A 60948-nucleotide genomic window follows, 5' to 3' on the forward strand; every position below is an offset into this window, starting at 1 on the left:
AGGGGCCTTTTCACAGATTTTGGCATTTTTTTAACTTATTCATTAAATGCTTTATATTGATAAATGTAAACATTGGATCATAAAAGCTCCAGTAATAAATCATGAAAAAAATTAAAAAAAGGAAAAGAACATTGCCCGGAGCAGGTTTCGAACCAGTGACCCCTGGAGTCCTGCCAGAGTCCTGAAGTAAAAACGCTTTAGCCTACTGAGCTATTCCGCCGAGTTCACATTGTGGACGTATTATATACCTTATATAAGCAATCTTCGTAGTTTCACAAAATTTAACGACAAAAACAGAACTCTCCAAATTATTCAATCGTTTCGCGTTGCAACGCTTTATAATTTTTAGGTTTTAAAATCGTCAAAAGATGCATATAATGGCTATATTAGAGCATGGTTAATGTTCAGTATTACTGTTTCCTCACAAATATCATACCTAAAACGAAAACTTACGAATCTGAAACAACTTTTTTCAATTTTGTCAATTTACAAAAGCGTGAAAAGATCCCTTTAACTGTTATATATTACATTGTTACGCTGTAAAAGGTGTGATTCTATGACGGCAGTAATTCGTTTGCACCAACAAAGATGTATCAAATATACATGTAAAATGTCAAATACTGCACTCATTGTTCAGTCAAATGAACGCAAGCAGATAAATAATCGTAATATGTTGGTTGCATTATTTGTGTATTTTGTTGACCTCAATTTAGTTGTAAAGTTTGTTAAATATAGATTTTTTTAATTGGAACTCCTAAAAAGAATCTTTGCGAAAATACGTTTTATCTTTAATTAAGAAATATCAAATCGCTGAGTCTTCTCTGGCCCAGATGAAGTATTGTATTTCAATGACAACAATTTCAATTGATCAGTAACGATTGTCCATGTATGGTGGCGATAGCATGTACAATCTAATTTAAATCATAGCCTTACCAGACTTGACTGATGAAAGCAGATAGACTGAGAAGTGGGGTATGATTGTATTACAAATATTTGGTTTGAATCCTCATTAAATGCCGCCGTGAGATTTTGCTGAATCTTAAAAGATAATGATAGCAGCGTGGGTTGATCTTAAGGACGCTTTTAAAAGTTAAAAACGTTTCACAGGACCAAGCAATTGCTGCGATTTCAATGAAAATAACGTAATTTAGGGACGATTGGCTTATGCACACGTAAGAAATTAGAAACTAGGAAAAAATCTAAAACTTTACTTTGACATTGTATAAACAATACCTTCTGTTATTTTGTCTGACTATTTGCAGTTTCGATCGTAAAACAATATATATCGTGGTTACTTGCCTGAAACATCGTAATATCTTCAATCCCAAAATGTGTATTTTGCACATTATACTAGCACATGCAAAAACTTTTGATACCGTTTAAAAAGTCATGAAATCGAAACCGACCGCATCGGTTATTTATCGATCATTTATGTTACCATCTTTGCAAGCAAACTGTCTTCTGTGATAATTATTGACGTCTTTATTAACGGCACCTAGCTATCACCATTGTTTATTCACGAACTCTTAATATATCTCCCTTTTCTCATTATCAAAAAAGTTCCTTATTGTGAGCACATACGATCGTCTTTTCTCAGTTTACCCAATCTGCAATATTGGTGCGAGTTGCCAATAGGCATTTATCTACGCATTTTAGCAAGAATTCGACACAACTATATGCTATGTATTGTCATCGGGCAACATATATGTGAACGTTTCATCAATAAGTTTTCATATATGTTATTAACCCCGAATCGTTGTTGTAACCAGTTTGAATGTCTGTTTAAGCAAACAAACGTTCGGTAGATGAAACGTGTACCTAATAATAATAATCATAATATGTTTTTTATTGTTTAATTAAAAAACGATAATCTTGGCATAATCTGGGGCACTTTCTTTTAAGAACAATGTCACAGGGTCTTAAAACAGTTCTTATCTCTTTAAATCCACATCAATCATTTATTATCGATGAAGTTATATAACTTTGTTTAGTCTTACAATACCTAGTCTAGGTCAATCTGGGAAACGTGCTCCGAACGAGTATGTTACCAAGTCATATCTTACAAAAGCTATTTGCAATTCTATAGGTTACGTGTAAGGATCTTGGGAATATCCCGACCGAGTTCCAATCTTTGTCACGCGCACCAGGCGTTTATTATTTGATCTTCATTAAGTATTGCAAGTCATCACGTTCAGAGTGAGTGCAGTCTGCTACGCTAAATACGTATGATATCTACACACCACAATATGTGTCCAATGGGCACCAAATAGTATCTCCAGAAACAAGCCTGAAATTAAGTCTTAATTGCAGTAAATTCATAAGTGAAGGTCATAAGATAAAACTGCTATTACTTCTGGTAGAAATGTTATGTGCATACTAATAAAAACGTTCCATACATGTTTATAGTGCATGTGATCATTTAAACATTACACATTTCTATATGGAATTATGTTTAGTGGAAAAGTTGCAATTGTTTATAGTTCATCGTGAAAATTGTGATGAAATATTGTCAAAAGTAAACAAAGTTATTGTCCACAAAATTGCATAATATGTAACTTGTTGTTAGTTTGTATGAATTTTAAAGCGCAATGTGACACTTTAGATGATGGAAGACTCACGTATATGTTAAATTCTATGCTATACACACAATGAATAGCATTGAAGAAGTCTTTAAGAACGAAATGATTCTACAACTACGCTGGATTTAACTGCTTCCATCATATTCACTGTTTCCTTTAAAACAACGCAACATGACAGTCTTAAGACGAAATCATTCAACAATTCCGTGATGTCTAATGTATATGCTTAAATCATAGACTGGTCCTGAAGCATTAAATACACGCTTCACCACTTCCAAATTGTGGTTCATACGAAAACCAATGAATACATATATACTAAGTTTGCAAAAAGTAACTTAATGTTTCTTTTTAATGTATAGATTAGTCTTAAGGCAACCAAATCATATTACGTCCATTGCACACACTGCAATATTGGTAGCTTTTCTCATGTTCATGAAGCTAAAATACCTATTGGTTATGTTAGTGTTGGAAAACATTTACAGTGTTGTTGTATAACAAACAGCCTCTCGCATTCTAAAGTCGATATTAATGCCAGTGTCCCTATCTTTCTAATTAACAACGTCGTTCTAAAACCCAGGCGACTTAACAGATCTACTCTATTACGGAAATACAGCTTCATTGTGAAATATAATGATTACAAATGTATTTAGTTACCATCGTTAAAAGTCAGCCTTAGTTATAGTTCACAAAAGCGCGAATCGTTCATAACTGTCGAGTAACTCATCAGAACATTTACAAGCTTTGCACGAATCTGAACTTTTGAGAGAATATGCGTCGTGAAAAGATCACGTTTACCTTCTTTATGATCAAGATAACAATTAAAAGTCCAATATGATAATTACATCATTTTATTGAAATTAGATAACTTTTCCCAGCTACTATTTTTTGATAAATTGTTGGAGTTTAACAATTTTTACATGCAACAAATGAAAATTATATTTCATTTCTGTAACTTGTATATGCTGATTTAACTTTCAATATTCAATAAATTTTACGTTTCATATAAGAAACTGTTTCTGGAATTAAATGCTCATTCTTATGAGTCTGATCATTTTCACAGTAATATTTAAGAAATCGCACATAATTATTTAGCGATCCTTGCAATCCTTGATGATAACCATCAAAGTAAATACACGATTCTCGCATGTAATGTAAGGACGCTGTGATATCACATTCCAGTAATGCAGGAAATCAAATATGCATGTACGAGTGACTTCGTCGAAAAGGTACTTAGCTCGTTCAGCAAGTAAGATGTGTCTTTGTTTTTTGTGCATAACTTCTTGGAAAAATTATTGATAATAATAATATACATTCACATTTCTTAGATCAACTGTTCATCATGCGAGTTTTTTTACTCTAACAACGCATTTAGGCATGTAGCTTAATTTATTGTAAGTGTTGTTGTTTTTTTTCTTTTGCAAAATCTAAAGCATGTTTTTCTATTCAAAACATATACTGCATTTAGCGATTATGTCATAAAACGCTAGTTAAATGTTCAATTGGTAGGTTTAATGGGGTGCTAAGGCAAATGAATGCTACTATTGATTTGAATAATAACCAACATGTGATTACCGATGATACGATAATAGATAATTGACAATATGTGATAAATAAAGGACTGCAACAAAACTATTATCAGTATTTGCAAAATAATACACTTCATTGTTAGGTATTCGGTCAAAACCATTCTAAGCGTCTTACGAAACTACTTAGCTCCAGTATTCCAGAAAATGCATGTCCAAACACTTACGTGGAAAAGGTACTTAGCTCGTTCAGCATGTAAGATGTGTCTTTGTTTGTTTTTGCATAACCATGTAGAATTATTATTTATAATAATATACATTCACATTTCTTAGATCAAATTTGTAACATGCGAGTTTATTTTCTCTTACAACGCACTGAGACCTGTAGCTTGATTTATTGTAAGTGTTGTTGTTTTTTCTTTTGCAAAATCTAAAGCATATGTTATTCTATTCAAAACATATACAGAAATTTGCGATAATGTCATAACACGCTAGTTAAATGTTCAATTGCTAGGTTGTTTGTTGTGCTTAGGCAAATGAATGCTACAATAGATTTGAATAATAACAAACAACCAACATGTGATTACCGATAATAGCTATTGACAATATTTGATAAATAAAAGACTCCGACAGAACTAATAGAACTTATAAATATTTGCAAAATAATTCACTTCATTGTTAGGTGTTCGGTTAAAACCTTTCGAAACCGCTTGCGAAACTAATTGAACGATAGCTAAAGACATTGCTTACGCTTGGACTGCAACATATGAGTCGTGTTCTGAGAAAACTTGGCATAATGCATGTGCGTAAAGTGTCGTCCCAGATCAGCCTGTGCAGTCCGCACAGGCTAACCAGGAACGACACTTTCCGCTTTTATGGTATTTTTTCAAGGAAGTCCCTTTTTACTGAAAATCAAGTTTAGGCAGACAGCACAGGCTAATCTGGGATGACACTTTACGCACATACATTAAGCCCAGTTTTCTCAGAACAAGGCTCATATTATCAATTAATGAAATCAACATTGAAGCGCGTGAAGCAAACTCATAAATTATAAATGGTTTTAACGTTAGACGCCGACCGTCACGTTACGCATGTGGTGCATTAACACCAGCCATTACAGATGCTGATGTTATATTTTATGCAGCAAAATTGACTACAATTGTCGAAGCTTTAGATAAATATTGTGTCTATTTGGCAGTCATGTTTAATTCAATAAAATGTAAAGACTTCATTGAATGAAGAGTACGCCGAGCAGATATGTGTTATGAGATGTTAATTTACACCGGTATTAAAGAAGTATATGTCTTCCAGATATGATCCGAAGTGTTACCTTCCTCAAAACACAATCTTTTTAAAGTATACTTTAAAATACTAAAGAACTTTTCATTAGAGCTTCCGATCGATTCAAGATGACAGTTTGATTGTCCACAGTGAGAACTTAATTGAGATAAAAATCGGGGACTTATATATGTCGAGATATACATATATTAGACTTATGTATCAAGAGAAACGAATATAAAATCAGTTTAGCACAAGTAAAATATTAATAGAGACGTATATGCAAGTAATCGATTGAATCAGGTTCGCTAGAATAAGTGTTAGTGTCTGTAACCGAAAAAGACTTTGAACATTGTATTTACCGAGAAAGTATAGATTTGCTTTTCGTTACAAATTATAAAATCGACATGATCATTCAATTTAACATTGTCATCTTAAAACCTCAAAAAGTTTCTTATCGCTATTTGAAATTTTTATAGCTAACTTAACTTAAGGCGTTCATCTTTAAAAGGCATTCGTTCATTTTTGAAATTATGTTTACATTTTGTATCGAAATACGATTTAATTTAATACTTACTGGGATACACATTACATATACACATTAAAGTGATATTATGGGCATCTTACTGTATATGCTATGTTTATAGGTGTCTATCGGAAACCTTGTTTATTGTTGATGTTTTTACTTCATATACGCTTATATTTGTTAATGCAGCATCCACATACTAAAACAATATCCCGGAAATAGAAAAATAATGCATTTGCATATCAACCGTACTTTCGTTTTGACAACTGACTACAGAAATGATTCGATGTACGATGTGAGTCTAAATGTAGTTTTCATGCAGATTCGTTCATACGAAACAAAGACACAATTTTGTTTTACGGATCATTTTTGCTTGGATGACTGGGTGAGTCATGTAAAATATCGAATATAATATATATTTTTTATAAACAACTGGAAGCAAGATGAGTTGTAGATAATTGGTCAGTTACCACATTTTAACTAACTATTTTGACCTGTTAATTCTTTTCAGCTAAATTCAACAGTGAAAAATGCCCATAATATCACTTTTACTAAATGTGTTTTGGTGTATACTTACAAATGTATTTTGGTCAACTATGCCTCAATTTATTATAATATTCTCAATTAATACTTATTGAGTATACCTTTTATCACATTCTTACTGTTCGAGCAGGTGAAATTATTTTTTATAAATATATATTTTACTGACCCAATTCAACCATAAACATCGCATTATACCCCGTCAGTATCTTGACGTTTAAGTGGCACAAGCGGTCAAAGGCTCTCCTAACATCATAGATTTAGCGCTAGCGTAAGATATGGCCGAACGGTTCAAGCATATGTAAACGGCCGAACGAATGTGAATATTAGCTCCGAGCAAAGCTTAAACTTATTTTGTAATAACACAAATTGGAATTAATGCACTGATTTAATACTTGTTTAGTTGTAATTGTTTTCAGAGTTTTAAATAAGTTTTTTTCTAATGTGGTCCAAATCTGTCTGGATGGGAATTCAGACCTTGCTAGGATAATAAATATATGTCATCTTCAAAAAGATGCAAATCGAGTATGTTCATTTAAAGAACATATTTACAAAAAAATCTATATATAATCAAATGATGTATCCATACAAAGAATATACATTTGTGCGTACTATTCATAGACTGTCTGTTACATTTTATTCTTATTTCGCTGAATACGTAATGAATATAATGTGAGTTTTGAATAAAGATCAAGTGCGAGAATAAGAACCATGTAAGCGCAAGGCTGGTCTATTTATCCTATTATTTCCTCCTTTTTTCTATAATTTTATATCAAATATCGCGTTTATTGACGATTATGTTTTTCCGAAGATGACAAAAACAGATTTTCCCATTTTTGGAAAAAAACAAATCTGATCTAAAATAGCGATAGTATATTGCTCTCAAGTTAATACGATCGTTGTTATACAATTAATTTTCATCTGGTAATAGGGTAAAAAAACATTAAGAACTTTCAGAAAAGCATCGAAGGAGCTCACCTAAAGATATAATATTCCACTCTCTGAAAGTTATATAACGATATATACATCACATAATACACAAGCAATAAATGCGTGTTTTATAAGGAATAAACAGTAACAGATATAATCTGATGAAAGCTGTAAGGTATTATCAATATAATATTAAAACGCTTACAGTATATATGTGTTATACAAAATAATGAATGCGTTTTATCGTGCACATTTTGACTATTCATATAATGAGACCGAACACTCACGCATGCCTTTATAGCGAAGAGGGAAGTGTCTGACCAGACAGATTGATTGCATATAACCCAATATAACACAACGCTGTTCATACCTATCTTTTGAAATCAACGTATAAACTAATCATGTTTTAATGGATCGAACAATTATGTTGAATAGATTTTTAAGAATTGAATATGTTAAATGACTAAAATTTACATACTAAACAACGTTTTATGTGTGATAGGTCTTTTTTCATGTATTGCCCTGAATTGTATTTGCCATTGTATTCGTGAATAAAACATCATAATTATACAATGAACATTTAATTCTTATTGACTCTAGTTTCAGTAATCTAGTGAGTCTCTTTCTCATCTACAGCTTCTTTGTACGCTCTCGAATTGCTTCGACAAAACATTCCATGCACAGATGTATATACTCCGTTGCTGCAAGATCCATTCTTATACGTGGCGCCATAGATTAACAAACGGATAAGAAAGTGTTCAGTTGTTTGTCAAGACTTAAGAGCTCTTCATTAGAAAGACCGATCGATTGCCAATGATTGTTAATGTTTCCCAGAAGTCTGGAGTAGTGAGTTGGGATCAACAGCAGCTTCAAATGGTGCGAAATTATCCCCGTATTAACTTTCCTTCAATTAATAAATGTCAAGATAATTGAGATTTATTTATCAAGGGATACGAATCAAACGCAGAGCAACACGGTACAACAGTGCTACATAACTACAATATAAGAATAGAATTGAGCTCCTTATAATTATCAAGTAGTATTTTGTCATTTGCAAATTGGTTTTCAAATCGATGTTCCATTAGTCATTAGACTTTTCTTCCCATTTAACATTTTGTTTTTCAAATATTTACGTAAATTAAATTGTAAGAAGTACACATGCTTGGTGTCGTTAGCATTGAAGCAATACTAATTTTAGACATATTAAATTAATACACATTTATATCTACAAAGCTTTGTTGTTGTCAATCATGTAGGATACTTAAAAATTTCTCTTATCCGTTTACTATCAATTGTGTTGCTCAAACTTGAGATTTAGTGACGTAAACATAAAAATATCGTTGCATGAGTGAACAAATAGGTTATACATGTTCTTGAAGATTATACATGTTCAGTGGTTTGGAAATCAAGAATCGTGCACATATTTGTAGGTCTTTATTTATGTATGCTCTGTTTGTTTAAAGGTTAAAATTAGGTTGTTGTTGTTGTTTTGTGTGTGTGTTTCAGTGAGTTTTATGAGAGCAGACGGATGACTTGAGATAGAATGGGGCATTGGTTCCGAACTTTAACGAGTATACGCCTTATACTCTATCTTACTTAGTTCTGTGTATGATAACACTTATGTGCTATTCATAGTTTATGACACGTTATTATTAATTGTTGAGAACCAGTGTTAGTGTGTTTGTTTCAATAAATAAAATACCCTGCACATCATGACATAAACACAAACGTATTTATTTTTATTCTACATGGTTAGATGATAAATAATGTATGTTTGTCATAGAATGTAATGGAAAATAAAACACAAATGATACAATCTCTTCTCTTAAACGACAATTCAAAAAGTGTCATATTTTTACTGTAACAACGTATAGTACCCTCTAATTCTTTTTTTCAAATCATGCCCATTAGGTCTTTATTGACCCCGCCAGGGATTATGAGGATGAAGCGATGTATATGATTTGACCACGTCTACAGTAAGGCTAAAACCGAAAATCACACAACTTAAGCATTTGGTATGTGACATAATATTGTGGTCATTAATACCAATTGTTTAAACTGGGTTCGCAACTGGTTATGCCCCATTTGAAGAGATGAACGATCTACGGTCATATTGGCCTTTTTTTCTAACCATGTTCACATACAACTAATCAATTCATTATTATGCTCAACTGCTCAGTATTAATGGCTAGTGCTTACAAATTAAATGACACAAGTTTCGAGAACCGGAAAACTTAGTGCGATGAGACAATATACTAATGAGCAATTCATGTACCACAGCAGTACATACATTTATGTTTTCAGGCAAGCTTGAGTTAGAAAGACACTTCCAATTTGACATAAAAATAAAAGTAATACATCTAAACCGTGTACACTCTAGACTAATTTGTTAATAAAGCAAACGTCTGTGTTTGAAAACTAAAATTATTCATGTTATACGGTGATCAAAATAAGAAATGCTTTAATACATATTTGTATTTGTCCAATTGATATTCTACTGTTATTCGATTACTTTTAATCATTTAACGTGTGTATCACAGTCATCAGAGCATATATGGTTAATACGAAATTAACTTGAATGTTTCCGAGCCAGACTGCAATGTTAGCTGTTGAAACTCGTAGTTGCTGCTTTCCTAAATTCTTTTATAAACCATGCATGCTCTGGAAACTTTATTGAACGTATGTACACTTGTGCAAAAATCTATTTTTTGACACTGCTAATGATCCGTATGGTTTAGTATAGGAATTATGGTATGTATTTTAATTATGACATGTCGGAAAATACTACACCAATGCCGTTAAGGCATCATGTTCAGTATCATGATCAGAAACATCGAAATATAATGCCATACCAACAAAGCAGTACTTAATAAAGAATTTTATTACTCTCGGGAAACCATTATCATATGTGTCCATATGTTTGGCTGTTATTGTAAATTATAGGTTTCTTATATTGATGTATATGTATCTACATGACACGAACATAATGTTATTTTATATGGGCTTTACTACCAGAACATTATGCTGGTCTTTACTACCAGAACATTTTACAACAGTCATATTTCTTACGGTTGACTACCCGCAATTATAAGCACTATGATGATAATGTTAATTGCATACACTCAGTAATGGATGTGGCTTAAAGAAAAGGCAATTATAAGTGCGTATTATATATGCCAATACATAACTAGGTTTTATCATCAACACTGCATTGTCTAGGTCGGATCTGTCGGTATATAAACGATCACAACAAACCAATGCAATGATCGGCAAATTAAGCGGTCTTAATATAAAGCGTTCGAGAAAAGACTAAATTCTTAAGTTACTATTTCGCATACACGATTTATTATGTGTGAACTCTATATTTGATACGTTGTCATTAACAGCAGGCAGCCGAAAAGACGACGTAGCCGACATGTTGATATAAATCCATACTGAAAGACGTCTTGGGTAATAACTGCTATGCAAATTGAATCATCTTTACCAGATTTATGAATTTAAAATAGCTATTTTACACGCACGGAATTATTTTCAAGTGTGTCTTTCCAACGATATTGGTCGTCATCTATATTGGCAAGTCAATTCTAGGAAAGGTACTTAATCACCTAACCATTAAAGCATGCGCTCTTAAAAATAGAAAATCAGACAATCATTTCCAGGTTCTTTGATTATTTTGTGTTACTAATGAAAGTTCTAAACATCCATATTAACATCTCGAAGTCAAACTTCAGTGATTTGGTGGAGAAATTTTCATATCCATAATTCCACATCAAATGTAAAACAGCATAATAGTATAAAATTTGTCATAACATAACTAGTAAGTAAATAAAATTTAAACGAATTTTAATGCATTCATTCAAACATATGCTTCTTTTTTTTCACGCACCGAAAATTCGCCTCTGACAAATAAAATGCATACAAAGAAAATAGAATTTGATAAAGGTTGTATAACAAATGTGAGTAGATGTTCATCGATTTAAAATAAGACATGTAAGTTACATTTAAGTTACACGAATAGCACGTAGGGCTACAGCAGCTTTGAACAATTCGCTAGGTATTTAGTTTTAAAAGATTCATGAGCATATACTCATATTTGTACGGTATTGTTGTATAATTAAATGCACACTTCAACAATCTTTCCTTACTTTACGATTGCTTTAAAAATCAAAATAGTTGCAGACTTTATAGTAAATGCGAACACAATAAGTGAAAAAAATTAGTGTTCCGCAGAAATTAGTCAAACGCCGCAGTTCAGATTTGCTGCGGTACAATCATTTAAGAGAAAACTGTTGTTTTTTTCATGTACATGTAATATGACGATTAAATATTTGTTTGTCTTCGATAAATGAACGTTATGATTAAAGGAACGCTCTTAACATTCACCATGAATATTGATTGACATAAAATAAATAATTTAAATAGTATATACTCGCTTGTTCTGATGTTTTGGCATACATGTAGTATTTGACGCGTTCATCTATATCGGCCAAATTATGCAGAATTAGCTATTCGTTGTGCATTACCAACTGATGTCTTAACGGACCGACTTTAAATTTATATTTAATAGCACAACTTCGATTGTTATTACCTAAATGAATACAAGCTTACTGATAATTTAATCTGTATTCTCACAAGGCCTTGCGGTACTTTGTAAAAACGATATTGCCCTATTGCTTAATAACATTAAATTCGTGATAAAACAAACTAGGAAATTAAGGAATAAAGCACATTGTAATGCGTAAGTTAAAGTGGTCTCAGCGAGCGTTTACAAAATGCAATCACTTTCTTGAGTGGGGGTTTCAGATGGGAACGCGTAGAATAGTTCTCTCAAAACTCAGAACAAAAAAAAACATGCACTTTGGAATGAATGTAAAACACCGTTCATAACGTTTTTTCGAATGTGCTTCACTTGTTTGTGATCTAAGCTCGTTTGGTATTTTTTCATAAACAATCTATTTTTAATATGCTAATAACAGTTTTTGATATAACTCGCTTAATCCAAATGTCAGCTTGAAACTCATCATTTTGTTTCAAAGATGTTTTTGAATGTCATAATTATTTAAAGCCAAGACATGTTAAAATAAAGATGCTCTTGTTGATCTAGCAACACGAAAAATAATGGTTTCGTGAGCATTTTACTTTAGAAAGAGGATCACTTACAACAAAAATATCATCAATGTTTCACGTCTATGTTTTCTTCTGAAATGTTCCACTTTTTAACGATAAAAATAAAATGCATACCTTCATAATGTTTCTATGCAAATCTGATGAATACGCGGTATGAGCCATTACTTAAGAAGTGATACATTATAAATTTCTACTGTAGAAATGAAAGTTACTTTAAATATAGAATGATGAAATCTAAATAGGAACTGGAAACATTTTCTACGACCGAAAGTAAACTAAACACGAGAGAAAATACATATTAAAATTGTTCATAGCGGTTATTTCAATATCATCATTGCACTTTTTTTAAACAGAAGGGCACTTACAAATGCTTTTGTGTTAGACATTTATGTCCACAACGCCTTGTTTTGCATTGGCATATATTTGACTTTCGACAAATCTACATGTGATGATAGCTATCAATAACGTTGTGGACTGGTAATATAAGTTCATCTCGTGGCAGTCGGTAAGCAAGTCGCTTTCACTCTAAGACCAGGAACATACATAGGTGGTCTCCATAAAATGCAGAAGTTAACCGCAAACGGCTTACGGAATGCTACGATTTTGTAAATGTAAATATGCCAAAACTTTTAATATTTTTGACAATACATACACATGAAAACTGACCATATCGGTACATCATAGATCTTTTATGTTACCACATTTGAACGAAAGTATCGTTTTGGGTAATTGTCAACGTCCCTATTTTCAGTCGCAAGATATGTGTAGTATTTATATACGCGTACTAGAGGTATTTCCCTTTAAAAAAATTCAAAGAATTGCGTAATTGTAAACGCATACGATTGTCTGTGTTTATTCCCATGCAGTATTTTTGTCCGATTATATATGCCAATTGCTTTTATATCTGCCTGCATGTAATAATTCGATAAAACTGTATATGATGGTCCGTCTAAGAAAAAACATATACATATATATGTATTTATACGCAAAAATATGTCATGGATGTAGCAGATGCTTACAATCTGGTCTATACATGGATTATGTTTCTTGTTCAAATAGTGTATATATGTTGACCAAACGAGTTACAGTTAATTGTTTATATTGAAGCTTACCAAACATATTCATTGCAAACAAAACATATCGTATAGAAACTAAGGTATTTAAAAGACACATATCGATCTCATTGTAAATATGTAAACCACATTCAGCTGGTAAAAGAAAAACAATATTACATCTATCAACACCTTCTTTCTTAACAGTATGATGTTAAGTACCAGATCAAACGAACCATTAATACTTTTTTGCAAACTTAAATGTGTTTAATACTTAGGTGGTATGCTCTTAATAGCATGCATACGAGAGGGCAAAGATAGTCGGTGACTACTCGAACCCCGTAATTGACTATATACAATAGGCATCGCTGTAACAATGAGTGTAGTCACTCACAGAAATAGCTCAATTCAACATGAATACTGTTTCAAATCATATTATACTTATTTACCATCATAATAATTGACGATGTTTAAACAACATTTATACAATTAGATAAAGTTTATCGTGACAATATATGAGCCTCCTAGCTTTAATCCGGATAGCCCGTGTGAAAATTCTAGGTAACTAGATCGAATCTTATTTAAAAACGATTATGACTCCATAGCAATGATGTAATCATAATCTTGTCTTTACAAAATCTATTATTAAAGTATTAAATTCTAAGGAGGAATTCAATAAAATACATATTTCATATAAGCAGCTGACGTCCCATGCTCATTACGCTGGTAATTTTCACGGTATTATTAAGAAATGACTTAAATCCCGATCGCCGATGAATGACGAGCAAATTTAAAATAAAGCATGATTCTCGCAAGATATTAAAACAAATGCGTGTCTTATAATCCACACACTACCAATAAGAGTTACAATTACTACGCTACAAAAGGTCTCAAAAAGAAAGGTTTGTTATAAGGAATACTTATGTATCATTTTCCGCACGTTTCTTTGTTGTAGTTTTTCATTCCCGCACATTTCATTTATACCTTAGATGTTAATGCAAAAAACTCATGGGAGCAGTTTGTACCGGTGGGAGAGACTCAAAAGCAGAGGACAAATCGAAATTAGAAGCAATTATCATGATAGCTGTAGCTATGTGTGTGCGTAAGTCAGAGTTAATGTACAGGTCCTCTCAGGGCTTTTGTTACTGATGTATGTCTTGATATTATGTACGGCCGAAGTAAAAACATAACCTATTGTGGAACAATAATACACTCAATTTTTAATTATTTGTAGCTAATAGTTTGAAACCGTTGGCAAAGTCTGTTGAAGAATAAAGCTGCTCACGTTTATAAGACGTATACTGAAACAGTTAATCAATGATTACATTTACAATAAAACGCGTAATGAAAAGTAATGTATCATAAAGAAATATGGAGAAACATGTGTTCATTCGGTGTAGAACACATTGCATTTGACGCCGCTTTGATAATGACGTACACTGGGGCGATAGATCGAAATTGAGTTCCCTGAGCTGTGGTGCATTAATTTAGGATGAGTTAATGGGTATTTCTCTCAATCACTTTGGATTAAATGCCAAGACACGGTTGCCTAACCCGGCAGAGATGTGTGTTCCAATAGGCTGAAATGTTAATTTGCACCGCTATTAAGCCAGTATTTTTATTCAAGTAATGATTCGAATCGTTCTATTCATTGAAAACAGAGTTCAAATAACATTTTTGAAAGTATTTACTCAAAACACTACAGAACAATTCATTAGATCGACCGATCGATTGTAGATGACAGTTTGACTTTCCGCAGCTCAGAGGATATTATATATGACAAACAAGGAAGCGCCAAATGGAGCAATAATGTCTTTGCGTTAAATTTTCTTCAACTTTTGTTCTTAATAAGTGCCAAAGAAGCGAAATATACTGTAAAAACATTTCTATTCGTTTGCATGATGTTTTGTGGATTCATGCAATCTGGCATTTTCGTTTGAGCCTGAATTCTAGTTTTATTCCGTATACTGTCTGATATTAGAGTACAGACTTACTTGTTCGGATCTTTGATTTTGTGGTTTAGGTGACCAACGAATATCCACGAAAATAAGTAAATAAGTATGCGACGAAATATATTGTTCTCGCAGGTATTGTTTATGCACATGCCATAAAACTTTTTTTTTGCTTTTTTCAAATTTACATTACCATGACCGGTTTGGTTTTAAATGATACATATTTAAGATATAATAGAAGCGGAACCATTTGTAGTTTGCAGAATACAACGTCAGAGCCTTCATCACATTCTGCATCTGCATCACCATAAAGAATAACAATAACACCCAACTTTTATCACCTATGATCATTTATAAAAGACAAACATGAATCAATAAATGTAACGTATTTTTTAGTTAAAGCGATCAATAATTGTATGTTAATTAGACTGTTTTCGTTTCACTTCGTTGTTCATTTGTATCAGAACTACTGTAATATCTTGAAAAAAAAACACTAAGTGCTATTTTGATATAACATTTGTCAAATTAAATCAGAAACACGGTCTGTTGATCAAACATAAGTTCGGACTAAATTTGAGATATTTTGCCATTATATAAGGTTCGTGTCCATGTCTGAAGGTCTCAAGCGGGTACACGGAAACGAATTAGATGCGCTTATGTCGGCGATCCGAGACAAATATTGCAAACCATGGCTGGTCCGGTCGCTTAATCATGAAATGAACGATGCAGGGTGTATTGGTATATATATTAAGAATTTGAGTCGCATTGTCTTGTTAATCATTTTATGCATTGTTTCTACATGTAAGTGACGAACAAATTCACATGAAATGCATTAACGTCAATGTATGGTATTCTGAAAACAGTCAAACGAATCTAAAATGTGTATGACGAATTTCGGAAATGAACGAGTCTTGAAAATCTATAACGAATTTAAATTGGAAACGGCATATAAAGCAACCATTAATAGGTGCTATTCATGTCTTTACATTCAACTAGGAGAAGTTTTATTATCATTAAAACATGTTTAGTAGTGTGGTGCTTAGTGTCGATCTAGCCAGTAAATAATACCATAAAATAACATAGAATCATGGTTCAGTATTAAAGTCAATAGTTGAAAATACGCAAAACAGTGCAACATAATTTTATTGTGCGACCCATCTCGGCAGCGGGGGTACTTATTTATCAACAGCGCGCGGAATCATAATAAACTGTTGGATGAACTGATTAACATAAAATCAACTAAGTTCTGACAAAATAGATTTCATACATCGCACAGGTAATTAGACTGAGATAAGTAAGCGTTATAAGGATCATTTTTGCCTTAAACGCATTTGCAACAAACGTATTGAACTATAATCATCATCAGCATCTTCATCAATCCTTTGACCGGTTTGGCCGTTGAGGGAAAATGTGAAACGACGGTGCAGTAATCCTCCTCCAGTCAGATCCGTTGTTTGCTGATGAGAGTTCTTCACCCATGGGAAGGTATTTGGAGAACATTCTTTCACGGAGTCACGCATGGTGACGTGTCAATATCAAGCCAGTGTTGTAGTCAGGTTTCGGACGTACGCGTTGGTCTTTATGTTAAAGTGCCCGTATCCTGCGTTCTGTGTCCGCGTTAAGGGTCCAGGTCTCACAGCCGTAGAGTAGAATGGAAATGACGAGGGACTTAACTTGGTGGCGAAGCTGATGAGACTGCTTGTCAATAACCTGCTCAATTTGGCTATCGCTGCGATCGCCTTTGCAATCATTATTCGAACCAGCGGTACTGGCACTATCCTTGGACAGGGTTTCGCCAAAGTACTTTAAGCTCGTTACTTATTCTAGCTTCTCGTGCTGTCTGCACTTATGTTGGTCGTGCTGTTCGCCATGATCTTTGACTTCTTCGTGTTGACCACTTGCCCTTGCTCTTTCATAGAGTCTAATGGTGAGATCTCAAAGTTACCTGCTGGTGCCAACTGTGGGGTCAATGTTATAAGCGAATCACAAGTTGCAGGTGGGTCTTCAACCGATGAAGATAGAGATGTGGTGGTAATGAATAGTCTCTTGAATTATCTTAACAGGACGGGAGAGAGCAGATAACCTTGACGGACGCTCACTGATGTTCTGAAGACGTATGTTGAGAAGTTTTGCTGAGCTCCAACCTCCGCCAACTATGAATCCAGTCTCTTCTTCGGCCAGCAGTTTTTCCGTCGTACTTTTCAATTGATTAAGGATGATGCGTATCATGACTTTGCTGGCATGACTGATCAGGCTTATGATGAGGTAATTTTCGTACAATTTGAGGTTGCCCAATGTCGGTATTGGTATGACCTGTCACTGGCTGCACTCCTTGGGCTACTTCTTTGCTCCTAGATCTTTAAGAATAGTGCCGTCATTGTTCCACTCGTTTCCAACTCTTCGTGTTTAATCAGCTCAGAAAGGACGTTGTCCACTCCCGCATATTGTCAAGCTTTAAGACTACACGGCGCCTACTTAATATTCTTAGGTATGAATGGACTTTCGTTGCCCACTTCTGGTCTGGGATCGTTCTGAAGGAGAATGGAGTTAGGTTGAAGCGGGAAGGTATTGAGGTTTTTGCCGTTTTCAGTTCACCTGGTTATGTCTGCGGCGCTTTTGGTAAGGGAATTCTCGAAGCGTCTGATAAAACACTGGACTTTGTCTTCGTTAGTGACTTGAGGGTGCTGTAAGCCTTCTTACTGCTTCTTGCGTTCATCTTCTTGTCGATTATGATACATTGTTCTTCAATCCTTTGCTCATTGGCCTCTTTCATCTTCTTTCTTAACCCTGTTATTTTCTTGTAATATTTATTAGAGGACAGGCTGGTGTATCTTTCGTGCCTTGGCTCTCTTCTTTTGTCACATAAGTCCATGATTTCGGTCGTCACCCATGGCTTGTTCTCCCTTCTCTCTCTCCCAAGCTGTAGGTCATTGTTTTGATGGCATTGGCTAACATGTTTAGAGATGCAAACTTGCCACCTATGTGTGCTTTTCATGTTGTATACTTGTTACACCATAATAATTTAAATGTATAAATGTACATATCTTCATCAATTGTTGTCTCAGTTTAAATCTATCATGTCCAAAAAATGCTTGTTGCATCATCAGTACATTCACAACTGTAACTGAAATTTATTAAGATGTCGTAATGCAACGAAAATAAATTAATATTAACAGATTAGAGATGTTTCTGTATAATATGCGTATGTTTTTTTTATATAAATTGTGCAATTGTCGCTAGAAAAATTGAAACATTTACAAATTATATACACTTACTTAACTGACTATGTTTTAACTAACGTATGCAAATTAAGATATAACATTATTTGAAATAATCATTTAAAAAAAAATCAAATAACACAATCATTTATTTTTGTTGCAGAACGCGCAATCACGTAAAAAGACGTTTTTATTATAAAAACGAACAATTATCTTGTGTAATTTGCCCTGTGTTTGATTGAGCTTTATTGCTGTCGCACGTGCTATGCAAATGTACAAATGTGCATGACAGTTAATATTTTTTGTAAATTGTCTGAATGCGAAGAACAAATAATTAGTATCACACGGTTAATTATCATTAGGGAACGCCTAACTACAATTCCGAATTTCAAAAATAATATGTGTTCATGTGCTACAAGTTATGCAAACAATAGGAAAGTCATAATTATGTGTTAATATTATACGATAAATAATTGATTCTAATTGACTAATTGTGGTTTTGTGTATACGCATACTAGCATCTGTATTCTTGTCGAAATATGTAACTATTAATACTAATGTTATCAAGGTTATATCACATAGTTACTGTTCAATAATGTAAAGCAATTTCTAATTTATGTTACATTTGTACCAACCATTAATATTGCATTCCGTCCAGTATTTATGATCACGTTTTAGTGGAAAAAGCTTTCGTAACATCATAAATTGAGCTCTAGCTGAAAACAACCTTTAAAGCAATCATAAATGTCCAATCATACATAAATAAAACCTCCGAAAAAATCGTAAAATTATCTCTATAAATAACACAACTTATAATGAATAATACAGATGTTCTTGTTTAATTTTCATTGTTTTCAGTTTTGTTCAATACATTTGGTGTAATCTCCGACTGCTAACCTTGCATGAAAAGTAAATAGTAAATAATAATATGTCAATGAACATTTTGCAATGCGATTATGTTCGACATGTTGTAAACATGAACTATCGTTTCACAATTTAGAAATCTGTTATGTTTACCTTCTTGTTTTTATGACACAAATATAAAATTGAATCATTGAAAAAAATCAGAAATAAAACGTGTTTCCATTTTTCTTCCATATTTCATATTTACTCAACTCTCCCTTCATTATCTGCAACGCTTGATTTGTCATGTGCAAGCTAGACCTATATATAGATACATGTATATATATATATCCCTTGAAACACAAAAATACTCATAATTTCACTGTATCGTCTAGATCCAACGTATTTCCGCTGTGTCTCTAACATAGTGTTAGGGTAGTTTATGAATCCTTATCGGATCCTGCCCAAATACAACTATGGTTTCATGTTTGTAATAAATGTTCATGTAACTGTCCCTTCTAAGTATGTAAACTGTTCCAACATTGGAAGATGTGTAGCGGTGAAAGTATAAACAATCGACTGTGAACGAGTATCTATTAATAGATCCCAGAAAACGGAAATAACGTTGTTGTGAAATATAATTATCTCCCTTGAAACACAAAAATACTCATAATTTCACTGTATCTTCTAGATCCAGCGTATTTCCGCTGTTTCTCTAACATAGTGTTAGGGTAGTTTATGAATCCTTATCGGATCCTACCCAAATACAGCTATGGTTTCATGTTTGTAATAAATGTTTATGTAACCGCCCCTTCTGTGTATGTAAACTGTTCCAACATTGGAAGATGTGTAGCGGTGAAAGTATATATATAACTGTGAATGAATCATCTTTTATGGGGGATGGGGATTTCACAGTATGTCTGCTTTATTCTGCACCGTAGCTAGGCGCACACGCCGAAGTCTCCAATAGGAATATGTCTGTCTGTTTGTATGTCTGTGTATCTGGTTGTTCACGCATATCTTTCTCCATATATATATATATATATATATTGATTTATTAATATATGTATTCATTTATTTATTTATTTATGTATATATTTTTATTGTTTTATATTTATGTATTCATATATTAGATTTTTTTATTTTATTTATTTATATATTTATATATATCAATGGTCACTAGTTTGCTGACAACGGTACAAGGAAGAATGCGTTATATGATATAAATATATACTAAATAAGTGTTCTATGTTTTTTAAAAGAGCACATGTTGTACAATGAAATGAACCATATTATGCGAAAACAGCGTAAACGCCAAAAACCAATTATCGCACGGCGATGGTCATACATATATATTTTTATCAACATATAGCGTGTTCTCTTAACGGACGAATATAGAATTTTTGTTCAATTGCTGAATGTTCATGCTAAACAACGTTGTACGTGTTATGTCGTGTTGCAGGTATTGTCTTAAATTGTATCAACAACCGGGCACATGCCTTTTTTATCAAAATAATTAAAAATAATATTTAAATGTTCTTTGTTTGTTAGGGCTTCATAAATATATTGAGTCTCTTTCGCATCAACGGCCTCATCGTAAACACACGAATTTCATTTTTTTAAAAACATCCAAAAGCAGCTGTATTTACTATTTTGCTTCCAGACGCATTTTTATCAAGATTAAAACTATATTCAGAACGATTAGGGTGTATTCCCATTGTAAGACTCAGAAGCTGCTCATTACAAAGACCGATCGATTGAGGATGATGGTTAGGGTTTCCCAGAAGTCTGGAGATAGTGTACTGGGATAAACAGCAGCTTCAAATGGTGCGAATATATCCTCGTATCAAATTACCTTCAATAAATAATTGTCAAGATAGTAGAGAATTATTTATCATGGGAGACAGATCTTACGCAACACAGAACGTTACAACAGCACTACAAGAATGCAATGTCTAAATATAGATACGCAATTTATAAGGATCACGAAGTAGTTGGTCATTTGCAAATCGGTTTTAAAATCGATGTTCAATTAGGCATATCAGATAGTCCACCACCATGATCATATTATGGTGGTTTTAATAAGACATCTCGTTCGATGTAATAGCGCTGATGTACTTTTGTTTAATTAAAAGTTAAATTTAGTTTTGAGCATTTCGTTATTTGGTTTCGTGAACATGGATAAAAGAACTTTATAGAATGTTGGCCGTACAAAGACGCATAAACAGCTTATTTGTTAATCAAAACATTTGCTCAAGTATCATAATAAATTTTTAACATAAGTGTGTTCTAAGTAACTTTTAGACTAATGTTTATAACGATATCCAAATGAAACGAATATTGAGTTTGACTGATTTTTCATTATAAAGTTAACGTGCGGCCTGTGTGCATCAGTGATCAATAATTTTCCAGTTATCAAAATGACTCGGTTTGTGCAGCAATATAATCTGGAGGTACTTTCTTATTATTAACGATTGAAGTCACTCTCAGAAATGAATATCTCAACACAAGAACCTATTAATTATTTCAATTACATTTTATCAGGATCAATTCGCGAGGCTAATGGAAAGTCTAACCAGTGAATTTGAGCCACATACAATGTGCCCTTTTTTACTTTTTGTATTCCAATATTAGTAGAACAACATACCAATGAGCCTTTTCCTAATAACATTGTAAATTTAATTATACGTTTCGGTAACTTAAATACAATGTATACTGTTGTATTGTTATATTCTGCAAAATTTAGTAAGCCTTGTTAATTTATTAATGTTACCAGTTTATATTTGACTGATATACGCAAACCTTAAATGGCTACACATGTAAATATACCATGCTTCGTTTATAGTAAGAAATGGAGGATATCTATACTTAAAAATGTAAAATCCATTAACATTGAAATGTATGCCCAAACTAGAAATTTAAAAACATAAACATAATAATTGTAGAATCCAATCATTCATGTAATGCTTTGTGATGGATAAATACATCTAAAGTGATTATATCGTCGGATTATGTGTATGTTTTTTTCACACAAAAATAACTGTGTACAATTGTGATACATGTGTTAAAGATATTAATGTTAACATAATACTGTTTGCAGTGTACTGGTTATTCAGGGTCAGTTCATTGACACATTTTGGTATAAGTTCGCATGGCATTTTTAAACAGAGTCTAACGTTTTATAAAAAAAAGTGTTTCATGACACAAATATAAAGCAAAATTATATCGAGCCACAATTCTCATCTTAGGATATTACGATCATTTACTAAGAATTGCAAGGATGTTCGGGCTATATCAATGCATGTTTAATAACATTTCAATTGGAAACACGGGCCTTTTTGTTTGGAATATACAAATTTATACAATACGCTCAAATGCAGAAGAGATTACGTTTTCTGAGAGTAGTTGTTTGCGATACAACACCAAATGATATCGAGTTATAATACTCGTTTTTTTTTATATTAAGATCGTATATTTCATCAGCATTTTTGAGGATCATACAAGTGAATATAATAAGCAGATATGCTATGAGTACTTTTTTCACCGCTGCTTAACCCGCCGGCCATTTCGGCGTGGTTTTTTTTATTATGGAATACGTGATTTATAGGCATTTCCTTTCACTCAAGTATGCATGTGTGTATATCGCACGTCAGTTGATATTGAATTAAGGAACCTACATGTTTGCAATCAACTTGTAAAATGGTTGTTCAAATCATGCCTTTGGAGTTACACCTTAACAGACACAGGGTGAAAAAGACTTTTTTAGTAAATTGTTTGATTACCTTCTTATCTGAAACCACAAGGTATTCATGAGGTTTACTATTTTGTGTGTAACACCGTGCAGTCGTGTCTCTGAGATCAAAACCATTGTACGTAGACTTAAATAGCAAAATTAATGTAAAAATCAACTTCTTTTAAACGACAATGCATAACGATCGAATATTTTTATTGTAACATGTTAATAAACGTCCTCGTCCATTTTTTAATGTATTTTTATGAGGATCTGAGTTAGTGTTCTTGTTTCGTATAAATATATATCGTTGCAGGAAAACGAATCAATTATGTCGTCAGTCGTCAAACGAAAGTACGGTTGATATCCAAATGCATTATTTTTCTCTTTCCGGTATATTGTTTTAGATTGTTGATGCTGCATTAACAAATATAAGTGTATATGAAGTGACAACACCAAAACAAATAAACAACGGTTGCGGTAGACACCTATAAACATAGCATATACTGTAAGATGCGTCTAATGTCACTTTAAATAATAATATTATTTGCCCATTCGATATTCTACTGTTAATCAATTATTTCTATATTGTTAAGGTGTTTATCACAACCAGTAGAGCATATATGTTTTCGAATGAATATTTCCGAGCCAGACGGGAATGTTCGCACTTGAAACTCTGGAAAACGTCAAAGACCATGCATGCATTATTACTGGAAACTGTATCCAATTTATATGTAAGTGTGCCAGGATACTTTATCTGCCAGCGTTAATGATCTCTGTGGTTTATTATAGGAATTATGACATGTCTGCAATTCCTGTTCAAATTCCGTTTTGACATCATTTTAAGTATCATGATCAGCAATATCGAAATATATTTGTATACAAACAAAGCACTATATGTCGATGGAAACATAGAACAACTTTTTGAGAACCATTATCTTTTTACTTATAACATGTTTGCCTATTATTGTAAATTATGGTTTGCTAATAGTGCAGTATATGTAAGCTATATGAACAAAAGATGTTCACAATTTTCTCCTAGCTATAAGCTGTATTACCATAACAAAATAAAACAAAACAAAACAACATACCAATAATAATATGACAATCGTCTTCTAGCAATTATAAGCGCACTGATAATGGTGTAAATTGCATTCACTCAATTACTGAATTGGCATAAAGAAAAGGTAATTATGAGTGCGTATGTTATTTACCAATATATAACTAGGTTTAATTATCAGGACTTCATTCTGTCTATGTCGGTATTTTGGATGATCGGGAAGCAAAATTGACCCTGCAAGTGAGCGTGCGCATCACACGTGAATTAAACATCTATAACATCTATTTTTTCCTAGCTTTATTACCAGAACAAAATGCAATAATAATATGTATGATAATTGTATTCTACCAATTATAAGCGCCCTGATAATGATGTAAATTGTATCCACTCCATGCTGTTATTCTGCCTATGTCGGTATATCGGATGATCAGGAAAGTCAAATGGTATGATCGGCAAAGGTAGCGGTCTTAATCTACAGCGGTTAGACTCAACGCGTAAGGTATTGATTTGCATACTGCACGTACAATACGTGTTCACTTTATTGGATAGAATGTAACTGGCTGAGGGCAAACGCAACTCCCATATTGATATATAGACCATACTTTGCTCAAAATTTCGATAAAAATAAAATCTTAACAAGGACGAGGAATATTAATTTGTTACACGCACAGCATTTTTTTCAATAAGTGCCAGTGGAGCTATTCAACATGCATGCAAATATTTATTTTCTCATATAAAACATGAACATGAATAAATCCCATCATTCTTAATGCACTCGATACTGCTTTAATATTAATGCACGTGAATGTGTATGTTCAAAATAGGAAATTTGTTTTGAGGAGAAAAAGCACACACAAAAAAAATAATAAAAATTATTTTCAATTGATTCTTTCAAGATTATTACCGTAATTTTCATTGAAAGTCAAAAGAACGTTAAAGGAACCTTTTCATAGATTTTGGCATGTATTAAAGTTTGTCATTTAATGAATTATATTAATATATGTAGACATTGGATCTAACAAGCTCAGGTAAAAAAAAAGAATAAAATTAAACAAAGTTAAAATAAACCCTCAACTAAGCTCGAACCTCCGACCCCTGCAGTATAAGTATTTCGCCTCTACCACACGGCCATCTGTGGTTATACTATAGTTGCTGGATTTTATACTTTATATTAGCAATTTAATTGGCGTCACAAAATATAAGGACAACAACAGAACTCTCCAAAAAATTAAATCGTTTCGCGTTGCAACGCTACATAATTTTCAGGTTTTTAAATCAAAAGATGCATATAATGGATCTTTTAGAGCATGGTAAATGTGCAGTATTATTGTTTCCGCACATATAACATAACCACAACGAACATTTGCGAATCTGAAACCTTTGTTTTTTATTTTGTCATTTTTTCCAAAACGTAAAAAGGCCCCTTTAAGATAGAAATTCCAACTATTATTTCTACATGTCCAGAAGATATTGTGTGACTTATGACAATTGTAAACAGCAATTAAAAAATATGAAAGTCAAATGTCAGAGAGTTGGATTTTGTTACTTCATTTCCTTTCTTTAGATCAACTGTATAAACAAGCCTAGTGTTAACAGAATGAGGCATAGCTTCACCATGAATAAAAACATGTTCAGAAAACGTTGCGTACTTGCAAACAAACCACACTTTGTTTCACGCAACGAGAATTCGCATTTAGAAAATTTAGTGAAAACCAAAAAATTACTTTGCGATATGGGCTTCCTTATGACTGTGATAAGATTTGTATCGATTTGAAACTTGAAATGACACGTAAATATTAATTTACACTTGTAGAGCTCAAATTGTTTTGCACCATGTATTAGATATGTAGCCTTTAGTAAACAAACAGAGATATATACACGGTATAGTTGTACACCTGACACTTGTTTGCTCAATTTATCACCTCTTTTAACTATATAAAAAGTGTTTGTAGTTGTTGTGAAAGTGAACATAATACACTCAGAAATATGGTAAACCGCAATAAACATTATAAACGGTCCAATCGCGAAAGAGAAAACTGACAATTTTTAACAATATGTGAAGATGTTTGAGTTGGATTAACGTGCTCCTAATCGTAACTGTCTAAATATTCTCTATACACAACGATTTACATAAAACAATAAAATAATGAATATATATGTTAGTTATTTCTTATGTTTTTGGCTTCAATGTAGTCATTAACTTGTGAATCGTTTTCTACCATATATTGTAGATTCGACTTTTCGTTTAGATGACCAATACGTGACACCGAACCGACAATTCTTTATGTCCATTTCATAGCATGAGTACGCTCCCTACATGTAAAATGCATATAAGCGTAATGGTGATTTCTATTCTGCATTTTCACAGGGTTTGCAATATTACGAAATAACGATGTTGAATATAAATGTATTCCAGATAAAATCGGGAAGTTGATTAAAAGCGGGACATTTTATAACAGCGTATAAACAACACGATCTCTTGGCTTAAAGGCAAGATATGTTAGAACAGCATTTTATCTCAAAATATATTGATAAAGAATTAACGTTTTTAATAATAATAATATTAATAACATCTCTTCAGCGACATGGCTATTATTTCGAGCATGACGAATATTGTACTCACTTTTCGTCAGCAACACCTCTCACAATATCGTTAATATATCATCTAAAGTTATACACTTCTATAAATATAATGTACACATTAAATTTTACATAATTTTTATTTATTTAAGTATCTTAATGCTTAACTACAACACAATACTTATAATGAGAATGTAAACGAATGATGTCAAAAGTCGTTTACCGATGACTCTAATTAAGCTGAGCAACCAAAACAGTTTGTGCGTGTGTATTTGAGCAATATGTGGACCCGGAGTCGGTTCCAAAACTTCTACGAAACTTAACTCACCAGACTAGTCTTCAAAGTAAAATAGGAAACTATTGATAAATTGTAAACAACCATAAAGAGCTAGAGTTGAATATAAACCTTATGTGTGTATCGTATTTAGTAATATTTGGCAGAAACAAAGTTTAACATTAAAATTAAACACGAATATTATAAGAATGCTCAAGTTGTTAGACTTCATTTTGTTATTACTCATGAAAATATTTTGTATTATAGTTTGTGTATTTAGACGATGTACATTTGTAAAAGTCTTAAAAGCTGTTTTGTTCTTAAGTGTGTTGATTGAAACCCCATAATTTGTTTACAAACGTATCATTTCTGATTGGCAAGACGAACATATATGTACTTGATAACACAAATTCGACCACAACACAATTTCTTGTCTGTCGGTCCGATATGTAATTAAAGTCATACTGCCATATTGTATTAGTGGTACATATTGTAAATAAACCATTAAGCAAAGCCAGAAAATGCGGCTCCTAAATTATAAATCTTTACAAGAATAAAAAACATTTTATTTTTAGATTTACTGCATTTACACAATAATCCATCTTCCATCTAAAGTCCCGTATATATTTACTAATAAAGTAATAGTTGTTTTTAATACAACAGCCACACACTTATAATCAGTTTTGTGCTAAGATGCCTTTTCCTATTTACTTAATATGTGTTAAGGTTCATGGGGGGATAAAATTCATTAAAACTTCGCTTTGGTTTTTCTTCATTCAATGTGGTACAATATGGTCAAACTATATATCATTTTAAAGCTTAAGACGGATAGAATAACATAAACACATTTTTGACATTCAATATTTGTGTGCTTTATTCATATTTTGGTTTAAAACCAATACATTTTTACACTTATTTACAAAATCTCAATCTAAAGTTAGGAAGGATACGCACTACCTTAAGTTAAATAAATACAAAAGCTATATACATATACAAGGTCAAGTTAGCAACATTTCACAAAAAAATATTGTCATAAAACAACAAATGAGTTTTTATTCAACTGCCTTTTTTGGATAAATTTCCTAAACAAAGTTCTAAAAATAACTAAAACGTAACTACTTTTTAAAAATCCAGGTATGGTGGATAATAAGAGTCACAATTCTATTTCAAAGGCTTAACAATTTTGTTATTTACCTCTCAACCAAATTGCAAATTTTAAACCATCTCAAATTGAAATAGATTGCAGACGATATATAAAATTGTAAAGGAATATAAAGAAATTGGCAAACCAATTGATTTTATATTTCGATTCCTTCTACCCATTTTGAAAGTGTGGCCATCGCTTTGCTCCGTAGAAAAACGTGCAAAACAAATCGGTCGAAACCACGTGCAGTGGTGAGAAAACCGGGTATGTGTATACACATACCTGAGAAAACACATACGTATTTTGACAGTTGGGTGGCAATTAGTAAAACAACTATAAACATAAATCAGCAAGAGATCGCACAAAATAACAGAAATGACCACGTAGAGATATCATCAATTACCCTATTTCAAATATTTTCCAGCTGAAAATTGTCCCCCACACGTCTTTTTTAGTTTATATGTATTGTTTTTCTGGAGCCGAAGTGCATCTCACAGAATATCCATCCAACTTCCGTTGTTTTCACTTTCGTTATTAAAAACTCCGTTTAAAAGAATTATTTCTAATTTTAGATTGTTAAAGCGATGTATTATTATATATAATCACTAGAATAGTATACCGTGATGAATTGAACGGAGTTACGTATCGATCTTTCTGTCAGTCTGTAAGCGTACTATTTTATGCGCAATAATATAATACATGTGATTCGACAACGATTGTAAACATTGGTGAAATGCTTCTTACATAGTTATTATTTTGGGTGTTTGTGAGGTCTGATCGTGCAGTTTGCAAACATCAACGGAAAGATTACAATCCAATGCATTTGTCATCGTCAACCGTTTGGAATGTCAATTAGGCGATGAGTGAGTTTTTAGCATGTTTCTTTCTATTTTATTAATTTAAAAATGGCTGCCCCCATGGTGATGAAATGACATGTGTTCGAGTTTTGATAGTTCTAGATATGTAAACTTTTTTTACTATTTAAGCGTAACTTGCCCTTGTCAATGTCGATATTTATCACAAGTTATATAATTTTCCGCCGAAATACGTGGAATAAACATGATTCAGATTTTTTTTAAAATAATGTATATTTTATTGTTAAAATCGCTTTGTATTTTGATTGATTTTGTGGATGTTATGAAACGTTGATGTACAAAATTGGTAGCAGTTTGAAGGAAAAACATCCTTTAAAGCATATATGTAACATTTTCAATGTGGCACTCTTCCTTTAGTCAAATTTGAGTTCAATGCTAGGGGTCCCACATTTTTCAAAATTAAGCCTCTACATGAACCTTAATCGCTTTCTATAATTTAAATCGTATATGTCTCGAAAGGAGCAAAAAAATGTAAAAGGTCAGGATCTTGTCATTAGAACGGCGAATTGATTGCAAAGCATGATCAACATCTCAAATAAGCCTGAGGATTATGGTTTTCTGTAAGAAACACGCATCTGAGACGATTAAACTGTATCGTTAACATCCAATTACCCGGAAACAAATAAATGTTACATATAGCGTATAGTATTTCTTTGAAAACATGAGTTTGGGACGTTTTGAGCTACAAAAGCACTTCGCTTTATATTAAAGTGGGTGATTTATCTGTGTTCAAATTAAAAAAAAAATATTGTAATATAAGCCAATTATTTAAAGTGCTTTGTCTTTGAAAGTATTTTAATTCAAGTGTTCTTATTTTAAAGGTTTGCATAACGTACATTTTATTAATTGAAATTAGACTAAACATATCCGAATTTACAGTAAGAGAAGATTAACAAAAGCGGAAACTACAGTGCATTTTTTTTTCAAATGTGGTTTTAACGTCTACTATGTTATGTGACACTGACAAGTAAACTTGATAAACCCCAACTTCGGAATCGCCTTCAATAATAGTATAACCTTTAACACAAAACTATTGAACACACTTGCGTGTGTTTTTGAGTAATAGGACGGCCAATAAATTGCATAAGTTAAGCCGTTGCATGCATTATATTCTTTTATTTTGATGACGTATTCATAAATTGATGAGAACACAAGTTTGTTCCTGTTGCAACATTATCTTTGATGATGCATGGCATAAAAATCTTAATACGTTCGTTAAACAATTCTTTACGCTTAAATTGACTAAGTAATCATGTATCCAATATAAATATAAAATAACAAACATAACAGACAAAAACTACATTATTAGTTAGTTTGTCTCTTAAATGGTATTTAAAGTAGGACCGTTCATAAATTAGTGGAGATCTGTGTAAATAGGGCATATATATGTCGTAGCGAGTACTCCATATACGTGTCAAGTCTTGTGCATGGAAAACAGTTAAAATAAACGGGTGTCTTGTCCCACATGGTTCGGGATTTACTTATCTTTGTGAACTATTTTATTGGTGTGATAATGGGTCTTTTCCACGAAATGGTATTTTAAAATATGCAAAATATTATTGATGCCAACAAAATGTAAAATAAACTCATGAGAATACACGTACTGCTTTTTCTTTATAGCTTATACCTGCATTTATAAATGATGTGATTCGACGTTAAGATCTCGCGAGACAGACGGCCGAAATATTTGAATACTCGGATTTCATGTGTGTTCTTCTTTGTATTAACCAGCATGTCTGTTCGATCAATTTTATATTCAATCTTATATAAGACAAAAACATTGCTATCCCGAAGGAACAATAAACTTATGTAGCCAAATAGTTACATAGAGGATACATATTTTGTATTTTAAACTGTGTATTATAATCTACCCATTACTATATTAAGCAAACAAGAGTAAAATCAGTCTTTAACAGTAGACGTCTGTTAAAATTACATATTTGTGTTTACATTTTCTTTTATTTCAATTAAAGTTCACTTTAAGTGTTTACAATTAAATAACACACACAATTTAAAATGATACCAATACCCTCTAATTAAACTATATCAAACTCGTGTATTGTTCTTATATTATCAGCTAAAAAACCAACCGTTACGAAAATTATCAAGTAGATTTCAATGTTTATTGCTCGCAAAGCGTCAGTAATCCCATTGGTGCCGGTCAACTTTATTTACAAGCCATTAGGTTTATTTTCATTGCAGACACTGGCACTTGAACACATTATATCGCATGGGATCGGAAGAAAGTAGTATACAATCACCATCTTGATCATCGTATTCGTGACATTCAGCAGCAAAAGGTTATATCAATAATGTAAATTCTTCACATTCTTGATTTAACTAACTCACGCTATATCGGCGTAAGAAATGCACATTTAATGGATACTTTGGCAACCGATACACTATATAGAGCCGTTTAAATATATTGCGTTCTCTTCGGAAACTACGAGAGGGTGCGTCCAAGTACAAAGAAACATGGCACTTTGAGTGTTATGATAGTGTCCATGCAAATAACATATGTATTTCAACTATGATATTAAATAAATATATCACCTTTTTCAGCAAATAATGAACACATAAAAAACAAAAACGAGTTCACAAATGTATTATTCAATGACATGTGTAACATATTTTAAAATATCTACGTTAACAAGTTTCTAGGAATGCATACATATCGACCGAATTATACACACAAACTGATATTGCATCCTCACATTACACGTGGGTGTTTTGTGACAGGCATGGGCATTGAGTTGTTAGATTCAGGCGAGACGTGAAATAAGTTGCGTTAGAAAAAATGAGTTTAACCAAAATGCAATATTTTATCCAATAACGCCATTAATGTATTTCTTAAAAAAAAATACGCCACTGTTTAAATGTTATCAGGATCAGTTGACTGGTGTGCTGTTTTCTACTTATTGCGTCCATGTGAATTTCAAATGTTAAAGTAAACAATATACATATTCCAGTCCAAAGACAAATATTATACAAACGATATGTGAATGAGAAGTATGTTGTAAATAACGTAATCTTTAATACGCATAGATTAAAACCATTTATTTGAGAGAATGATTGCATGTAAACATCTGCTTTCAGTATGTTTATTATGAAACTACCAGAGTAACGTAGACGTATATCTCATTATATCGCCCTTTGCATTTCTACGAAATAACTAAGTATGCAGACGAAAAACGAGGTTTAATCATTAAAGATGTTCGCGATCGCATTAGTGCTGGATTCAAATATAATATGCAATTAATACCGTTTTATTATTACTTTATCATTATTATTGACGATACTTTGTTCAGGAGTCATGCACTGTCAAACAACCCACTATAAATGCAATAATGTGCAAAAAAGTCAAAAGCTGGTTTTTATCGCGAAACACAATGGTATTGCTATCCGTATCTTGCAATTACAATGTTTGTTGCAATGTTCGTACACATGCAACATATGTGAAGGCTTTTAAACGGCCGATATAAACCAATTTTTAACGTGAACAAACTTGTTTTGTAACGGTTTTTTTAAACAACAGGTTCGATGAGTTGAAATAAAAAGACAACATTTGAATCCTCTTTACTCTACGCGAGAGTACTGCTCTATTTCAATCATTGTTCAAAATGAATTTATTCCAACGAAAATGAATGTGTGTGGTGTCTTGGTCATAAGGTCAAGACTAAACTGTGAATTCCAAAGTAAAAAGGCGTTATTCAATACAAATTTATGATCTTAAAGCAGGTATCGCACATGGTTAAAAAACTGATTAACATGATTCACTGTTTGTTCAAATTATAACAACTTATAAACAGAAGACGGAGCTATTGACAACCAAGTTGAAAAGGCTTTTAAGTGTTGAATCTCACTAATAAAATTCGGAATTATGCTATATTAATTGATATACCGATTGTAACGTTTGAAGAAAAAAATCCAGTTCCGATGTTTCATTTTATGTATTTCAAAGCAGTTTCAATGTATATATATGCATAACATGTAAATTGTATTATTGTTAATGGTTGACTAAAGAATATGAAATAAAACAAATTATTCGCGCTGTTTATTGTGTTGTTTAAAATGAAATCAGTAAAATAGACAATATAATACTTTAATGCTTTAAACTGTTGTGTTTTTACACATCTGACCTTGCATATTATTATGAGTTAAAGTAACATGACTTGTGTATAACATACAAAATACCACATGTTAAATTAAAATGAAGAACCAGTATATCAGTTTTTATGGAACTGGCGTTATTGCATGTTTTTCTCAAGAATACACACGGTGTTTTTACTTATTTATACAATAAATAGAAATAACTTAATTTCAACAAAGCTGCCCGTTCAGTTAAACATAAGAACAAGCTATTACCACAATTGATATAAACTCTCAAATCCTAACACAATTCACATATCCGACCTATCACTCCGAAACTATTACTTTTTACAGCCTGTTTAATTTGACAGTCATGTATATGAATGTATTCTCAACAAAGTTTATTATTTTCACATATTTTAGAAACTTTATTTTGCTAAGTACTTTATTAATGCGACCTGTTGGTGTTGTTGTTTTATATTTGTAGTAAAAGTGAATTTACAAACACTAAAAATTAATTTCTTTAAAAATAAATTTCTTTTATTTGAAGTAGCGAATGCATGTCTCCGGTAAATAAAAGGTTTAAATCTCGTATAAATCATAACATACAAGCTGACGACAATAAACCATGCGTGAAATCGATTTCAGTAGAGACTGTCTGACGTCACTTATACGGTATATATGCTCGTGCTCCACGTATCTCGTTCTTTTTTCGAAATAGCTTTGACTGAGAAACTTGTGTTTACACATCCATAAAACTTAAATCTACAATGTCGGGTAGAGGTCGCAGCGTGCGTTGACGGGTGGGGCAAGCCGTAGCGAAACAGACAGAGAGAGGGACGAGGGATGCGGGCGGCAGTTGATCCGGCCCCGGCGAAGGAACAAAGGACCAGATGGCGTAGAAGGAATGCGGCGGAAACAGCGCCAGTACCAGAGCCGGCATCAGCTCCTGCTCAGGGACCAAAGCCAGAGGTGGCACTCGCAGCAGCGCCACATGCAAAATTTAAACGCGCAGACGATAAGGCCGCAAATGGTGAGGTTGTTGTTTTCTGTGATATTTTCCGCACAGCCGATTGGCTACCACGTGGTCACAACGTTTGTAAGCACGAGGCACAAGCGTGTAATGAAAAACGAAATCTTACCTAAGTCAAGTCTGTCTAAAATGGATAATATTAAAAGAATTTATATATTGCCTAGATAAACTAATGTTGATGTATCAATTAACGTGTCCGCGTCGCTTACACAGCGACATGTATTAGTTGTGGCGAATATGTTAATGTGATCTTATGAACTTTTTTCACTGTTGAATTGAGCTGAAAAGAATTAACAGGTCAAAAGATTTAGTTAAACTGTGGTAACTGACCGATTGTCTGGAGCTCGTCTTGCTTCTAGTTATTTATAAAAATATTTTTTATATTCGATATTTTATATGACTAGTGAGTCCTGTAAGCCCAAATGATCCGTGAGGCAAAATTGTGTCTTTGTGTCGTATGAACGAATCTTCACTAAAACTAAATTTGGTGTCGCATCGTGCATGCATGGTCGGTTGTCAAACGCGAGTGCGGTTGGTATTCGGATGCGTTGTTTTTCTCTTTCTGATATATTGTTTTAGTATGTTGATGCTGCATTGGCAGATATTAGTGTTTATGAAGAGAAAACACCAAAAATAAACAACGGTTGCGATAGACACCTATAGACTGTTAGATGCCCAAAATATCGCTTTAATCTTGCATTATTGCTTAAAACCGCCCGAGTTGATATTTCTCATAACAATCCAGTTATCTCAACTGACCAGAATTGATCAGTATTCGTCAGTCGCATTCTAAAGCTTTACTCTTCCCTACTGATTTTCGAAAACAAAAATGTGCCAAAAAATGCCAAAAGCATAAAAATATGAAACCTAATCATGTATATAACGGAATCCTCCAGACTATTATTAACCTGTGACTTATGCACGCTTTGGGTAACGTGAGCGCCAATTTCACGTGAGCGCCAATTTCACGTGATGTCCTCTTCCGCGCAATTCAAAACAAAGAAGAACTACTATATAACACAATAATTGTGTTTGTGTTTGGATCTAAATCCATTTATGTTAATACTTTGTACGTTTAAAGACACATTTAAAGTATTTTCCTGTATACTAGCAACTTATCTACATTTATAACATATACGATATCAATACGAAACAAACATGGCTGCGTGTGTAAAAATGCATTACAACTGGAAATACACGACACATTATACACGTGCTTAAAATGATCAAGTCAATGGCATGTACAAATAAAGATGGCTTCGCTTATGAATTAAACGTTAACGGGCATTTTTACAATTGACAGGGTTAAATAAATCATAGCAGACGATAAAAAAGTGTATCGGTAGAGATTTAAAGCTGAAATTTAAACTACAAGAAAACATGCGGTCGATAGTAAAATTAACATGGGGCGGGTAATACAAGTATTGAAAATGTAGTCATAAAGCAGACGGAGTGTATTTACGAATTAAATCGGCACAATACAATAACATAATGTGAACATGATTTCAACGGAAGGTGCATGTGTTAGACAGCATATATTTAAACTTGTAATGGCATTATTATTCATCATTAATGCAAATGGTGTTGTAAACAATGATGCAATGGTCACGTGGTTAGAGCGTTTTAGGAGACTGGGCCCGTTTAATATAGAGCTAAATAATTGGTACTCGCAGGCATTTCTAAAAAACATGCAATAAGCATATATAACAGCGATATGTTCATTTAATAAATTCAGGGAGTTGAATAGGTCAGCTGTAGTATGGCCAGCTCTCGGGGTTGTCATTTTATCACAGGATTAACGTATGGCACTGCATTTCGGATATATTTTTTGTAAGCGAAATACTTCAGGGCGGTCAGGGGCATGTCGTGGATAAAAGCCCCATATATCGATTTTTATGTTAATGTTCGATTCTGCCTATGGTCGCTCATGATAAGCTTGAATCTGTATTGGCCAAGAATACGTTTGAATTTATAATCGTTTATTCAGAATCAGCGAATTAGAATCTATTAAATATATTAAAAGGGCATTTTCCGGCGAGCATAATAGTATCGAAGAACACCAGGTTTTTCAGAAATGATGGCGATCACTTATCTGACGTCGGACTTTAAATATATATTTAGATTCGTTGCGCGAGTGTTTATTAAAATAAGTTTTAAACATGTCATAGAATTTGGGGGAAAATAAATTAATTTATTTTTGTGGCGGAAATTCTATGTCTTGGAGGTGATCGGAACTATTAAAATTATAAATAGGTAACTATATATTGATGTACATACGTCCGGGGGAGGTAAACATAGCATTTTGTTTTCACCTATCACGTAGTTCTCGTATGTGTGAGGATGGCAGGAATGATTTCAAAATTATTTTTGGGATAGTATGGGTGTTCTAGTACTCGCTCGATGGCACGGTGTGCTTAGGCGTACCGAGGATGTATTTGGCCGATTGCGGGTGGCCTTAGCGAGTGCGCATGTATGTTATGTTGCACGGTACGGCGTACCGAGAATTTATTTGGCCGGTTGCGGATGGCCTTAGCGATTGCGCATGTATGTTTTATTGCACGGTACGGCGTACCGAGAATTTATTTGGCCGGTTGCGGATGGCCTTAGCGATTGCGCATGTATAATATCTATTTTTGAACCACCAACGTGTTCGTTGAAATAGGAATTGCATACATTTGCGAAATAGCATAAAATGGTGTGGATTGTCTGTTAGCGATTATTGCATAAACGAGAAGCTAAATCAATAGTGCAACTGGGGTTGGGGCTATCTTTAGGGCAGTACTTCCGGTCGCCTCCTCGACATGACTCAGTTATGGTGCTAGTCTATAGCTGAGGTTTATTTACTCTAGTGCTAGTCTGGTGTAAATTATATTCCGCCATTTGGCCATTTAATTCTTTTTATATTTTTGTATTCTTCCTCTCATATGTTTTCTATTGTTCAAATATAGAATATAAAATGTGTTTACGTATAGTATCACATTAAAACATGATAATAAATATGACTGGCTTTTCTTGTAATTATTCATCAGCCATTGCTCTTGTTAATAAATTCGCGTACAACAAGTGGATGTCGCCAAAAGATCATGAATCAATTTGATAAGTTGGCTACTGTAACCGAACGTGCATGACATAGACAAATGGTAAAAGACGGTTACACTTTGTAATCCGAATAATTCTAATCGGATGAATGAATCGAATCTTAGTTAACGAATGGGGTACTGAGCTTCTTTCTGAAATAAATACAATTTATGAAATTTTATTGAATTGGTTATTTTTATCTATTTTCAAATTTAAAGAACGTTAGCCGTTATTTATTATTCATACTGCAACCAATATAATGTTAATGTATTTTTAACATATAGATTTTACAACTTCAAATGATGCGAGGTATCACGTATATGCCTATTAAGATGGTCTGCTTTCGCTAGATGTTATATATATTGACATATATAGTGTCTTGTTGTATCTTAAAGAGGATAGCCCTGCAGATTTAAGACTACTGATTCTTGTTTTTACATGATCTGAATATGACACTTTATGGTGCTTTATCCATAAAGCTTGCTAATTTGATGGCACATATGTGATACTTGTTTTGTTTAATGCCATCGCGCTTCAGAATGTAACGATTGCTTTGCTCTGGTTTGCATCCGAACATTACAATACTTAAATTGTAGTTGAAGTCATACGTATTCTCTTTCTTAGCAGTCAGATTTCGATTGTTATGCGTTGGATTGATCCCGTAAAATATGTTCATATTGAAGTCAGATAATAAATGTGTTAAATAGCTCATGCTTCTGTGAAAATATATGTGCATCGTTTTATTGCTTGAGAAATGTTTCACCCTATTAAGCCAATTGCAGTATTTGTGTATGTTTATATATATATTTTGCTCATATTTTAAAACACTAACATAGAATTTGACATAAATATATGAATATGAACCATGAACACCATTCACAACAGATAAATGTTATGATGTTAGGATTGCAACACTGTAAGGATGTGTTAAACGCTTAAGGTAAATATTAGCTTGAGAGCTACTCTTATATCCGACTTGTGGCATTTAATGTATTCATATAATGACTTTTAATAATATTCATAACGTTTAAACTGTAATAGACAGAACATACTGTTATAATAACTGTACCCTAAATTATCATAGTTATAAATCACTGTATTAGTTTGCGTGTAAAACTACCTAATTTGATTGATATATGTCATTGTGCTATTCTTTGCCATGTTTTCACTTCGCGGATGCGAGCACAATACTAAACGTCGCCATGTCTTTATGATTGTTTGTTACACAACAATCGAAACGTCTAAGATAAACACGTAGCATAACAGTCAAGATTTATGAATTACAATATGCACTGAACCTACAATAAAATATAGTTTTATCCGCTTTGTTCGTGAAAACGTACTGCTTAGGAAGGCAATTATTTGTGCTATTTAAGTGTGCTTAGGAATGTGATCAAATGCACCAAAATGCAAACGTTATGTATTTGGATAATACGGGTTACTTTTTGATAGAGAATAGCATTACAATGCATAATTAAGTAAATTGCAAAACAAAGCAGTATTATGTAAGTTGTGACGTTTTCAACGTTGAAATATAGGCTAACGCGAATGCAAGTAATTTAGTTGTGAAATTATTTTTTATAAAGATAACATTGTAAATATTCTGTTGTCGTGGTCCAATGTTTTCCAATCGATTCGATTGAACAATATTTTTTAAGGTGCTACCTAATCATTTTCTGCCAAAGACAGATTAAGGCAATTTGAATTGTTTATTAATTGTCAAAAGGTTTAAATTTCTTGAAACTGACCAGTTGCACGAACGAATGTGAATAAATTTAACAATAAGTACGACGTTTGATATATGGGCCACGTACCGTGCCTTCACATCTAACATATGGTAATATTATATGCGGTGTGATATTACATTTTAATACAGAGTTGATGTTTTGTCACCTACACAATAACGATTGTTGAAATGTCGCTGCAACATATAAAGAACAAGTTGATGTAAACAATGTTTTTACCACATACACGTTTGAGTAACTCGGTGATTTCACGTGCATCGATAAGATCATTGATTCAAATGAAATATTATCGGAATCTATTAAACGCTTTTCTTCTGGAGAATGTATCATTGGTTGTATAGAGCGTGAATGACACACTACCAATAGCTCATGTTCATTATAACACAATTGCGCTTAACTCCTACATGTACATATGCTGTATATGGTGAACTCGGTCGAATACCTTTGTCAGTTATTTGTAAGGAAAGAGCAATGAAATTTTGGTTGAAAATCATGACAACTAATGATTCATCTGTATATAGAAAGTATAATGACCTATGTAGAAATATAACTATTTCTTTTTGGGCTTGTAGAATAAATTCCATCATAGACCATTAAGGATTACGGGATATTAGATTGTTTTTTGATCCCAGTGTAATTTATTATAATTTATTAAAATCGAGAATCAGAGATCAATTTGTTCAAGAGTGAAGTAATAATGTAAATTCAGTGTCAAAGTTAGATAGTTATTGTAAATATAAAACTGAATTTTGCTTTGAAAAGTATTTGGATGTTATATCAAATGATAAACTTAGACACCAATTTACTTGTTTAAGATAATGTTCTCATAGTTTAGATATAGAACTAGGAAGGTATAACAATACAGAAAGAAATAAAAGATTGTGTAAATTATGTAACCAAAATGCAGTAGAGTCTGAATATCACTTTATGTTATGTTGCTCACGATACAGTTGTATAAGATCAAAATTCTTAGGCCAATGTTCATGGACTACAGTATAAAAATTTAATTCGTTAATGTCAACTTCGAGTAACAAAATGTATGTATATTCTTGCAAAATATAATAAAGAAGCATTACGTATACGACAAAATACCCTTGATAGTTTAACTGTCTTCTGATCGCTTATATATATATATGTATGTATATCAATGTTATGTTCTGGCAATATCTGTCTATGCTTCTTTGATGTTTGTGATGGTCTGCGCCATTAGTTGTTTTGTGTGTTTGTAAATGGCCAAAGGCGTATGCTTTGCTGATTGCCAATAAACTGAAACTGAAAACTGAAACTGGTAAACATTTACTAATTTTACGTGCACATCTAATTAAATATATCACCTTTCATTAAATGGGTATATACATTAATTGTGTACAAAAGTTTTAAAAAAGACATAAATACCTTATAATACAGAAATGCATCCGTATCAGTGGCATGGCTACACAGCATGTTGACATAATTTTAAAAGTGCATTTATATTTATACAGCGTAAATTATGCCCTTAAAGAAACAATAACTGTTTTACGGAGCAATATAATGCAATTGAAAATCAGCAACAATGGCAGAATTGAAACTTATAGCATTCTTGAAATGGAGTTGGTGTGTGGCTCTATTGATTAAGGTCATGAAACATAGACAAACTGTCTGCATTTCTAAATGGTCATAGCTTGTATTTATGTAGGCGTAGTCAAGTTCTAATGAAACAAAAACGTTTTCGATGCTACATTAACTTACTGTTAAGACAATACATGTTTATATGTTCATTCTATATGTATAAAGTTTGCATTTTTCATTTATCTAGGGAAAAGTACTCACCATAAATCAGGTTAAGTATGTGGTTAGAGACCAACCAGAGAATGATCGTTGGCTTCTCGAAACGCAATTAATATTTCTTATTAGCCAAAAAACTAAAATTATACATGGTAATATCAAATTCGTTCACTGGCAACCATGCACCTGTTGAGTATATTTAGAGTCTTCTGGAAAATAAAGTCCCTTTGGTATTTTCCTTTATATTGATGTGTATAACAAACACATTATTCAAAATGTCAACTTCCGTTAAATTATAACTGCAAATGTTCATATATCGTCTGTTACAGGACAATGGATATACGTGTTTGCTTACAATATATGGTTTATGTGTATACTAATCATCATTTTAAAAATAATGAAAACTGAATGCATCAAGTCATAAAATCCAAACATTGGTATCATATAAAGAACCTCTTCTTAAAATCCACGATACATCAAACGACTCAATCGATACGGAACATCCCAGACAATCGATTCCTAGGATCGTATTTGCGATTATCTTAAACAAGAAAAAAAATTCCATAATTATTGTATGTGGCAAAATTAAAATACATACTGTTCCAGAAATAGGCAGGACGAGAAAGAACTCTTAACATATAAGAATGATGGAGAAATATTTTAGTCACTATCTATTTTGATCTTTCTCAACCTTAAAAACTGCAAAATAAAAATTTGAAACAAATCAAATTAAAAAAGGTAAATAGGTTTGTATATGATACATTTTCAGATATTATTTAAAGTTGTGATCATTTTTAAAATATGTTTTTTAAATCAACCGGTGTATCAAGCAATTTTCAAAACAAAACAACATATATTGAGATCGACCGTTTGTTTGTGGACGTATCTTATATAGAAAGTCAAGCGTAAAGGCCAAACAAAGTCATATCTGGCCGCGCGCCATTTCAAAATAATAATATACCATTTATTATCATCCGAATGAAATGAATGAATGAGGAGAAAACACAAATATTTCTAAACAATAAGTTTAACTTGATGTGAGAAATAAAGATGATATTGTGTTGGTATATAATGATATATATTCAATTTAAATAGGCTTTTTCCGTTTCTATAACTGTGTTGTAATTTCCTTATTTGTGTAGAGTGGTCTTAAAATGCACGTTGTTTATTCATATATTAATATACCCAAGTTTGTTATTATGTTATGTTGAGGTCATTGATATATCATTATTAGACTAATTTGTAGTTGCATGGAACAAATTGTGACCATATAAATAAATAACTACAATTAAAGACCCCATTTTAACGAAAATATATTCGTAAGCACGATGAATCGATAGAAGTAACCTTAATTAGACTGACGGAGGGGCAAATTCTAATGTTAATTATATTATGTCGCATACAACATGAACATAATTTGCACTAAAGAAGTTAATTTTAGGAAACATTAATGGTTTTGTGATCGATACAACTATACAGAAAATATGTAATATGGAACACGTGCTACGTAAGTATGTATAATATCGGATAGAACCCGAACAATGTTATTTGACAAGAGGTTAATGTTATAGATGAACGTGATGTATTTTACGAAAAGTATCAAATAAAGTATTAAAACGTTCCCATCATGCAAGTATTTTATTTTTAAAACCACACAAATCGGCGTTAAATATATTCCTTATACATAGCAGTACTTTTTTCTCACTGTTAAATATGGCTATAAATCCTTAAATAACTCAAACTGTACAAATTCATAAGAATGCAAACACTAGCCAGTAATTTAGTTTTAACCTATTTTGTTTAGCTCGATTGCATAGAAAGTAATTCCTACTTATTTGAAATGCTCTAGAGTCCGTTTCCTGGGCCTAGAACCAGTACTTGGTGTCTTTATAAGAGATCGAAAGAACGCTCCCACAGCGGGGATCGAACCCGTGACCTCTCGGTCGCTAGGCGGACACCATATCCATTACACCACGGCGACCTTAAATTAACAGTAATTTGCTTTGTGGCTATTTTTTTTGTTTTAAGAAACGTCGTATTGGATGAACACTCTTGACATGTTCAACTGTATCACTCATTCCATCATCGATGTTGCTGTGAACCATCCTCTCTGAATTAGCTCAAACGATATGACCAAATAAAAACGTTTAAAAATAAGTTTTTAACTTGAACTAGACATAAAGTAAAGTTTTATTTGTGTCAAATGTTTAATACGTTACTCAATGAAAATCGTTTGAAATATTTAACACTTACCGTAAGCTTAGAAACGAAAGGAACATATCCTTTTTTGAGATCATAATAGGTCATGTGTAGAAAATCATTTAAATGTAAAAAGCCGCATACAGGTAAATCTTAAAGTGATATTATTGGCATCTAACAGTTTATAAGTGTCTATCGCAACCGTTGTTTATTTTTGGTGTTTTCACTTCATATACACTTATATTTGTTAATGCAGCATCAACATACTAAAACAATATCCCGGAAAGAGAAAAATAATACATTTGAATATCAACCGTACTTTCGTTTGACAACTGATCATGCATGTACGAGGTGAACCTTAATTTAGATTTAGTGCATATTCGTTCATACGACACAAAGACACAATTTCGTTTTACGGTTCATTTCGGCTTAGAAGACTGGGTGAGTCGTGTAAAATATCGAAAATAAAATAACTTTTTTTAAATGGTAGCAAGATCAGTTGCAGATAATTGGTTAGTAACCACATTTTAACTTACTCTTTTGACCTGTTAATTCTTTTCAGCTCGATTCAACAGTGAACAATGCCCATAATATCACTTTAAATAACCTTATGTGCGGGAACTTGTAATCTGCAACAAAACAATACACTAAAATTAAGTTGCGCATGTATAAACTGTTAATTACGAATGATAATGTTTATATATACATGTAATGTTCGCAGGCGATATGCACATAAAAGTACTAAACACCGTTAAAAACATATGTAAGCAATCAAATCGAAAACAATGTGATTATATCTGACGTTAGGTATATTATTTCCACAAATAAATAATACGTTTTTAACACGATGTATAGACATAAGTTGTACGAATAATCACTACAAATAATGTGTTGCCGAGTTATATTATTTGGAAAATCATTGATTATGCAGAATGCCGTTATTATGCGATGATATTGTTTGGGGAATAGAGATCTTTTACAGAAAATTATCAAGACACCGTTTGCTAATATTTTAGTATTATCTTGGTAAACCTGTATGAAATAATTCAGTTATTGTTTTAATTTCCACCTCGTCCTTTTTACATGTTAGATTAAAAGTTGGTCCTCACATCGAATATAAACTGAGTATCACGAACTAAGCTTTTAAGTTGGGCTTCAGAGGTGGTCCGCCATTTCCAGATGTTTAAATGTATTGCCTTTCAATTCCAGAATCATATGTTATCTTAAACAGAACGCACAGATTGATCTTGAAAAAAAAACTTGCTTAATATACGTTATTTGTAAACTCGGTGTGACCTTGATTGTAGAACTCATTAGTAAACCAGTCTACATTGTTTTTAAATATAATCAGATCTTTTATATCTACTATGTGATCTACTTACGATATTATTTTCCTCAGTAACAACAAGCGTTATATTTTAGTTCACGAATTGTTCACGGTTTGTAAAATATAATGATTTTTTATATTCACTAGAATATCTGAAAGGTAAACATATGCATATACATAAATATATAAATAAATATAAATATATATGTATATATATATATATATATATATAAATATTTTTCTGAGATATAGAATAAATCATAGGGATGATAGAGAATAAATCAATCTGGATGTTTACATAATTTTTTTTATTTTTTTTCTTATTTTCGCTGAAATATTGAAAGCAATTTCTATAGAATACTTCTGTTTGATAAAAAAATAAACATAAATGTTGGCATGTGTATATTGCCTGGTTCTTGTTCTGATATCCGTTGTCTGATGTGTGTCCTTCTTCAGCAAATTATAATGTATTGTATTGCTAATATAACGTAATTATGTTAGTAAACTCGTGTTTTTATTGACTGTCTTTTACATATTGTCTTTTATTAAAGGTACATGTAGTGAAAAGCTAAAGACAAAGCTAAAATGGCAATGACATATATGGCATATAAATCATCTGAAAATTTAAACAATAAAAAATGAAAACTTGAAATTGCGTCATAAAAATAACCTAAATGATTGAACTATACTAAGCGAGTCTCCAACCATTTATCAGATATGGTGTAATTTAAATAAATCATGCATAAAAATGGGAAGAAAATCATTTACAATCAATTTAAATTTAACTCAATCAATTATATGGGGATGTATACTACAGATGGTTACGAATGATAACGTTTATATGAGTTATCTTTACTCCAAAAATAATTTAATTGAATGTATCCCCCACCTTGAAAACACATGTGCGAGGTAAGGTTTATAGAAAAAATGTTCATTTAGATTCAAACCAAACACACACATTATAAGATTGAATAACGGCAACTGTTTTAGATAGTGGATATAAAAACATCTTAATTTTCGAAATGCAATATTACTTTTTATTCTGAACTTATAATAACAATTGAATGAAAAACATCGAGTCAAAATAAACATCTATTGAATAATACGGCAACCAGACATAGGCTTCCAGATGAAATTTCGCGGTACCTGTGTTTGCACTATGAAATATTATCTTAATGTGTTTTGCATTAAATAGAAGCGTTGCAGCTGTTAAAAGGGCACTACAGTGAAGTAAATCTTTATTCGTAGATGATTACAAAACATGACCATAAATACATGTATCAGGCTTATGTTACAAAATGCATTTTAAACTGCAGCATTGAAAGGTTTGTGTCAATTAATCAACTGTATAAAAGAGTCATTTATTATTGTATGGATATATACATGTCTAAATACATTAAATTATAAACTTTTACTAGCAGTGTTTTTATGATAGGATATGTAAATTACTTGATTTTGCAAATAAATAAATGAGTGGCAATCAAAATATTCGTGGCAATAAAAAGTAACATGTCTCATTTTAATGTCAAATGCCACACAAATAAGCCACAGTGAATACCATCGGGTATGTACAGGTTCGTATTTACGGCCTAAATTGAAGTATTCAAGTTTCCCTCCATACACATGGTCGGATGGTAGTTAGTTAGTTGGATAAGGAAGGGAAGTCAGGGAAAACAATCATGTTGTATATGTTTTCGTACATTCTAGAAGTGTTTTTTTTTTCAAAAACACGACTTTATTCCGGTTGCATATATTTTACTACGATTCGATGCAATGAGTGTTATGCGAAATACTACTTGTAACGTTATGAATATTATTGATGAATATTACAACTATAAATGAAAGTAAATATATAAATTGGAAATTATTAATAACTCTTTCATTGAAAATTATTAATAATAGAATACTTGAATTTTGGAAATCATTTACATATATTTAATTATAAAGAATATAATTGTTAAGTTGAATAATATAATTTTGATTGAATATAGCATAATAATATGTTAAAATGTTCTAGATCAGTAACTTAAACGGTCAGAGAATGTCAACACATGTACAATATGAGATAGCGGTAAAAATAATTGCAGTAGTGAATTATAATCAAGTCTGACAATCTATAACGTCCTTCAAAATTGCAAAACGTGCCAACTGTGAGTGCAATCAGATTGCTTCTGGCATTCTTATCTGGGTTAGCCATCATCTACATTCGCTAAAAGGGTTGACCGTGAATGATTTTGTCACGCCACTTCCTGGGAGAGTCATCGAATAAGTACATTTAGCGATTCAACCAATTAAAAATTAGCACGTGCGAAGACGAATACTTCTGACCAGTCAGAATTGCACACGTGACAATCAAAGGTTTCGTTTTTTATATCTGTTTTAGTTAAATTGGTCTCACGCCCACAGTTGGATAGAAAGCATGTCATTTGTTATTGTCGCGGGGCAGCGCCCAGCGATTGCGCCGCACGTTACTTGTGTTAAAACTAAATAAGCAAATATAAAACGCAAAGAAACAATAAATTTGACTTAGGCTACGTTTATGGTATTCCGTTATTCACAAACTATGCGACACACTTAAAAACACGAATTAAACCACAATGGATGCAAAGTTTTTACATAAATTGGTCAACAAGACTATCAGCATATATGTAAACCAGAGATTCTTACATTTGTTGTTCTCACTATTTACATTATACATTTTAGTTTCATATTGTAAGTTTAAAACGACATTAGTTAACGTAACGAATTCATGACGTCTGTTGACAACTTTGAACGACGCACGGTGATTAAGTTTTGTCACTCATTGGGCTACATACCGATCGAAATGTTTACAGAAATTGAAAAAAAAATCAATTGTTCAATATCCTTGTTATTCCAATGGCACGAGAGATTTAGAAAGGGACGTGAATCGGTAGCAGATCATGACCGATCATGACCGAAGTGGTAGGCCGGTGTAAGTTAAACAAACCATGACGAAGTTAGAGACGTGATTAAAACAGATGCGTTTAACGGTGTGATATATCGCGGAAGAGCTTGGTATTGGCACTTCAAAGGTTTACAGAATACTAACCGAGGCTTGCAAAATGCGCAAGTTTAGTGCTCGATGGGTTCCAAAACATCTCTCTGAAGAAAAACGAGTGAAAAGCGTAAAGTTCTCAGAAGAGTTTTTCAGAAGATGCCATGAAGAAGGAGAACGCTTTTTGGACCATATTGGCACACTTGATGATCTTATTATGGCACTATGATCCGGAGACGAAAGCACAATCCTCAGTGTAGAAAACAGCAGAAAGTCATCCGCCGAAGAAAGCCCGGGTCATGAAATCTGGTGAAAAACATATGTTTATCTTCTTCGTGGTGCCAAATGGTCAGACGATAAATGCTACATATTATCAAAAGGTAATGAACAATTCGCTATTTAAGTATGTCTTTTTATTTTGACAATTTTGTTATTGCTTAAAATGATTCTTATTCGAAATAGAAAATAAAATAAGTACAATTAAAAAAAAAATACATGAAACTTAAAATTCTTAAATTTGTCTACTGCAGGTAATTCGCCGCGATATCATGAATGCTCTTAGGAAAAAGAGACCTACGATTGATGTCTTCCGTCATACTACACCACGACAATGCACCTGCGCACAGAGCCCAGTCAACGGAACTTTAGAAAGATGTAATCGGGTTTCAGCGCCTCAGTCATCCTCCTTACAGCCCGGATTTGGCCCCTATGGACTTCCGCGTCTTCCCGGAAGTGAAATAACAGGTGCGCGGTATTCGCTTTGCAGGTAAACAGGAACTTACAGTTGCAGCACAGAGAATCTTGACGTTTATGGATGCTGACTGGTATATAGACACTTTTAACAAGTGGATTTTCCTACACATAAAGTGTATTAACGTTGGAGGTGATTATGGGGAAAAGATTTGACAGTTTTTAACTTCATAACGTCATTGACGTTAAACAGAAACGTTACACTAGCGTCGAAATACGCATTGTGCACATGTTTAAATATCTTTAATACAATGTATATGCATTTGTTAATGTTTTTAGCCAGGTTTTCCGAAGGAAAAAACTGGTTATTAGATTGGCGAATGCGGGCGGGCTGGCTGGCTGGCGGGCTGGCGGGCTGGCTGGCTGGCTGGCGGGCTGGCGGGCTGGCGGAATAAGCTTGTCCGAGCCATAACTATGTCGTTCATTGTCAGATTTTAAAATCATTTGGCACATTTGTTCACCATCATTGGACGGTGTGTCGCGCGAAATAATTACGTCGATATCTCCAAGGTCAAGGTCACACTTTGAGTTCAAAGGTCAAAAATGGCCATAAATGAGCTTGTCCGAGACATAACTATGTCGTTCATCGTCAGATTTTAAAATCATTTGGCACATTTGTTCACCATCATTGGACGGTGTGTCGCGCGAAATAATTACGTCGATATCTCCAAGGTCAAGGTCACACTTTGAGTTCAAAGGTCAAAAATGGCCATAAATGAGCTTGTCCTGGCCATAACTATGTCATTCATTGTGAGATTTTAAAATCATTTGGCACATTTGTTCACCATCATGGGACGGTGTGTCCCACGAAAGAATCACGTCAATATCTCCAATGTCAAGGTCGCCACGACTAAAAATAGATTTAAAAAAAAAAATTACAAAGGGGGTTAATTTTTTTTGGTCATTTCAAAAGTTCAGTTTGAGTTTTCTCCCTTTATCAGATTTTTTTTTCACAATGAAAACCTGGTTTTGTGACAATTTTGTCCCTTGTTATATTATATTTCGAGAGTAGATTTGGAAAGGACGAAATATTCTTATCATGCAATTTGTCTATCCATTTATGTTACCGAATGAACGTTATAGCGAAAATCCACGAACTTTTGGAAAACACATCGTAAAATTATTTCAGAATTTATTTGTTGTTCAAATTACAATGCATCGATCAAGATCATGCCAGAAATGCGAAAAAACCGGCATGATATTATGCTCATATCCGAGGTACCCGCCATTTTGACGTCTGCTTTAAATCGCTACATGTAGTAATAAGGACAAAAATTCTGACATATTTTTTGAGTTGTAAAAGGAAATCCTTTGCAATAAAATAGTATTTATAGAGTTTATAAACGTGTTCACAATATTCTAGTTATTTGTTAGTCATAATAAATGTATGTCTGTACCTTAAACATGCCCATTTTGTGTTGCTGTTCATTTAGGCCAAGGTTTACAACACCAAATAGTGGATGAAGGTCCGTTAACGATACACTGAATTTAGTGAACGCTCACAGTTGAAGTTGTTTGTCTTTTTAAATGAAGTTACTTATCAAAATTCTTGTATTTATTCAGCCTGTACAATGAGTAAATTGAATCATGTTTGCTCATGATTTGCTCATATTTCTGCGTTTAAAAGTCGGCTTCAACTAAATCATATCGTTTAACAAATTCCACAAACTTACGTTTACTAACAACACATGCTCACAACCATGTGTCCGACAGCAATTTCCATTCACGCATAAGTGTACGCCATGTGTTATTGTATTGTCGATTTCCGCGTAATTGCTTGGTATGTACCTAAAAAACACTATTAACGCATAATGTTATTTAGCTATAAACAATATTCGTGATAATTGTTATACCAGTCATCAATTCCATCCGGTTTCAATGACATCGATAAATGCTTTGGTAATTCTATACAAATTAAAATCAAAGTGTCATCTATTTCATCTGCAGAATCAAATGTTGTCCTTTGTTTTCAAGTAATAAAAATTTGTCAATCCTGTTATTTGAATTTTCGAATACAATGTCTATGAAAGATGCATGCTTGAGTACTTTTTAAAATATTTACAGCATTGTATATGCAGGTATGTGGATCAATTTGACATTCAAACTGCATGATTATAAAACGCATTTTATGGTCTCGTAATGTATTTAAATTCATAATTGTATTGATTGTTTATTTACGAGTGTAACAAAGATTCGTATTTAATGTTCTGATTTTTATTACAATGTTGAATTTCTGGAAATACTTATCGGTAAATGATACTGTTAATACATGTATGTTGGGATTCAGGTCCGACGGCAATTATGTATAAACAGTGGTTGTTTTACCAATCTGTGTATGTTTGGTGACGAGTAAATATTTAATAAAATCTATATGATCAAAAGAGAACCGAGTCTCAAGTAAATCATATAACCTTTTAAAAACAAATGTGTATTATATAGTAAGTGTTTTGGCAAAATCATATTTAAAGGAATTTCTAGCTTTTCTGTCAATGTGTCTGAAACAAAAATAATAATCTTATTGTACATTTTTTCCGAAAACACAATATAATTGTGTTCGCATAACAAGCAATTAAGTTAATTTAAACATAAAAATAGTAATTAATAATATAATGGAGTGTATATTTATTTACGTTTTTGTACATTAGTAGTTAAAGAAAACAGTATTTGCAAATCAACATTGGTTTAGACAATTCCAGTTTAATTGTGACTGAAAAACACCTTACAAAACGATTTATACATAGACAATGTTCTTTCATGGCAAAAAGATTTAACTCATTATATATCTAAGGAGCAAGCTTGTCAAGTTATTGTAATATATCGAACTAATTATTCCTACATGCTTCGACGTAAATATAAATATACCTTTATTAGTGAATAGCATTCAGTAAACTCTTGTCATAACGCATTACTGATTTAGCGTTAAACCACTTAACGTTTTTCCCTATGCAAAAGGAAATGACCAACCAACTGTGTTCATATACGCCAAATTAACCACCAGTTATACTCTGCACAGAAAGCGTACTATCTGTTTTCGGAAATATTTTCAATCTCCATCAAAATGGTACATTTTACAAACTTCGACACAATGCAAACAAGTATACATTAACTATACACATTCATGGGTAAAATATCGTTTTTGAAACATGTATCTTAATCTTACAATAATCACTATATAAGCGCAATAGACGCACACACAATGTCAATATAACTAAGTAAATTTTTATGAAAATAACTATTTAAAATGTTGTTGTTAAGACACAAGTGTTTACATTTACTGCAAAGATTACATTTGTACTATAATATATGTTAGGACAAATATCAATCTTCATTATATTGACCACTTTTTTTAAAGAACCAATAGTTAAATCATGTAGCATAAACCTTATTTCGATTGCACAATTATTGTAGAAGTACTGAATAAGCAATTTGGTTTATTGTTTGCGTTTTTGGACATCGTCTGTTTAATTATCGAAGCTCTATAGCAAGCGTTATTGATGTAAGACAAAACGCGACATTTTCGATTAGTAACTCAGCATTCCTAGCGCTTATTTAATAAATTGCATCCACTTATTCACAAAGCTAATCGCAAGAACACGTTCGCGAAAATACAAAATTTACAAAATCAAATAAATAATTTACAGAATTTAAATTGAACGAGCCTGTTTCCGTTGCATTTTTTAAGTATTACGTTTGTTATTTACATACAAAATTATATAACCGCCCATATAGTCGATACGTAAACTACCGAATTCGTTCGCGTTAAAATAAAAAAGCATAAACCGATGTTCGTTTGTCTTAAAGTGATATTATGGGCATTTTTCAATGTTGAATTGAGCTGAAAAGAATTAACATGTCAAAAGAGTTAGTTAAAAAGTGGTTACACGTCAATTATCTGCAACTCATCTTGCTACCAGTGGTTTATAAATATATATTTTATTTCGATATTGTACGTGACTCACCCAGTCCTCTAGGCCGAAATGATCCGTAAAACAAAATTGTGTTTTTGTGTCGTATGAACGAATCTACACTAAAAGTAAATTTAGGTTCACATCGTACATGCATGATCAGTTGTCAAACGAACGTACGGTTGATATTAAAATGCATTATTTTTCTCTTTCCGGGATATTGTTTTAGTATGTTGATGCTGCATTAACAAATATAAGTGTATATGAAGTGAAAACAACAACAAAAACAACGGTTGCGATAGACACCTATAAACTGTTAGATGCCCATAATATCACTTTCACGTTCACACTATTAGCCTTAGATGTCATCAATTTTAATAAGTTGTATGTATTTTTGAACTAATGGCGTCAAACGATAACACTGTAAACACAAGCAATTGTATTATGATCAATTCAACAAGCACCTCAACTTTCCTTTCAGAATATTCAAACTGACAAATGTTAAAATACAGCAAACATAGCACACTGAATACTACTACTAATGGATAATATTTGGAGTAAAAGAATACTGAGCATGATAGAGAGACAAGAGACAATAATTTGTGTAGATTAAAAAGTAGATAAATTACTATGTTAACGTAACATTGTCGAGTGCAATGTAGTAGCCATTTGTATTAATTTTTACTAACGAATTATACAAGTATGTGTATCTATTATCACCAATGATGCGTATTAAACAACGAAAAAGAAATATATTCTTGAAAATAATAATATAAAACACATATCATGCTTTATACTATCATACAATATGAATGTTAAACAAGTAACACACCCCGATCGTGTATGGCACACGCATGTTGAGCACATTCGTTTGACAAAACAAACAGCAACAATACTTCGTCTTGAAGAAATTAATTCGTGGTTATGACCCATATTGTACACAACATATTTGAAGCTTTGAACGCGTTTGTCATTTTTTACATATAAACATGGCAGAGCGCTTGAAAAAGCACTGATCAGCACTTTGCAAATCGTCTCAGCATACCATGCACACAATACTTAAAGTTATTATTTTATAATGTAATTGCACTCAGTGAATAATCATATATCTTAAATTGTTTTCTCATCCTATCATACGCTGTCTCATATTTACTCCAGTTGCTTCCAAACAGTGGTGGTTCTCCTAACGTCCAAGGCTGTTTTCTAGAGCATGTCATGTAAAGGTGCTGGGAAAGCTCAAACCTGTACTCTAAATGTGTGGCACATCTTGCAAGACATGAGTATGTTTATATTTGTAAGGTCACATAAAAAAAAAGCAAATGTGCGATCCGTTTCGTATTTCTGCATGATAACGTTACAGTTACGGAATGATAAAGATAAAGTGCTTTTGCAAGCAAAACTGTGTTTTTAAATCACAGTGTATAAATGAGTCAATTAAGCTCATTCGCACTATTGTATTTTATGTAGATGTAGAATCCAGATCACCAGCATTAATACTGCTTACATTAGATATCACGAATTGTCAGCGAATATCTCAATAACGTATTATATGAACATTATTACTCACACATCAAGTTCAAATTCTGTGTACCAATACTGTTACCGACACCCTACTGGTCTGGAGAAGCCAGTGACAACGGTTCTAGACTTTGCGATTCAAAATGAGGCCTGAACTCAGCAGCTGATGACGGGGTAGGAGAATGAAGCGTATTATCGCTCTCTTGATTGTCTGCATCGTATGAAGACGACTTGGCCAACGTTGAAGCGTTCTTGAAACTTTCCGCCATTGCAAAGTGACAGAGTCCCACAGGAGCGTTCAGCACCTCGTCATTCTTAAAACAATTAAATGCTGAGAATGAGAAACACTTTAAACGCATTAACAATGTTATAATGATCGTGGTGTTTATAAATCTTGTTACACCAGTAGCAACAATGGTTAAACCCCCAATGCTTTGCATTTACCGTTCCAAGGCGGTGACCCCAGCTTTATTCATTTATGTGTTATGTATGTTGTTTTGTATTGAGCTGTTTTGTGCTGTTTTGTGCTGTTTTGGCAATTGGTCACTTGCCTTGCCTTAAATAAAGGACCAACTAATTGTGTATAATGAGAATTCATACTGCTCCAGCAGCTGGAGTTTCACTTCTTTATATTGAGTGCGTATTAAAGTTATTTTCACTACACAGTTTGATTTGATAGCTAAATCATGTATGTAGCATGCATTAACGTACATGTACATGTATGTCTTTTGGTTTATCTCATATTACATGCTTCAGCTATATTTTATTGACTTATATGTATAACACAGGTATAGTAAACTGATAAACATGTCATTTATATTTACATCATATTTAAACATGATCTTTTTCATTTTACGAAACAATGGTCGTGTTTATTTAGTTACACACACCTCTTTTTAAGCCCAATATGCATCACAACACACAAAACGTATACATTCATATAGATCGACTTGAGTAAAAAACGACGCGATAATTCTTTTTATTTTAAAAAACTGTAAAGATTTTGGCAGACTAACGGACATAAATACACGTATTTTGTATTGTATCATCGTGATCTTTTATGAATATGACATAATGGTTGAGACTTGAAAGGCCTGTTATCGCTTAAAAGCAAAAGCTTTCATTCTTAGGTAAACATATGAAAAAGCTTTCATGATATTATATAACAAGAGTCAACAGTTAATGTTTGTATAGCATATCAAATAATGACAAAAGTTTAATCGGCATCTATAGGCATACAACTTATAATTACAACTTATAATTATCCGATGTTTACACTAACAATATAGAACAAAGTATGTTTAATATATACAATTAACATAAAAACAAGGACACATTCAACAAAGATGAATCAGGGTCCAACTGTCGAAGTCAGTACAGGGTATGGGGCTAAAATAAATAATGTTGTTTTAGCTAAAACAAATAACTTTCTGACTTATGCTGATACAATACTACAATCGTTAAATTTTGCCGGCACAAGGATTCATTTGAGCAGCTGAAAAACTGAAATGTTGAATTTTAAATTTTAGGAAAATTGATATGCAAAATATTGCTTTAAGTACAAATCACAAAACAGTTTTCATTAAATCTAGACCGCAAAAAAATGGTAAAATATAAGACCAATAACATATTATAACTAAATGAAAATGCAAACCATATTTAAATCTATTTTGAACAAACATAAATATACTGACATTTTCTTTGCACGAGCCTTTATGTCAATATGCTGTTGTGTCGAAACCAATGATTCAAGTGTATGCGGAGGTTTACGCGTTTTCCATTTGTAAAATCATAACGCAACGCATTTTTAAAAACGTACATTTATTACATTTGTTTGATCATTAAGTAACACGAACAATCAATTTTAACTTCAAACGTTTGTTTTGTTTAAGGCCATTGAAGTTTTAGACATCTCGTTTTATAACTTTAAAGAATTACCTGAAGGCACATATCCAAAAGCTCAATTATTTTTGAAAACGTCGGTCGAATATCGGCTATAGAGTTCCAACAGAGAATCATGATCTTGTTTCTGAAAATTCTTAACTATAAATACAGAGAGAAAGGCATAAACTCATGGTATCATAACATTACCACTTTAAGCAATTGCACATGATAGCTAGCAAAAATTAACAAATATACTTTGAAATAACGTAAAAACAAAATCATAATTATAAGAATATGCTAACGATAGTTTAAAAAAAAAAAATTGCAATCGAATCAGCTACAATATATTATTCGTTTTTAAATCTCAGTAATTTTCTCGACTACATTTTACAACATTAATAAGTAATTGTATTGTTAATGCGAGTTTGATCTAAATATGTTTTAAAATAGTACCTTTAGCTATAAAAAGGTCAAATACTTACAGTCGAGCTGGGCATTTCTCTGGTGGATTAAGGCGGCCACCAGACGATACAAAACGCATGACATCGCTGTTCCTTTGCCCAGGATATGGCATGTATCCCAACGTAAACATCTCCCACAGCAAAACACCGAATGACCTTCAAACAAAAGTATACCAGTGCCTTAGTAGACTCAATTAGTGTATGATGGGTTATTAAATGGCGATAGGAAATCAAACAAATTAACATAAAAAAATACTATAATAATACAGTGTTTTTGTAAGTAGTTATGTATGGGGTGCAGGTTAATTGAAAGGTTTAAATTACGTGATCTTAAAACATTATTTGATGTAAATACCAAGAAGGTGTAATCTTGTACTGTAGCTCTTATCTACTTAATACACCGTACAAAACATCAGTTTTTGTGGTGAAAACGCCATCCAGAAACGCCTCGGGAGGCATCCATTTTATCGGAAGCATTGTCTTTCCACCTTTTCGATAGTAGTCGGCACTTCAACAGGAAACGACAAAATGGTGATACACTTGCAATTAGGTTTCTCTACTCAGAATATCATGGTATCGAGGTATTAATATATTTCAGGTACAATCAGATTGACCATCTACGTATTTTTTCAAGTTGCATACTTGCAATTGTTTATGTAACAAAATCACAGTGGATACGTTGTATAATAAATACCTGTAGATATCTCTAGACATCCCGAAGTCTGCTATTTTTGCAATACGACCTTCTCCACGTGTTGTTAACAAGCAGTTTCTTGCCGCTATGTCTCTGTGTAAAAGACAGCAAGCAATGTTAGTACCATCATGCCTCTCAATAATTGTAATTGTAATTTAGTACAGTATAACTTTTACTATAATTGCAACAATTTGAGTTATTTTGATTTCCAACCTGTGAACGAAGTGTTTTTCTTCTAGATGGCGACATCCGTTTGCGACGTCTAAAGAAAGATGGACGAGTTCCTTCATACTCAGGGAGTAATGTTGGTCCTGAAAACAATTTTATGTTCAATTTCTACTTTAAAAAAACATCAAATATTGCTTAGTAAACAAAGTAATCTTTTAGATAAGGCAAACATCAACAAACACGTTTTTATTCATACCGTCAAACTGTCATTTATAGTTATATGCTAACATAATAGTAAAAACAACATAAGAGTATTATTCGTTCAACACCATTAATGTCTGTTTACACATTACCGGTAAAAATAAAAAAGATTCAAATAAATTTGAAATCATTAGGAGATTTATCAAAAATTTTAATCGCAAACAAACATTTATATACAAGAACCTGTTTACGCGTAACAGTAACTCACCGATTTTGGCCTAGAGTCCCTGAGGAATGTTTTAAGATTGCCCCCTTCTAGGAGTTCTAGAATGAAGTACCTAGGGTATTCCTCAAAGCAAACCCCTAGGCACTTTACAACGTTCTTGTGCATAAACTTGCTGCGATAAATAGAATTGAGAAAATACCAGTTTGTATATTAATTACATACCAATATATAAACGGTAAGGTTCGTTGTTAACAAAGTTTTTCCAACATGTATATATATGTTTTTCAAAATCGCTTTGATATCGTCAGCCATAACTCAGCATGTTTCGATGTTAATTTTTTGTGGTGTTATTGCTTACAATGATGTCCCGAAAAAAACAAGTTTTAAATTTGTAAAAAGTTGTGTACGCAGATTGTTCTACATGCTGCTTAAGTATAACCAGTCTCATGATTCCTACCTTATTATCACAGCTTCCATCATAAAATATGTTTCCTCCTGTTGGGTACTTAATGCTGGCAGCGTCTATAATGACACATATTAAACCAAATATGATCTATACATTCGTTTTCAAAGAGAAACGTATAAACAACCTTTTAAATGTTTTCACCTTAAACTAAAAATTAAACCATATATTAAAGAAGCGCAATACGAGATTCATATCGACCGATATGTTACATAACATGATTTATATATTAGTTACTAACAAACGGGTATTTTATATACTAAAGTCATGTTAATTCTTCATAAAAACTGATTACGTTTCAGAATGAACCGAGTTAATTTCAATGACAATGACTTTTGCATGCACGATATTACATGAAACCTTTCTTTCCGACGCAGAAATTATGACAGGTATAATACATACGCCAAAACAAATCGACACTGCTTTTATCTGACGTTTGCTTTGTTGACGCTTATATATGCTACACTAGTTTATTATTAAATATAGTAAGGCGTTTGTTACTTGTAAAATATAATACCTCATACAGGGTATTAAAATGTTAATGCATGCTGTTATTATTAATTTCTTTACCTTATAGAAGAAGGTACAATTTCTTCCGTTTTAATAAGAGCAATAGATAAATTTGTTAAACAGAATTGCATATCTTGTTCCACCAAACAAATTATCAAACCCTTTTGCCCCCATTATTTCAGCTTATACTAAGAGAATCTGAAGCAAAAATACTTAACAATATTCTAAATAAAGTAATAAAAATCAGTATAAGCAACATGATGAACTAACCTCAATGCCCCAATAAATAAAACCAAAAATTAATTGCATATTTGAGCTACCCTTTTTCATAACAAAAGCTGTAAGGGTTCAGTGGTTCAGTGGTTGCAAAACAGAATAATTCACATGATACTTGGCTCAGAAAGTCTTTTGAAATTTACGGTTCATTCATTATGTTCGTTTTGCAAACAAAGTAATGAGCATTTCGAACATTTATTCTAGCAATGTCACATATCTTAAGCACTTATTGATGAAATTTTACCAGGACAATCTTCTCTTTCATTAATACCCTTTGACATTTTAACACAGTCTGATAATGCCATAAATAATCTAATTTTGTTTATTAAGTTATACTTATGAACACATGTTAAATGAATACATGCATTCCTAGCATAGCTAAAGCCAAGAAATATATAAAGTTAGAATATGATAATATAAGAAACATATCAACTTCATAAAACAATTAAGAATCATTTGATCGTGAATGACAACTTTTTAATGCAATTTTCAGAAACACTAAAATTTAACTAGGTGATTGTGGTAGTTATTATTCTGTTTTGAAGCTATTTTAAAAGTACTATCAATTATTCGCAATAAAATGTAGAGCCTTCGTATCAAAGTTAATCATAAGCATACACACGTATTATTGTTTCTCTATGCATTTGCTATCAGGTATTATAATGAATATATCATTGTTTATCTTAACCCACTGAACAATTTGTATGTCTATACAATTATATTCACCTTTCAATGTTTGTCTCCATGTCTTATTCATCTAATAGCACACTTAAAATATTCTTGTTTTTTATATTTACATTGGCAAATGTATTATGTTTAAATTAAAATTCCTCAAAATTTCAAAAAACAATTCTATGCGTTAGCTCGCAAACCTAAGAAATGCTGCATTTGTTATATTGAACATTTCTGATTTCATAACATTATTTTTCAAAATCTCACTCTTAGATGTACAGAAAAATGGAATATATATACAAACATAATGATATCATACTAATAGTCGACACAATTATAAATATGTGTTGATTCAATAATGAAACAGTATCAAATATAAATAATGGCCACTGGCAACAGGTTACTTACTTTCACTGCAACTGATAATTCACTGACGTTAGCACACATGTTTTTCAATGTCCCTTCGTAAACTTCTCCAAAGGCGCCTTGCCCAAGTAGTCTAAATTAACATAAAAATAGGTTTTAAAAAGAGCATTACAAAAATTGATATACGTGTACTCTCCTTATTGATACACTTAATTAATGTATATAACATGATCTTCGAATGGATTGACTTTGTGTACCTCAATATGATCATTTATGCCTCGGAATTACTACACTTTATTATCATTTCAAAATATTGGAATTAAAAGTGTTTTTAAATGTTAGGACGTCTTAAGAACGAATGCATTTGTCTTTAAAATAAAATGTTAATCTTCATGTCAAAACTCTTGCTTGTATGTAACATACTAGCTTGCTCACCACCTTTAGAACGAATGCTTGAATACTAGCAAATGTAAGTTTGGTATAATATATGTTTTCCTCAATATGTAAGTATAAAAATACAAAAAAAATAAAATATTTATGGAGTGATTTTATGATGCAGATATTGCATCCTAATTACTGATTATTATTTGTACCCCGTATTTCAGTAAAGAATTAACAATACATAACATGTAAAAGTTATTGCCAATATGCTTCATTGTTTTTCCCATTACACGTATTGATTCAATTTAACCGGGCGATAGGCAATACAAACACGAATGTCAATAAAAAGTAAGTTTTTACAGTGCACAAGTAAACTATGAACACAACGTTCACAAACAATTGCTTAAAAATAAAAAAAGAGAAATAAATTACAAATATAGAAACGGCACAATATCGTATTCTCCCACAGCACGACTCATTAAAGCACAATGTAACTTGATGACTATTTCAATCTCGACTTTACCGTATCAATTTCAGTGTAACTTGATGACTATTTCAATCGCCACTTTACCGTATCAATTTTAGTTTATTTCTCGGAATCTCCCTCAGCTGCTGTTCTGGATATTTGGCAGTAATGAAGTCGTAATTTGGATTAAGTTCCGTGACGGCACAACGAAGCTGCATATCAAAATTGGCCGCCTGAACGGCTGAGCTTGCGGGATTATTTTCATCCGAGGGGGTCGTCACCATTTCTAGGTGAGAGTTTTGTTCGCATTGTGCTTTCCGTTGTCGAAATGCTGCAATTAATGTTAAACAATAAACATTGCAACTCTTCGTTTCAATGTCATTATATTAATATAATTAATTGCACAATCCAAGCTTTGCCATCACGTAAGGTTCATCCAAGCAAAAGTTTAGCACATAACTTCCATTAAACTCAACTGTATAATCAACGGAATATTTTACAAATACATTATCTCTAATATGTTCT

At 32.5% G+C, this 60948-nt stretch overlaps 1 protein-coding gene across 1 annotated transcript; it reads right to left on the reverse strand.

Annotated features, from left to right (window-relative positions):
• Nucleotides 1-18106: 18106 nt before the first annotated feature.
• LOC127870151 (ALK tyrosine kinase receptor-like) lies at nucleotides 18107-60707 on the reverse strand. The gene is made up of 11 exons (XM_052412807.1): nucleotides 60529-60707; nucleotides 59619-59709; nucleotides 57747-57811; nucleotides 57332-57461; nucleotides 56908-57005; nucleotides 56695-56787; nucleotides 56407-56508; nucleotides 56022-56156; nucleotides 55594-55684; nucleotides 53752-53969; nucleotides 18107-18455 (listed from the first exon to the last, which is right to left on the reverse strand). Exons 1-11 carry the CDS (start codon nucleotides 60705-60707, stop codon nucleotides 18107-18109), a joined length of 1551 nt encoding a protein of 516 aa, XP_052268767.1.
• Between the last annotated feature and the right edge of the window lie 241 nt (nucleotides 60708-60948).

This window comes from Dreissena polymorpha, chromosome 2, assembly GCF_020536995.1.
Source record: "Dreissena polymorpha isolate Duluth1 chromosome 2, UMN_Dpol_1.0, whole genome shotgun sequence".
NCBI classification, from domain to species: domain Eukaryota; kingdom Metazoa; phylum Mollusca; class Bivalvia; order Myida; family Dreissenidae; genus Dreissena; species Dreissena polymorpha.

Excerpts from the sequence above, each read along its gene's own strand:
- LOC127870151 (XM_052412807.1), bottom strand. The coding sequence starts at position 60,707 with ATGGTGACGACCCCCTCGGATGAAAATAATCCCGCAAGCTCAGCCGTT. Across the intron at positions 53,970-55,593 it reads TTTTGGATATGTGCCTTCAG|AATGACGAGGTGCTGAACGC; the intron begins GTAATTCTTTAA and ends AATTGTTTTAAG. Across the intron at positions 18,456-53,751 it reads TCACTGGCTTCTCCAGACCA|CCAATGCCATCAAAACAATG; the intron begins GTAGGGTGTCGG and ends TAAACATGTTAG.